Source organism: Salvia splendens, chromosome 4, assembly GCF_004379255.2.
Source record: "Salvia splendens isolate huo1 chromosome 4, SspV2, whole genome shotgun sequence".
NCBI lineage: Eukaryota > Viridiplantae > Streptophyta > Magnoliopsida > Lamiales > Lamiaceae > Salvia > Salvia splendens.
In genome coordinates, this window is record NC_056035.1 from 385930 (window position 1) to 458018 (window position 72089).

Below are 72089 nucleotides of genomic sequence, written 5' to 3' on the forward strand. Positions count from 1 at the left end.
TATCAAGAAGAAAGGGGGTCTGGTGGTGGCTTATTTGCTCTTGTACGTGGATGATATGCTAGTTGCTGGTTCAAGCAAGAAGGTGATTCAAGAGATCAAAGAGGATCTGAAGTCAGCATTTGATATGAAAGATCTTGGGAATGCTAGAAGGATCTTGGGCATGAACATTGTTAGAAATAGATCCAAGAAGGAAATTTGGTTGAACCAGTCTGATTACATTTCGAGATTGGTCAGAAAGTTCAAGATGCAAGACACAAAACCTACAGCAACTCCTCTGGCCCAACACTTCAGATTGTCTGTTGAACAGAAGCCACAAACTGAGGAAGAGAGAGCTGAGATGCAGAAAGTCCCTTATGCCAATATTGTGGGGAGTATCATGTATGCAATGATCAGCTCGAGGCCAGATGTGGCTCAAGCCATCAGTGTAACCAGCAGGTTCATGAGTGACCATGGCAAGGAGCATTGGTCAGCCTTGAAGTGGATATTAAAGTACTTGAATGGAGCAGGAAACCTTGGGATCCTGTTCAAGGGAAATGAGGAGGTAAAAGGGGATGCGTTGGTGGGTTATTGTGATAGTGATTATGCTGGGAATATTGACAGTAGAAAGTCCCAGTCAGGTTACATTTTCACCCTATATGGAAGTGCAGTGAGCTGGAAATCCAGCTTGCAAAGTGTGGTTGCATTGTCCACCACAGAGGCCGAATATATGGCCTTGGTAGCAGCTGTGAAAGAGTCATTTTGGTTGAAGGGGATAGCTGCAGATTTTGGTGTTAGTCAGAAGGCAGTAGCCATTGGTTGTGACAACCAAAGTGCCATCAGCTTAGCTAAGAACAATGTGTTTCATGAGAGGAGCAAGCACATAGATGTGCGTCTGCATTTCATTCGTGAAGAGATAGAGAAGGGAAGGGTGAAGGTGTTTAAGGTAGACACCTTGGAAAATCCAGCCGACATGCTCACCAAAACCTTACCGAGGGAGAAGTTTGAGTTGTGTTTGAAGTTGGTTGGAATGTGTAAAAGAAGTTGATCACTCAGCAAATAATATTCAAGGTGGAGATTGTGAATAATGATTATTAGTTGCTGAGTGTGAGGAAAATAGTAAAGTTACGAGCTGCCGAAAAGAGTCCCGAGCTCGTAACTGCCGAAGAAGAGTCCCGAGCTCGTAACTACCGAGAAGAGTCCCGAGCTCGTAACTACCGAGAAGAGTCCCGAGCTCGTAGCTGCCGAAAAGAAGGTCACAGCTCCCGAGCTTCAGGAGCCGTCCGATCAAGCGCGCCATCTGCAAGATTGAATGTCAACCGTAGATTCAACTAGCCGTTGGATTCGTAACAGTTTTTGTGTTTGTTTTCGGCTTTCTAGTTTGTTAGTTGTTAAGCTCTCTTATTCGGTTCTCATACATAAGAACGAGAGAGAGATGTTTTCAGTTTGTAACAGATAACATCCATTTTAGATTTTTCTCAAGAAAGCTTTCCAAATTTTTCCCAAAGTGTGTTCATCATTCTTGTTCATTGATTCTTGATTGTGTTTCTCGATACTATTCTAACAAATACCGTTACAAAAATTTTTTTTATTTAAATTTGAATTTTTTTTTAAAAAAAATATTTATTGCGTCAGCACGTGACGACGCCCACGCACGACGCCGTGGCTCGCCGAGGCGAGACGCGCGACGAGACGGGACGAGATGGAGGCTGCAACGCGTCTCGCCGGGGTCTCGTCTCGCTGAGACGAGACGCGAGACGCCGGCGAGACCCGTTGTGGATGGTCACAGCTAGTATCTGGCTGCTAATAGCTACCTAGCCTATTTTTCTTCAATAATGTACATATTAATATCATACTATAAATCAATTGAGTTCGATATAGTATGACTATATGTGGAATTTATCATTTTTAAAAGAATATGACTCCATTATATTAGTCCTAACAAAATGCTAATATTCGTAGAGATACCTAAGTCCAATCGAAAAATCTGGACTCTCACGACCTAAGGGTATCAGTAACCCCGTCCCCATTTCCGGCCCCAAGTCCCCTCCACGTCATCATTCCTCTACAGTTGCGGCCCAGGCCCCAACTGCTGTAACCCTGCAGGTTGCGGCCCGGGCCGCAACTAATAAATGACACTATTCACAACTCCAACCTATTTTGAAAGTAAAATAAAAAACGCTGTAAATTTATAACACGGAAAATTTAATTTCATCGAATACTGCAAAATTACAACATATAAATTTTCAAACTGAAAATAAAATACATGAAAACATAACGTCAATGCTGGAAAACGTTGTTGCGAGTCCAAATTTCTTCGATTAGATCGGCTTGGAGGCGAGTGTGTTGTTCCTCTTGGCGCATCGCAGCTGAACGAGCCATGACATTGCGGATGTCGTGAGGAAGGCCCTGCACGGGTGGCTCGGTGACAACGTAGTTGACAAAAATTTCGAATTTAAAATATAAAAATTTCGAATTTAAAATATAAAAAAAAAAATTTGGTTGCGGCCCGGCCCATCACGGTGCAATGCTGGGCCGGGACGCGGGACTTGCGGCCCGTCTCCGTGCAACCCCGTCCCGGGCCGGCACTCGGGACGCTCCCCAGGCCGGTCACGCGTCACCGGGACGGGCCTGAGCCGTGCCGCCCTTCCGTGTAATGCATGGGACGGGCCGGGACTCGCAATTTGCGGCCCGGCCCCAAGGGTTACAGATGCTCTAATAATCACAAATTTGTTAATTCCACCAACTAAGCCACTATGCATTTTATTACTCCATTATGATACTATGTTTTTTGATAAATCAGATTAATCAATCACAACCTTGAGGATTCTTGGGACCCATTTGTTCTAAAATGTTACATTAACATGGCTAATCATGTTTTAGTCTTCAACTTTGAGCAATTTAAAAAAAAAATTACGTTCTCTTAAAAAATCCTAAAATTTTGTCAAAAAAATATTCCATGTTCATGTCCCGGCTCATATTATTCTGGATAAGAATGAATAACAGTTACTATTTTTTAAGAGGAACATGAAAATTTGGCCAAAAAACGTAATTAATCCAGTAATTAGACTCTAATCCATCTAAAAGGAAAATATTGATTGAGTTTTAGAGTAAAATTAGATAAAAACATAATTAACCCACTCGTATCCTAAAAATGAAGATAAATTCATAAAAATAAATTATGACAAATTTTCATAAACATTCAAATTAACACAAAAACGATTTTACCCAATATAATAAGTAAAGAAATGAGTGAATTACACTAATAGCCCCTGATTTTATCAAAAAATGCACCAACGGTCCCTAAAAAATTTTTATATCCTTTTTGGTCCTTAGAAATTATATTTTTGGTACCTGTCGGTCTTTTATACCCCTCTACATTTGAAAAATCTCCTAAATGCCATGGAGGGCATTTTTGGTATTCAAAATTTACAATTTTGGTATCTCTTCAATCATGCAATTTTTTTTTGACATACATGAAAACACATTTTCGGGAAAATATTTACATTTCTGATATTAGTCCATTTTATATCTTTACAAGATAAAACATTTTCTATCGCTGTCACGCACTATTCGGGACTTCCGTCTCACACTGACACTGTCTCCGCACCCTCTCCTATTGGGCCGTGGGGCACACGCTCTTCTTTCTTCTCTCGCGAGTGATCTTTTACCATTATTCCCATCCTTTTGTTTTGATTTTCGTTATAATTAGTTTAATTAATTGGAAGGGAATAGACATGCAGAAAGTAATCATTTACGTTTATGATTTAATTTTCTTTGTTTAATAGATGTATACTAGTAGTATACAAGCACTAGCGAAGCCAGAACTTTAACACGGTGGCACTGGCGTATACACGTGGTAACGGGGGTACAACCGTACCCCCAAAACTGTGGTGTTTAATACTATAAGTAGTCTTACATAAACAAAAGCTGTCGATGACCTAGTGGTAAGGATGCTTGTCTTGAAGGCATTGGCTTGAGTTCGAGCCTTCTCAAGCGCTTTTTTCCTGCTCTTTCTATTTCACTTAACTTTTTTTCTTCAGATTAACTTTGTTTAAATGCATACCACCTCTTTTTCAATATAATTTTGTTATCAATCCGTTAAATAGTTTATTTTTAGTAAATACATATATGACTAATATAAAGCAAACTTTAATAATTGTTTACAATAAATTCAAGTTTAATTACTAACATGAAAGTATCATAAATTAGTAATTATAAAACTCATCTCATAATATTCATATCTATATAATACTATAATCCTAAATAACAAAACATAAATATTTGTATTTCAAATGCATAATTCATTGTCTAAGTGACACCATAAAATAATTTATTTATTTTTTAATAACTTTTATAATAAAAAAAATATAAAAAACTATATTTTAAATAACAGAACAATTGATAAAACAAAACAAAGAGAAAAAAATCAGTCATGTTTTGAAATCTTAAATCTGAATATAATTATTTTTTACTTTTGCACCCCCAGATTGAAAATCCTGGATCCGCCACTGCACGGTGGGGCCCACATTATCATTAATAGCCGTGTATATTTACGATATTATCGTTGCTAAAAAAAGTGACATACATCGTAAGTTCTATAAAAAAGAGATGAATGATGAGAGATAAGTACAACATGTTCTATATACTAAATATGTAATATGAAATATAATTACTATGTCAACAAAATTGTGTCGTTTATTTTTTTAGTATAAATTAAATTTTTATATGAATTTACGGAAACGACGAAATTTAAAAGTGAGAATAACAAATAACAGTACTTCTATATAAAAAGTTTCACCACTGTGGTGGTTCTATATAATGGGAGTTTCACCACTGTGGTGGCTCCTTGTGTGCTGGTTACCAGTGTAAGTTCCTCCCACCTAATGGGCCGCTGAGGTACCGTGTTTGAACCCCTCCATAGCGATGTCGGGCCGGGTTATGGGGGCGCCTGAGGTGAGCGAATCACCTTTTGTCCCTAAGAATACAACAGCAATCAAACTAATAGAATGAATTTTATAAAAAAAGAAAAGGAAGGAAAAAGGAACTTTGGAAAAGAAAAAAGAGAGATGTACGTCAAGATGGCTAAAATGGGAAAGTGTTTAAATAGGAAAAATGGTTGTCAAATTGCATTTTTAGACTGCCCATAATGTCAAATTTCAGGTATCAATCAAATGAAAAATATATTTACATTCACACTCTAGTAAACCATATTAGGAATAATTGTTGATATCTTGCCCATATGCTTCGTCAAAAATATTGAATGAATTTGAAATTGAAGCATTGGATCACAATAGTTATTTTGGTAGTTGATTAGTTAGAGCACCCGCAACGCGTGCCGCCGGCGTTCCGCGTGCCGTTCCGCCGGAACGGTTTCGCCGCGGAACGCGTTGCGGCGCTGCATTCCGCTCCCGTCCCGTTCCCATTCCGTGCCGGGTGCCGACGGCACGTAACGCGGCACGGAACAAGCCGCCACGCGCCTGGGCGATGTCACGCCCGCATTTCCTAAGGATAGGAAGTACGGTGGACCGCGACTAGGGGAGGAATAAAGAAGCGGGGAAGAAAGGGGAGAACAAGAATATTTGACCCAAAAACATTTATTAAAAAGAAGTTCACTTCAAACATTGTACTAAGAAGGCATTACTAAAGTTAATGTAAACAGAGTTAAATAAAAACAATGTATCAGATTACAAAGCAGCGGAAAAGACCAAAAGACAGATGATGCCGGGTATGACGACACGACACCATCCAAAAGACCAAGTAAAACACTCATTTGGCTTTCACTGCTCAACATCCGTCATCCCCATCGCCGCTCAACCTGCACATTAAGAAAACAACATGCAGGGCTGAGTACTTATTGCACTCAGTGGACACACGCCAAAATCATAGTTTGTCATGCCACATCAGTGTAACCTTGGGGTTTTAAGTGTAAGAAAATAACCCAAGTACACAAAATATATTTCATAAATTCGACTGCGCAGTCATTTTCAGATATTGCCACCCTTATTCCCACAATCATACACTATCTGTTCCAACGGTGACAAGGGGCGTGGCCACACCCCAGGTCACTAGACCGGCCAACTTGCTCTCAGATGGCTCCCGATCTCGTGTACACTAGCCTGAGGGTTCGCAGCCCAACAGACCCGAATTCGATTAAACATATGTGGTAAACCACTTCAGATAGGTTTCAAAGCAAAACAGTTGGCAAGACAAACAATTCACCTCCATAAACATTTCCGGAACATAGTCCGTATTAAAGATAACCCACAAAATAGTAGGGTAGAAAAGCCCACCTCGATTGCTTAGCCTTTAAAATAGTTCCCTTCAACCACACTTTCCTCGTAAAAGATCACCCTTTTGAAAGATAAATAAATATCATAATTAGAGTCAGGGTAGACGATGTTTAACGACAATGCATGATTCCTACGTGGATGACTTCGACATCTAGCACGTTACACGTACACACACTTAACAACATCTTAAGCCAAACACACAAAAACACACGTCCGAAACACACCACGCACGCACCCGACACGCATACCACGTACCCAAGACGCGCACACGACACAAACACAACACTCAAACTCCCGGAACACCCACACTGCACAAACGGCTCACCTGGCTCGGAACAGGTTCGGGAAAAAGGCTCGGCGTCTCGGCCTGGCTCGGTACCTCGGCCGTCTGTCTCGGCCGCCTGTGTCTCGGCACCTCGGCCGAACGTCTCGGCCGTCCGGCTCGGCACCTCGGCCGACCGTCTCGGCCGCCCGGCTCGGCACCTCGGCCGACCGTCTCGGCCGCCTGTTCGGCACCTCGGCCGACCATCTCGGCCGCCTGCTCGGCACCTCGGCCGACCATCTCGGCCGTCTGCTCGGCACCTCGGCCGACCATCTCGGCCGTCCTGCTCGGCACCTCGGCCGACCATCTCGGCCGCCTGCTCGGCACCTCGGCCGACCATCTCGGCCGTCTGCTCGGCACCTAGTTTACACCCCTTTTCCTCTGACCCCCGATTCTCAAACCCTATACGACAAACACACCACGCATTCTACATCCCAAAACACACCCAAACACCTGGGATCATCCCTTCCAGACTCTCCACAAAACTGCCCTAGGCTGAACCCTAAAACTCTCGGCCAACACACACGAAAACTCTCGAACCAAACACTGATTTTCCCGAGCCATCTCTTGGCCAAACACACCCACATACTTCACAAAACACAACACTCAGAAACACACCCAAAGCACATGAAAACATCTCCCAAAAACATACAACTCGCGAATCTGCGCAGTCTACTTGCAAAAATCATAATAAAATCATACGACATCCAATGAAGCTGAAAATTTACACACCACACCGAAGACACATCCAAGTTTATACGGTTAAAATTTCGTACCAAAAGGAGATCGTTTGCTCAGTCAAAACGGGGTCGGAACCCACTGTCAGTTACTATCAAAACATGCTCGACAACAACACATAATCACAAAATCTATTCAGCATCTAAACCTTCCCAAAAACGTCCTACATGCATGTTTTTCGAATTTAACAAGGGTTAGGGTTTGGGTTACCTTTCCCGGATAGTTCGAACGTAGATCAAACGCTTCCCTACTCCGATTCACAACGAGAGTGCGTAACACCTTGAAGAATCCAAGTGGATGATGAGAGGGAGTGAATGAGGAAGGGTAAAAACCGAGAGGGAGAAGGAGAGAGGGAGCTTACCGGTGAGAGAACACTTCGAGAGAGAGATGAGAGATTGAGAGAGACCGAAGAGAGAAAAAGATTGGAAAAAGGGGAATGAATCGGTTAAGAGGGAGTGGGGGAGGTTGAGAAATTAGTGGGGAGAGAGGGAGGGTTTTCGAAAAAGAGAGAGGGGGAGGGAGAGAAAAACCGAGAGAGAGGGGGGGTTTAATTTATTAATTAAGATATTAATTTGCTTTTCAAATAACCATAAAACTAAATATTCACACCCATAAATAATATAAAATAAATAAAACATACCACACCATATCTTAAACAAGATATTCACAAAAAGCAAACACCCCTTAAATAAAAAAAAACGGACATTACATTCCTCCCACCTTAAAAAAAAATTTCGTCCCGAAATTTGCCTAGATTACCCAAACAGCTCCGGAAACTTCTCTCTCATCTTATCTTCGGATTCCCATGTTGCTTCTTCGACTCCATGATTCCTCCACCGTACTTTCACCGAAACAATTGACTTATTCCTCAATTCTTGCACCCTTCGATCCAAAATGGCCTCGGGCTTCTCCTCATAGCTTAGATCGGGATTTAGGACCATCATCTCTTCTTGGTGAACTATGTGTGTGGGGTCAAACACGTACTTCCTCAATTGTGACACATGGAAGACGTTGTGCACATTTCCAAAGCTTGGTGGTAAGGCCAATCTGTATGCTACCACGCCGACTCTATCCAAAATCTCATACGGTCCGATAAATCGAGGTCTCAGCTTTCCTTTCCCACCAAAACGAGTTATTCCCTTAGAAGGGGAAACTTTCAGAAAGACCTTTTCTCCGACCTCGAATTGTAAATCGGTCCTTCGAACATCCGCGTATGACTTTTGTCGATCCTGTGCCTCCTTGATCCTCCCACGGATTTGTCGGACAATCTCTATCATCTCTTCTACAGAGTCTGGTCCGAGAATTCTTCTCTCACCCACTTCATCCCAATAAAGTGGCGATCTACACTTCCTTCCATACAATGCCTCGTATGGAGCCATCTTGATCGTCGCCTGGTAACTATTATTGTACGCAAACTCAACCAATGGCAACACTTCTTCCCAACCCCAGCCTCGATCAAGCACCACGGCTCGTAGCATATCCTCTAAGGCTTGTATTGTTCTCTCCGACTGCCCGTCGGTTTGTGGGTGGAAAGCTGTACTGAAACTCAACTTAGTCCCCAACTCGCGCTGCAGGCTTGTCCAAAATCTAGAAGTGAATTTAGCATCACGATCAGATGTGATTGTCGCTGGAACTCCATGCAAGCGTATAATTTCCCGTACATATACCTTAGCCAACTGATCGGATCCATAAGTGGCACGAACCGGCACAAAATGGGCAGATTTGGTGAGGCGATCTATAATCACCCAAATCACCGTGTTCCCTCGCTGGGATTTTGGCAGTCCTACCACAAAGTCCATTGCAATATGTTCCCACTTCCATTCCGGAATCTCGAGGGGTTGCAATTTCCCATAGGGCCGTTGGTGTAGCGCCTTTACTTGTTGACATGCCAGGCATCTCTCCACAAATGCCGCAACATGCTTTTTCATACCGTTCCACCAAAACTGTCTTTTCAAGTCTTGATACATTTTGGTGCTCCCTGGATGAGCAGCGTATGGGGTTTCATGTGCTTCTCTCATGATTTCCATCCTCAGGCCTTCATCCTTAGGCACACACAACCTTCCCTTGTAGGTGAGACCGTTATCCGCTGCCTCACGGAAACTTCCGGGTTCACCCGTCCTCACTTCTGAGCGAATCTTTTCTAGTAACGTATCTCGCCGTTGAGCTTCTACAATTCTGGCTCTTAAGTCGGGTTCCATCACCAACGTGGCTACTATTCCTTCCACAGTCTCGGGCATTCTCACTACTTCCAACCGCATCTTACTGAACTCTTGGATTAAACTCTCCTCGATAGTAAGAAAGGTGGCCAGCTGAGATTGAGACTTCCTACTAAGAGCATCGGCCACTACGTTTGCTTTTCCCGGATGGTAATTTATACCACAATCGTAGTCCTTCACCAACTCGAGCCACCTACGTTGGCGCATGTTCAACTCCTTTTGCTCGAAGAAGTACTTTAGACTCTTATGGTCCGTGTATATTTCACAACGGACTCCATAAAGATGATGTCTCCAGATCTTCAAAGCATGTACCACGGCTGCCAGTTCCAAGTCATGCGTCGGATAATTCAGCTCATGGGGCTTCAATTGTCTCGATGCATATGCAATCACTTTCCCCTTCTGCATAAGCACACATCCAAGTCCCACCTTCGACGCATCCGTATACACCGCATAGTCAGTCTCTGGCTCTGGCACGGCTAGGATTGGTGCGGTGGTCAATTTCTCCTTCAACAACTGAAAGCTCGCCTCACATTCTGGTGTCCAAATCATCTTGACTCACTTTTTCAGTTGTTGCGTCATTGGCCTTGCTATCTTCGAGAATCCTTCGATGAATCTTCGATAATAGCCCGCCAGTCCTAAAAAGCTTCGGATTTCGTTTTGTGTAGAAGGTGACTTCCACTCCTGCACCGCTTCCACCTTGGCCGGGTCCACACGAATTCCATCTGAGGTTACTACATGTCCAAGAAAATTTACTTCCTTGAGCCAAAACTCGCATTTACTGAACTTGGCATATAGTTTCTCGTCCCTTAGAGTTGCTAGGACGGTTCTCAAGTGCTCTTTGTGCTCCTCCTCGTTCTTTGAGTAAACAAGCACATCATCGATGAAAACTAGGACAAACCGATCCAGAAATGGATGGAACACGCGGTTCATAAGGTCCATGAACACTGCCGGGGCGTTCGTCAGTCCAAAAGGCATCACGACGAACTCATAATGACCATATCTTGTTCGAAAAGCCGTCTTGGGTACATCTTCTCGCCGAACCCTCAGCTGATGGTACCCAGACCTCAAGTCCATCTTAGAGAAGACTCCTGCCCCTCGAAGTTGGTCAAACAAGTCGTCTATCCTTGGTAGTGGATACTTGTTCTTCAGCGTCAGTTTGTTTAGCTCTCGATAGTCGATGCACATCCTCATCGTTCCATCATTCTTCTTTACAAACAAAACTGGTGCTCCCCATGGCGACACGCTAGGTCTAATGAATCCCAATTCCAGTAGCTCTTGTAGTTGCACCTTAAGCTCCTCCAACTCTTTTGGCGCCATCCTATAAGGTGCTTTGGATATTGGTGCCGATCCGGGCTCCAGATCGATCGTGAATTCTACCTGCCTGTCGGGTGGGGGTGCCGGCAATGCATCGGGGAAAACATCGGGGTATTCACTCACTATCTCCACATCTTCTATCTTCCTGTCTTTCTTCTCCTCCCCATTCAAATAAACAAGGTACGCTGGACATCCCTTCCTCATCATTGTAGTGGCTTGCAGCGCAGAGACAATGGACTTGCGTCGGCTCAATGGGATTCCGTGAAACTTCGTCGGCTCCTTTCCGGGGGTTTCAAACGAGATTTCCCTTTCTCTACAATGAAGGGTAACGTGGTTCTCCGCTAACCAATCCATACCCAAGATTATGTCTACGCTACCCATCGTCATTATTTGCAAATTATGAGCCACTAAACTGAGTTCACCTATTCCAAAGTTCACACATGCACAAGATCGGGATATATCTATAGTCCCGCCTACCGGTGAGGTCACACTCATAGTGGGTTCGGTCTTAACAGTAGGTAATTCCAAAGTATCCACACAAGACGTTGATATAAAGGAATGCGACGCACCCGTATCAAACAAGACAACTATAGGCATATTGAGAAGTGTGCCCATACCTGCCAAGTTTCCTTGCCCAAAGGTTTCTTTCCCGTTTGCCGGCTGCTTCCCCTTCAAGGCGTAGGCCCTTGCTTGCGATGGTAATCCTTGGCGGCGTTGTTGCGGTGGAGGTGCAGGTAGTGCCTGGGATTGTGGACGGAAACCTAGCTGGTTCTGTCTCGTTCCCGTTCCCATGTTCTTATTTGGGCAGCTTCGGAAGTAATGGCCACTTCCACCACAGTTGAAGCACCTAGGGTCTCGACACTCCCCGGCGTGGTACTTGAAGCACCTTCCACATTGAGGGTTCCTCGGCGGAAAGTTTGCCCTCGGTTGGAAAGTATTCTGTCTCCCGCCATTGTAGGGTGGGTTCCTCATGTGTTGTGGCCTCTTACCACCATACTGAGCCTGGTCACCATCCCACCTCCTCTTCTCTTGGTGGCCTGACTGAGCTTGTAGGGGTGTCGCGTTTGTTGTCGCCACAACTCTTGGTTTAGGGAGTGCATCTTCCACGTCCAGTGCACAAGTCAAGATCTCCGAGTAGGAGAGTTCTCCCCGGCAAGCCAATGCGGCCTTTATCTCATCTCTGAGCCCGGCCCGGAACTTCACCGCCCATTTCTCGTCGGTGTCCATCAACTCGGGCGCATATCGTGCCATCTGCGCGAGGGCTCGGTCATACTCGGTTACAGTCATTCGACCTTGGCTTAGCGTGTGGAATTCTACCACCTTGGCCCGTCTGTACGTCTTTGGGACATACTTGTTGTCGATTTCCACTTTAAACTCCTACCATGTTAGCGCTTCTAGGCGTGCAGGATTCATAGTTCTCTGCCGAGTCTCCCACCAGTAATCGGCAGCACCTGATAGTTGAAAGGTAGCGCCAGCAATGCGCTCCCTATCTGTGCACTCCATGACCCTGAAGATACGCTCGAGGCCGCGTATCCACTCTTCCGCTTTTGATGGATCTCCTTGTCCATCGAATTTAGGAGGATTCTGCCTGGAGAACGTAACTATGAATCTTTCTTGTTGAGGCGGGGGTGGAGGTGGTGGTGGCGGTGGTGGTGGAGGTGGTGCCTCCACGTTGGGTCCTTGTCGTGGTTGGCGTGCACGTCTTGGCGGCATTCTGATTCAATATCCAAAAAGTGTTACTACAATTCTCATCCAAAATTACCACTTTCTCAAAATTTTCTTATAAAATCTTCATGTAGTATAAGATGCAACACATAGGATATATATATCAAAAACCAAATTCTCATTAAAAGAAAGGAGGTCCACGTTGATTCCCAAAAGCAGATCGTACCAAAACAAAACCAAAAAGACAACGAACTATTCTAATTCTAAACTACGACTCGATCATCCTCATCCATAGGCCCTTCCTCTGGGTCTTCGTCATCGTCCTCCTCGGGGTTCTCTTGCAGAGCCACCTCGGGATTCCCTTGCGGAGCCTCCTCGGGTTCTTCCCCGTAGTCGCCTTCAAACCCTTGCTCATCCTCGTACATGCTCACATACTTGTCCTGATACACAATCCTCTCTGGCACATCCTGTGGGGGTTGTTCCTCTCGGGAGTCTACCAGTGCACAATACACGGCCTTCTGAAAGCCAGCCATGTCACCCACCATGTCATCGGTAGCGGGCTCATGCCACGTATACCTCATCGCCGTTCTTTCGGCCCACTCTTTCCAGCTGTCGGGGAGCAATTCTATTAGTTTTTCAATGCCGTCATGCTCTGTCACTCTGAACTCCTGAGCTGCCCTCCAGAGGGTATCGAAGTGTGCCACGAACTCGATCAACGGTACGTGATCCTTCTTCCGGTACACTCTATAATCTCTGAGCACCCTCTGTGCCCTAAGTCTATCGCGATCACTCCGTCGCGGGGTTCGGAACATACGCGCCATCTATAGAAAAACAGAATCAACCGCCTCGCGTAAAAAAAAAACAGAGTGCATAACCGAAGAAGAGAGAGAGATATGTGTATGCAGACGTATCGATGTTCTAACTCCCAACCCGCTGGTGTTCAAAGGCCAAACGTTCTTATCTACTATAGGTCCAAGAAGCACTAGTGAAATCCTATCACGTCTAAGTTCAAACATTCAAAAGGCCAACACATTCTCCCATAAAAGCTCACATCAACCTTCACGTCCTCATATCATCATACATCAGCTACATGCTTTCAAGTACATTCGACACACAAAAACAGTTCATAACCCACAATAACAATTCACCATTCAAATAATTTCCAACTTTTCACACCAATTTGCACCCTTTTACATGCGTCAATATTTACTTAAACTTTCCAAAAATCATTTTCTCCAAAACAACCCACACACAAAACCATTCCACACTTTTTCAAAAACTCAACTCTTTACATCCACGTTCCAACGAAACCCAAATTCACAATTCCCTCCACTTACATATACTTTCCAAAAATTCAAAATTTTCATTACCTCATTTCAGGTTGAGTGCGATGAGTCGGATGTTGAGCCAATGACACTTTTGAAAACTTACACAATTATTTATTTTGACACAGGGATACAAACTAAATCAAGACAGAAGAGACTCTTAGGTCCAGAGCAGAAAGAAAACCTAGGCTCTGATACCACTCTGTCACGCCCGCATTTCCTAAGGATAGGAAGTACGGTGGACCGCGACTAGGGGAGGAATAAAGAAGCGGGGAAGAAAGGGGAGAACAGGAATATTTGACCCAAAAACATTTATTAAAAAGAAGTTCACTTCAAACATTGTACTAAGAAGGCATTACTAAAGTTAATGTAAACAGAGTTAAATAAAAACAATGTATCGGATTACAAAGCAGCGGAAAAGACCAAAAGACAGATGATGCCGGGTATGACGACACGACACCATCCAAAAGACCAAGTAAAACACTCATTTGGCTTTCACTGCTCAACATCCGTCATCCCCATCGCCGCTCAACCTGCACATTAAGAAAACAACATGCAGGGCTGAGTACTTATTGCACTCAGTGGACACACGCCAAAATCATAGTTTGTCATGCCACATCAGTGTAACCTTGGGGTTTTAAGTGTAAGAAAATAACCCAAGTACACAAAATATATTTCATAAATTCGACTGCGCAGTCATTTTCAGATATTGCCACCCTTATTCCCACAATCATACACTATCTGTTCCAACGGTGACAAGGGGCGTGGCCACACCCCAGGTCACTAGACCGGCCAACTTGCTCTCAGATGGCTCCCGATCTCGTGTACACTAGCCTGAGGGTTCGCAGCCCAACAGACCCGAATTCGATTAAACATATGTGGTAAACCACTTCAGATAGGTTTCAAAGCAAAACAGTTGGCAAGACAAACAATTCACCTCCATAAACATTTCCGGAACATAGTCCGTATTAAAGATAACCCACAAAATAGTAGGGTAGAAAAGCCCACCTCGATTGCTTAGCCTTTAAAATAGTTCCCTTCAACCACACTTTCCTCGTAAAAGATCACCCTTTTGAAAGATAAATAAATATCATAATTAGAGTCAGGGTAGACGATGTTTAACGACAATGCATGATTCCTACGTGGATGACTTCGACATCTAGCACGTTACACGTACACACACTTAACAACATCTTAAGCCAAACACACAAAAACACACGTCCGAAACACACCACGCACGCACCCGACACGCATACCACGTACCCAAGACGCGCACACGACACAAACACAACACTCAAACTCCCGGAACACCCACACTGCACAAACGGCTCACCTGGCTCGGAACAGGTTCGGGAAAAAGGCTCGGCGTCTCGGCCTGGCTCGGTACCTCGGCCGGCTGTCTCGGCCGCCTGTGTCTCGGCACCTCGGCCGAACGTCTCGGCCGTCCGGCTCGGCACCTCGGCCGACCATCTCGGCCGTCCGGCTCGGCACCTCGGCCGACCGTCTCGGCCGCCTGTTCGGCACCTCGGCCGACCATCTCGGCCGCCTGCTCGGCACCTCGGCCGACCATCTCGGCCGTCTGCTCGGCACCTCGGCCGACCATCTCGGCCGCCTGCTCGGCACCTCGGCCGACCATCTCGGCCGTCTGCTCGGCACCTAGTTTACACCCCTTTTCCTCTGACCCCCGATTCTCAAACCCTATACGACAAACACACCACGCATTCTACATCCCAAAACACACCCAAACACCTGGGATCATCCCTTCCAGACTCTCCACAAAACTGCCCTAGGCTGAACCCTAAAACTCTCGGCCAACACACACGAAAACTCTCGAACCAAACACTGATTTTCCCGAGCCATCTCTTGGCCAAACACACCCACATACTTCACAAAACACAACACTCAGAAACACACCCAAAGCACATGAAAACATCTCCCAAAAACATACAACTCGCGAATCTGCGCAGTCTACTTGCAAAAATCATAATAAAATCATACGACATCCAATGAAGCTGAAAATTTACACACCACACCGAAGACACATCCAAGTTTATACGGTTAAAATTTCGTACCAAAAGGAGATCGTTTGCTCAGTCAAAACGGGGTCGGAACCCACTGTCAGTTACTATCAAAACATGCTCGACAACAACACATAATCACAAAATCTATTCAGCATCTAAACCTTCCCAAAAACGTCCTACATGCATGTTTTTCGAATTTAACAAGGGTTAGGGTTTGGGTTACCTTTCCCGGATAGTTCGAACGTAGATCAAACGCTTCCCTACTCCGATTCACAACGAGAGTGCGTAACACCTTGAAGAATCCAAGTGGATGATGAGAGGGAGTGAATGAGGAAGGGTAAAAACCGAGAGGGAGAAGGAGAGAGGGAGCTTACCGGTGAGAGAACACTTCGAGAGAGAGATGAGAGATTGAGAGAGACCGAAGAGAGAAAAAGATTGGAAAAAGGGGAATGAATCGGTTAAGAGGGAGTGGGAGAGGTTGAGAAATTAGTGGGGAGAGAGGGAGGGTTTTCGAAAAAGAGAGAGGGGGAGGGAGAGAAAAACCGAGAGAGAGGGGGGGTTTAATTTATTAATTAAGATATTAATTTGCTTTTCAAATAACCATAAAACTAAATATTCACACCCATAAATAATATAAAACAAATAAAACATACCACACCATATCTTAAACAAGATATTCACAAAAGGCAAACACCCCTTAAATAAAAAAAACGGACATTACAGGCGACGTGGCCGATCCCCGTGCGTGCGTGCTTCCCACTCGCCGGCCCGCGAGTGGGACACGTCAGCAATGACGCAATAATTATTTTTTTTTATAAACATCGAATTTTTAAAAAAATTTTTTTTTAAACGGTAACATTACCGTTTTTTTTAACTTTTTCTTAATTTTTTTAATTTTTATTTTTATTTTCTTATTCTATAAATACACCTAATTCATTCATTTTATACACAACTACACATCTATTCTTCCTACATCAACATCAATTTCTCTCCAATTTTCATATTCTATCTCTTTAAAAAATGTCCGGCGACGGCAATTACGGTGGTGGCGGCGCCGGAGGGTGGGATCTCAACGCGTTCGGCGATTGGGAGACCATGTACAACACACTTGGTGGTTCTGGGTCATCGACGCCGGGCACGCAGGGGTCGGCGACGCCGGGTGGGTACCAACCACCCACTTTCGATGTGGATGCCTACGCTCGAGGCTCCGGCTCGCAGCTTTCCCAGGGTTTGTCCCAGATTCGGGAGGATATCCCCGTTGAACCCACTCAGGGAGGAGGCCGAGGCGGTGGAAGCTACAGGGCTGCGTCTGAGGCACCCGAGGAGGATGAGGAGGAGGAGCCGGAGGATCTGCGCCGGCATCCCTACACCAACGAAGAAACAAAGGCGGTGTACACCGCCTGGCTCACCGTCTCATATGATCCCATCGTCGGCAACCAACAAGCCGCCAAGTGCTTCTGGGAAAAGGTCCGTGATGTCTACCACGAGACTAAGCCGAAAGGGGCCCGGAAGCGCAAATATACAATGCTTCGTGCTCACTTTGGCCGAGTCGATTTACAGGTCAAAAAATTCTGCGGGATCTACTCCACCGAAGCGGCGCACTACCAAAGCGGAGCTTCGGGCGCCGACATACTGAGGGCGGCTTTGCGCGCCTTCCACCAGGACACCGGTGTACAGTTCAAATATGTTGATATTTGGCAGCTCGTCAAGGACGAGGAAAGGTGGGCCGGTGGTGTCCGCTCCAGCTCGGGATCAACCTCAAAGCGGACGAAGCACACGACGAGCGGCCAGTACTCGTCTGGTGACACCGATGCGCCCAGTGATCGTGACCCGCAGGAGGTTGGGGTTACGGCCGCCGTGTACGAGGGATCTAGCCGTGGGCGCCGTCGTCCGCAAGGGACGAAGGCGGCGAAAGCGGCTAGAGCGAGGAAGGGCCGAGGAGAATCAAGCCAGTCGGCCTCGGGATCGGGCTCACAAGGAGGCTCGAACACACTTATGGTGGCGTACATAACCGCCACAATGGCGGACACTTCCCGCTTCTCGTACGCCCAATACACGGCCTGGTGGAACGGAATTGTGCATATGGCAGGACTACTTGGTCTTCCCCCTCCCCCTAAACCTCGACCGCCTCCGGAGGATGATTCGCCGGCGGAGTAGTTTTTTTATTTTCCCACGTTTAATTGTGTGTTTTTTATTGTGTGTTTTTTATTTTTTTAGGATTTGAATTGTGTGTTTTTTTTAATTTTTTTAAGTTTAAGTTGTAATTTTTTTTAATATTGTGTGTTTTTTAATAAAGTATGTTTGTTTTTTAATAAAGTATGTTTGTTTTTTAATAAAGTGTGTTTATTTAATTTAATTTAGTTGGAAATAAAAATAAAAATTGAAATAGAATGAATAGTAATTTAAGGAACGGTTAAGGAACGGTTAAGGAACGGAGGGTTGCAGGTTCCATTCCTTAGTTAAGGAATGGAGTAAAAAAGTACAGTGGAGCCCTCAAATAGTGGTTTAAGGAACGGTATAGGAACGGTATAGGAACAGCGTTGTGGATGGCCTTATAGCATTGAAATAATTCCAACAACAAGCACTAAACGTTTAAATGAAACAAGAAAGAATATTATTAGTTCCATATATGTTATTAACTTATGAACTCTAAACATAACTAGTAAAAATTAGTAACAGTGAAAAAGATCATTGTTGCCTTTAAACAAAGAATGAATGATAAATGTTGAAAAGATGTGAATTTAACCATGAAGGATTGAGTCGCACCACTAATTTTGCAGTTTAAATGTCCGATTTAATGTAGTTTTTCATGTGATTAAATATAATGAAAAATATAATTGTCAGCACTAGAAGACAGAGAATGAATGACAAAGAAAGAAAAGAAGTGAATCAAACCCAGAAGGATTGAGTCGCACCATTAATCTTGCGGTTCTAAAGATCGAATTTAATGCAGTTTTTCGACGAGTACGATACAATGAAAAAGATATTGTCGACATGAGAATGGCAAAAGTGGAAAAAGTGAACCCAACCATGGAGGATTGAGCCACATCATTAGTTTTGAAGTTCTAAAGGCTGAATTCACTGCAGATTTTTGCCGGCTATGATACAATGAAAAAGATCATTGTCAGCTTCAAAAAGAGAATGACAAATGTGAAAAAAGTTAATCTAACCCTGGAGGATTGAGTCACACCATTAATTTTACAGTTTTAAAGGTCGAATTCAATGCAATTTTTCGTCGAATAGGATTCAATGAAAAAAATCATTGTTGACATCATAAGGAGAATGACAAATGTAGAAAAAGTGAACCAACCCTAGAGGATTAAGTAGCAACATTAATTTTACAATTACAAAGACCGAATTTAATGCAGTTTTTCGTCGGATACGATATAATGAAAGAGATCATTGTTGGCATCAGAAGGAAAATGACAAATGTGGAAAAAGTGAACCCAACCCTGAAGAATCGAGTTGAACCTTAAGCTCAATTATAACAAGATTGAATTTAATACAATCTTTCTATCGCTGCATCCGATAACCCTAAAGAATTGAGTTGAACCCTAAGCTCAATTATAACAAGATTGAATCTAATTTTTCTATCCTTGTGTCCGATAATAAGTTTGATCGAGTACGACCTGTATATAAATCCCATTATATCAGTAAAACCATGTATCTATTCAATCTACGTATCACTTTTCCACACATCTCATCAAAGCCTCATCCTATAAAAAAACATTCATCTCAAAAACATCCTCACAAGTCACATATAGGAGTAATTCTCATTTTCAAAACTTGCATAAAAAACAGGAAACCCTCAAAACATTTCTCTCACACTTGTCTATCACAAATCACTAGGACTAGGTAAATATACCAAAAAAACGGTATGTCGATCGTATCACACCGAAAAATATCGAATTTTTGGTATACTGAATTTTTTGGTACGATACAATACCGTATCGTAAATTTTCGATACGATAACGATATGAATTTTCTTATACCGCGGTATACCGTTTTATAATGAATATTTGATATATATCGATATTATCGGTATATCGAAATATGTCGAAAATCAATATGTATTAAATTATCGATACATACCGTTTATACTGATTATAATAATAATATAATTTACTTTTTAATTTATTTATATATTCGAAAAATATTTATTGGAAATCATAAAATCATAAATTGATATCCATTTAATTTCGATATACCGTTTTGAACGGTATATCGAAGTTCAGTACGATATACCGAAATTTCGATAGGGTAACAGTATAAATATTATCCATATCGAAATTTGGTATACCGAAACTTTTGATACGATAACGATATGAAATTCTTTCATATCGATATTTTTAATACGATAACGATACAAAATTTTGAATACAATATATCGTATTGATCACTCTACAAATCACATCTCCCCTCCAAACCATATTTTATTTTAACCCCACCCCACCCCACCCCAACCCAAACCCTCCCCTCTCTCACTATTTCTTCTTTCATCATTCATCTCATTCTCAACAATACCTCAACATTCCTCTCTGTCTCATCTCTAATTCCTCAAAACCCATGATTCCCCCTTCCTTCCCTCATTGATTCCCAAAATAAAAAAGAAGAAAAGCAAAAACACTTTATTATTCATTTCCATATTCCCACCAAATACAATAATGAGGCCTCTCCAAACCCCTTCTTCCCCTGCCGACGCCGGGAAATCCAGCCGCCGCCGCCGCTCCGACCTCACTCTCCCCCTCCCCCACCGCGACCCCTCCCTCGCCGTTCCCCTCCCCCTCCCGCCTCCATCCGCCCCCGCCCCCTCCTCCTCCTCCTGCCAGCTCAACTACTCCGACCTCGACCGCCTCAGCCGCATCGGCAGCGGCGCCGGCGGCACCGTCTACAAAGTCCTCCACCGCCCCACCGGCGGCGTCTACGCCCTCAAAGTCATCTACGGCAACCACGAGGACGCCGTCCGCAACCAGATGCGGCGCGAAATCCAGATCCTTTGCGACGTGGACCACCCCAACGTCGTCAAATGCCACAACCTCTTCGACCACAGCGGCGAGATTCAAGTCCTCCTCGAATTCATGGACAAGGGCTCCCTCGAATCCACCCACATCCCCTATGAGCAGCCCCTCTCCGACCTCGCCCGCCAGGTCCTCGCCGGATTGGCCTACCTCCACCGCCGCACAATCGTCCATCGCGACATCAAGCCCTCCAATCTCCTAATCAATTCACGCCGCCTCGTCAAAATCGCCGATTTTGGGGTTTCTCGCATCCTCGCGCAGACCATGGATCCCTGCAATTCCTCCGTCGGCACCATCGCCTACATGAGCCCCGAGCGGATCAACACCGATTTGAACCACGGCCAGTACGACGGCTATGCCGGCGACATCTGGAGCTTGGGCGTCAGCGTTCTCGAATTCTATTTGGGGAAATTCCCCTTCGCCGTTGGGAGGCAGGGGGATTGGGCGAGCCTCATGTGCGCGATCTGTATGTCGCAGCCGCCTGAGGCGCCGCCCTCCGCCAGCCGCGAATTTAGGGATTTCATCTCCTGCTGCCTCCAGAGGGATCCGGCCAAGAGGCTATCGGCTGCGCAGCTGCTCAAGCATCCCTTCATCGTGCAGCACTCCTCTCCCGGGGGCGCCGGCGCCGGCGCGGTTCATCACCAAGCAGCGGCGCACCAGCTTCTGCCGCCGCCGCCACGACAGCATTACTCCTCGGCTTGATTCAAGGTTTTTTTTTTCTTGAAAAAAGATTAAAAATTTTATGGTGTTGAGCTTCCTTTAGTCTATAAATGGGAGTTAAAATCATGTGTTTAGAAGGGAGACTGATGATTCATGTACAACAAGGTAGTAGATTAATGAATTCAATCATCAAAAACCACTTCCACCATTTTTTTTGTGTAGCTGAAATGAAGCTAATTTAGTTTTTTTGGGGATGATTTGGATGCTATTATGATAATCATTTGAAAAGAAGTTAATTTTCAATATGTTTTTGGTCTGGATTACTTAAGTGGAGTATTATCATTTGGGAAAGGAAAATGAGCTATTTTTTGCTCTGTGTTATTGACACCTCTTGTATAGGATAGATACTATGGAAAAGGGGTTGTCTTGTCTTGGTATCCTTATCTTTTTTAGTACTAAATCGAACATTATCCACAGATGGAAATTCATATATCCCATATGCTTTGATGCCACATCTTATATAGTTGCTAATTTGCTGGCTTTAAGGTAAAGTTTATGATGAAATTTGGGGGCATTTTTTTAGTTTTGAGCCAAGATATGTTACTTTCTTGCAAGGACAGTAGTATATCAATAATGAAGCTATAACCCAACTCCAAAAATACACATGTTTTGTTGCAGACACATGTGATCATCTGGTTTTCTTTTTTCCTCCGTTTTTTCATCAGTGGCTGTCTATTGCTTTTCCCATGTTACCTTATCTAGGACAAAAGTATCATCCATTATAAATCAAAGATTTGATATTACTATTGATTTTGATGTTTTAGGAGCTTTGTTTCTCCCTTTTTTGGCATAGTTACCAATATGTTAATCTGTTTTTATTTTCGGGGCTTGACTTTTCTTGGTGCCTCTCTCATGTTAGCAGTTGAAAGTTTGAGTGGTTGGCTGATTCAAAGAGAAGTGAGTCAACACACCAAAACATAAGTCTTGAAGTGTGTGTTTGAGCAAGAATTACTAGGAAACTAGGTTGTCCAAACAAGACTGCAGAAGATGAATGAAATAATTTAGAAATCTGCTTTGTCTTTTTCAATTTGACTTTGTGAATTTTATTTGCATTTGAGTCAAATATTGAACCGAGTTCAAAGGTGGAAATGGTCTTATAAAATTATGCTTCTTTTTTCATTATCACAAGCATCAAAGAAACACGATTACTCGCGAGATGGGTTGGAATTTTTTGATCTAAATTAATATACTGATATTTGTAATTCAATGGGAGGTAAGTCAAAATCTAGATCAAAACTCATATCCATTCGATAACATGAGCCTTATAGTTTAAACTCACACTATCTCATGTAAAATGATGAATACTTATGGCAAGAATCTCAATCTCTAGTCTCTACATAGTTTAATCCAACATATATATAATTCAGTATGAGTCTGGATTCGAATCCTGATTCGTTTCAAACAAGATTCCTAACTACAAATACACAGATCTTAATCTGTCTCAAACGATATTATGGATGAGTTCTATTGCACGGTTTGGATAAATCACAATTTTGTGCAGCATAGTCCAAAAGCCAAATATAATGTGTTTATATTTCTTATTTCTATGTGCTTCCTTGTTAACTTCTTTATATATTAGGATTTGCCAAAATAAAATATTGTTTTTTAGAGAAAATAAAATTTAATGGCCCACTTAATTTCTTTTTGGGCCTTAATAATTGTTTTCTAAAAGATATATATAAATAACTTTAGGCCTTTCGGTTAAGATGATAAACTATAAATATTATAGGCCCAAATTTTTTTCCCAAAATTGCAACCTTTCCAAAATTAGTGAGAAGTGTTTAAATTTCCTAGTGTTGTAAAGAACTAAAGATGGAGTATAAATTTATTATGGTTTGTATGAAAAATCATTATTGATTACTATATTTTACAAGAAAAAACAATTTTAATAGGATTAGATAGAGATGTATTCTAAATTCTTGATGCCAAAAAAATTAATTAGAAATACCACAAAATTATCCAAGTTTAATAGTATATCAATCATCACACGTCTTTCCATCATTTAATGCTTAAATTTAAACCAACGTGTGACATCTGATTTCGCTCTAAACTAATAGTTATAAGAATTTACTATCCAAATAATCCAATTATTGCTATTTATTTGGTTTTAATCTAGCGGTTGCATCTTGTCGTTGGCAGGTCAGATTTATAGTCCTCCCCACCACCATCCAATATATAAAATATCTATTTTATATAAGTATTAAATTGAATTATTGCACGTAAATTGCAAGAAAAAATTACTTTTACAAATAAACCAATAGACTGCATTTCCTTTTTCTGTTTTTTTCTATTTTAAATTTAGTTCTTGAACTTTAATTTGCATAAAAAAAACCAAGACCGCAATTTTTTTATGAACTAAAAAAAAAAGATAATGAAAGGGATATGTTTGGAAGCAAGGTAAAAAATCAAACCAAAGATTAAACCTTGAAACATTGAATTATTACTAGTATTAATTACGAACCTTACACATGTTACACGAATAAATTACTGCATAAAGATATAAAGGTTAGATCGAAAACCACATCACATTGGGAGAGAATTGCTGTTTCTTGTAACCTTCATACAAGTCTGGAAATATCTCATAAATTTGCCAACTTTTCTACTGGAAAATTTCCCTATTCTGTTGCTCTTCTTATAACTTATAGTACTACATATATAAGTTTCCATGTGAAATTATATCCCTTTTCTTCGAGGAAAAACTAGGGATATTTTGCTTCAACTAAGACAGTTTCCAAGCTCAAATCATTTGCATCAGTTGAAAAGCAGAAACTACTTAATTAAAGGTGAAAGATTCGACCTTTATCACCTGTTTCTCATTTTTTCCTTTGTTTTTCAAGTGGGCTGCTTCAAGGAATCCTGATCTGTGTGTATTTGTGCCTACGTTTTCTTTGGTGGTATTTATCTAATTCGTAGCTCTTTAATTAAATTTTTCTTGATCTGTTGACTAGGTCTGACTTGATGCAGAATCTGTAGTTTTTGGAATTTTTGAATAGGATATTATGTTAATTTACTGTCGTTGAGCATTCTTTGGTTCTTCAAATTACATTCCTTGTTTCCCCCCTAATTTCTGATACATTTTCTCTGACAATGGTTTTAAATCTAGTAAGTATTAATAAGTGAGTTTGATGTTTTATTCAAATGTTTGTTTTCCCCTAATTTCTGATTCATTTTTATATGCAAATGGTTTAAATTAATTCATCATCTGACCTTAAATCATTAGTTTGTTTTTATTAGGTTCTGCAGTTAAGTGTTTCTGGAGATGGGATCCATTGAGGAAAAGATAGACCTTGATTCCTACGAGGAGATCCCTTTTAGTGTGTCGCAGCCGACTAATAAGATGCATTCGTTGAGTTTCGAACCTTCTCGTCATATCTTGGCACACCCTCAGTTTTCTGCTTCTTGGGTTAGACGAAAGGTGAATCGAGTCAGCATCCTCAGAAGTATATACATTGTCTTGATCAAAGCGAGGATCAACGTGTTGCTGCCATTTGGGCCTCTAGCTATATGTTTACATTATTTTACAAAAATGCATGTAAGTTAACAGTCATCATATCTATATGGAAAAGGGATAGTGCTGAAAATCCCTTGATGAGTGTATTTTGTGGTTTTTGATGTATATCTGTTATGTATTGTAGGGATTGGTCTTCTTCTTCAGCTTAATTGGCATTATCCCTTTGGCAGAGCGCCTTGGTTATGCTACCGAGTGAGTATCTGCTCCCCAAAATTCGTCGCTAGTCATAGTTTTCGGTTTCTGAATGAAAAGCTGATGTGCTCCGCTTTTTGTGCTAGGCAACTTGCGTGTTATACAGGTCCAACTGGTACGATCCCTTTTCTGTTCGCCTTTAATTGTACCTTACAACTGAAGCTTGGTGCAAATTTCATCTCGTAAAATTTTCAAAGGGTGCCTCATTTGCTTATGAAAGGATCATATGGATGTAGTTTTCATGTCTAAATAACTAGCTCTTTTTAGGAATGGTTCCCAATTCGTGAACGGTTTTCGTGGATACTCAGAGTGATATCTGATTAAAGGTGGTATAGTAGTGTTTGTGAATGCGTAAGGTAGTGCTCGATATCATAGTTTCCTTGAAAATGAACGAAGCCCAACATCTTTTCTCACATATAGAGACGAGAAATTACGCAAAGTTGTAATATCCCATTGGCTTGGTGATTGAACTCAGTTAGCTATATGACATGCTGTGGATGATTTAATTTTCTTCTTTTCGTCAATTTTTGGACTTCTATATGCATCTCAATCACCTTTATCAGTGTACTGACTTTGTAGACTATCCAAATTTTTAAATGCTTTGCATTGTTTTATCTACAGTTGGTGGCCTTCTAAATGCTACATTTGGCAATGCTACTGAGATGATAATATCAATTTATGCATTACAAAATGGAATGATAAGGGTTGTTCAGCAATCTTTACTGGGTTCAATCTTGTCGAATATGCTCTTGGTGCTCGGTTGCGCCTTCTTCTGCGGTGGGCTCGTTCATCACTACAAAGTCCAGCTTTTCAATAAGGTGGTGATCAAATTGGATGGAGTTTTTTATTGGTTTTCAGTTAAAACTAACACGTGTTGGATTTTCAGGCCACTGCACTTGTGAATTCAGGGTTACTGTTAATGGCGGTTATGTGCATTTTGTTCCCGGCTGTTCTACAATTCACTCATACAGAAGCGCACAAGGGAAAGTCGGAGATGGCTCTTTCACGAGTCACCAGCTGTGTTATGTTGATTGCTTATGCGAGCTACCTTTTCTTTCAGCTCAAGAGTCAGAATAATTTGTATAGTTCTCTTGATGAGGTTCGTATTTAGTAAGCTTCTAACTTGAGTAACGTGTGGGCGTTCATTCACACACATATCCTGCACGGAGCACATTCAACGAATTTACGTATTTCTGCATTTTATGCACATTGCTATTTTGCTTGGTGTTTATGCAGGTTAGGGATAATGACGAAGCTGATGATGATGAAGTCCCTGAGATTAATCCGTGGGAAGCAATCGGGTGGCTTGCTATGTTGACTCTTTGGATATCCCTTCTATCTGGATATCTTGTTGACGCAATACAGGTATCAAGATACACAACACTTTCTAATTTGAGAAAATAAAAAATATGACGGCAGCTTTGACATTTCTTCAGGAGCATCCGATTCAATGAACATGCCTGTCGCCTTTATTAGTGTTATTTTGCTGCCAATCGTTGGGAACGCTGCAGAACACGCTAGTGCTATCATGTTTGCGATGAAGGACAAGCTTGTGAGTGTTGGAATATCGTGGCACTCTGTTTTTTTTGTAACATTTTGTACCTTTCGTTCTTTTGAATGTTCTGTTTCCAGGACATAACTATCGGAGTAGCAATTGGGTCGTCTACTCAGATTTCAATGTTTGTAGTAAGCCTTTATAAACTTACGGTTCTACATTAGGGTGGTTAAATCTGTTAAACAAACTTATGATTCTTTAATTTATGGTATTTCCAGATTCCGTTTTGTGTAATAGTTGGTTGGATTATGGGACAGCCTATGGATTTGAACTTTCAACTCTTCGAGACAGCTACACTATTCATCACAGTATTAGTGGTGGCGTTTATGCTTCAGGTTTGTGTCTCTACAATGCCCCAGCATGTAACATTCAATTGAATTCATTCAGAGAAAGATATACGTGAAAATCTTTGTTGTTGCTGCTTCTGTCGATGCAGGAAGGTCAATCAAACTATTTCAAAGGTTTGATGCTTATTTTGTGCTATATCATCGTTGCTGCCAGTTTCTTTGTGCACATTGATCCAACAAAGGGTTAGTAGTCCTGATTAACTTTTTATGAGTTTCGCCTATGTTTTTTATTGTTCGTGTATTCTTAGATTTATAGTCACTTTCATGGATAAATGTAGTCTGTGCAGTGGTTAGCATATCTCGTGATACTTGATTATGATGTAGTATTAGAGGGCGAGTGACAGGATCGATAAGGATTGCGTATTTGAAGGATGATCTGGTCAAAGAGCTCAAAAATTTAATCAGTCCATCAAAATCTATCTAAGTAAAGTAAAGTAAAGTAAAGTAAACAATGGATTAGGTTGGATTATTTTTAGCAGTCCATTTTATGAAGACAGATAATAGCTGTTGGAGTAGATTTTAGAAGGTTTAGGTTCCCTGGATTTCAAACTTTGAAGAATTAGTTTTTGGAGTTGAGTACACTTTTGTTGTTAATAACTAACTGAGTTTCATGTATGGTAAAATTAGGGCATTGAGTAGTTGTAATTTCTTGGATTGAAAATGACAAGAATCGACGCCAGCGAAAGGTAAATTGACATTTAAAAGAGTCTTCAAACTATTTGTATTAGAGAGCATGAACGACATTGTAGAAACCACAATTCTTTTGAGCATAAAAGTGGCGAGCCCAAAACTCATTGTTTTTATTGTATGCAGTGCAGAGGATGATTGAGTTGATGGAGTGGTGAAGCTCCTGATTCTTGACAACATTCCGACTTCTTGTAAGAACACACTAACTCTAACTCCAAACTTAAATGGAAAATCGAATACATCCAATTTTATTTTTTATGACCTCCATACCAAATTCATAAAGTATTTTAGTATTATAGTGAGTGCCATATCGATCCCCTCTTTATATACCATTTGTTTATTTATTACGCATTTAAAAACCATTTTTATGACAACATTTGTAGTACAAGTTATAAATTCTACTCATATAAAAATAATGATATACCCTCAAATAAAAAATGTTCAATTTTATAAGGTAGGTCAATATGTTAATTATACCAACTATTCCTTGGACTTATATGGTTCTGAATTTTGACTGTGGGCTGTATTGTTAATTTTTAATGCCAAATTGGATCTAAAATTATTTTATTAGGTGGTCTCTGCAACCCACATGACCTGACCAATAATTTTCCAACCTACTAGAAAAATAGTATTATGTGAAATATAATCAAAATTGTTGGTATGGTAAATACCAGTTGACATACAAGAGAGTGACAAAAGGTATTTTTGATCAAGACTTTCCCCATGAAATAGATATACATATAATTAGTATCACTAATAATTCTTGGTCAACAATTCGATACAATCATATTTAATGAGTGATGATTTTGCCTTCAAATAAATCACTGTTGTATTCACGTGGTTTTCACTTGATTAATTAGATTTATGCTAACAAATTGTATTAATTGTAAATCTACCGTTAAATAGTAGAATACGATTTACAAATATAATTATGATGTATTGATGTATAGTATAATTCACCCAAAACTACTTAATCCCCACTAAAAAATCTTCTATTTTTTCAAACAAAAAACTTGAAAGATAAAAAATGTCATTTTCCTGGACTTAGTAGAAATAATTTCTAAGGTTAGTCAATGAAGCAAATAAATGTCCAATTTGATATACTCATATATTAGTATAACTATATATCAAGACATGACATGTGCATCTACCCATTACCCAATATATTAGTATAATAGTAACACAAGAATCTAATTCCCAAATAATTATATACTGAAAAAAATAATTAAAAAATCGATATTGCGTTCCAAGACCCCTCCACTTTTCTTTAAAAAATAATGGTAAGTTTGACAGCAAACTGGAGTATATATATGAGTTACTTATATAGTAGTAGTACTACATGATAATTCTTTTTACTACAAGATGCTAAAGTCATACCCACTAAAATATATCCTTGTATTGCAAAATTGCAAGTGGGAGATGACAGATGTAGTAATAGTTTTATCCACCATAGTAAGTAAAAACATATCCAAGAATGGTGACTCTTGATTGATTTATATGTACTACACTATACCAAAAATAGCATACAAACTACCCAACATAATAGAAAAAACTAGTATATATTCCTAATTTAAAAGTAATATAGGTTAGTAAAAATAATACTACTGTAGTAGGAGATATATAATGGCAGACGAACAAATACCAAGTAATATATGGTGAGTCGTAATAAAGAAAGTCCACCAGCCAGCCGTCCCAAAAGTAAACGCTTTATGATACTCCCTCCGTCCCGGACTACTTGCACTTATTTCCTTTCTGGGCGTCCCAAGTTATTTGCACTCTTTTCATTTTTAGTAAAAATTATCACATGCAGCCGCAATTGTTGACTTTGCTATACACTCATTCCTTAATCTCCGTGCCGAAAAGGAAATGTGCGAGTAGTCCGGGACGGTACAATTTAGAGCCAAAGTTTATAATATTGGGGCATGTCAACATCACCCCACTTTCTCTCTCTGTCTCTATCCATGGACAATGGTATGTATCCCTTTGGATCAAGAAAAGTGGTGGACTGGACTAATCCCACATATCATCACCCTCTTCTTATGTTCATCCCCTTCTCATTCATTCCCATATTCATCAAACTCCAATATTAGTCTCATCATCCAATCCAATCCAATCCACACCAGCCATGCTCTTTGCATTCCCCAAGCTCCGCCGCATATTGCCGCTCCTCCTCCTCCTCCTCCTCGTCTCCACCTCCCACGCAGCCGACTGCGACGCCCTCGCCTACTTCAATCTCACCATCACAGCCTCTCCCCCCCTCACTTGGTCCATCTCCGATAACTGCTGCACCTGGGAGGGCATCGGCTGCGACGCCTCCGCCCGCGTGATCACTCTACGCCTCCCGTCTCGCCGCCTCTCCGGCACAATCTCCCCTTATATAACCAATCTCACCTCCCTAACTCACATCACCCTCTCCCACAACTCCCTATCCGGCCCTCTCCCCGACAGATTCTTCGCCTCCTTGCCTCGCCTACGTGTCGTTGATCTCAGCTGGAACCGCCTCGCCGGGGAGCTCGACAAACTTCCACCTCAGATCAACACATTCAATCTCTCAAGCAATCATTTTCATGGAACATTGCAGCTTTCCTTCTTCCAGCCTGCTCCGGACATGGACTACTTCGACATCAGCAATAACAGCTTCACCGGAACAATCCCGGCCTTCATCTGTGGCTTCGCTCCCTCGATCACGCGCCTCGACTTCACCAACAACGACATGACCGGCCCAATCGGTCCGGGTTTCAGGCAGTGCAAGAATCTTCTTAGCCTGAGGGGAGGATTTAACCTCCTCTCAGGTCAGATTCCCGAAGATATTTATGATCTCCAGGAACTGCAAGAATTGTCCTTTCCTGGCAACCAGCTCTCAGGACCAATCGATCAGAGGATTCTCAATCTTAACCACCTTAAAGTCCTCGCCTTGTACGGAAACGACTTCACCGGAGCCATCCCACGTGACATCGGAAAACTATCCGAATTGGAAGAGCTGCACCTCCACATAAACAACCTCACTGGCACAATACCACCCTCTCTAACAAACTGCACATCCATCAAAATCTTGAATTTGCGGGTGAATCACCTCGAAGGCGAGCTTTCCTCGTTCGACTTCTCGAGCTTCACCCGCCTCCGATCAGTTGATCTCGGCAACAACAACTTCAGTGGCACCTTACCAACAACCCTTTTCTCTTGCAAGATGCTCACCGCAATCCGCCTCGCCACGAACAAGCTCACCGGAGAGATACCGCCCGAGATAGCTTCTCTGCAGTCGCTCTCATTCCTATCTCTCTCCAACAACACCTTAACAAACATGACAACTGCAATGAAGATTCTCACGGGGTGCAAGAATCTCACCACATTGACCCTCTCAAAGAATTTCTACGACGAAGCAATGCCGGGGGACGAGGCCCTGATCGCCCCCGGGATGTTTCAAGAACTCCAAATCCTGGCTCTAGGGGGCTGCAGGTTCACCGGCCCTGTCCCCCTGTGGCTCAAAGGGCTGGTTAAACTCGAGGTTCTCGACTTGTCTTTCAATAACTTCACGGGCCCTGTTCCCGGCTGGTTCGGGCCATTCCCGAACCTTTTCTACTTAGATTTGTCGCATAATCTGTTGACAGGATACTTCCCGATGGAGCTTACTCGAATGCAGCGGCTTGCATCGAAGCAGAACCCCGACCAAGTCGACACCACGAGCTTAGAGCTGCCTGTGTTCGTGAGGCCGGACAACGCCTCCAACCTGCAATATAGTCAGCTCTCGAACCTTCCAACAGCATTGTATCTTGATTATAATAACATCAGTGGCACCATCCCGGTTGAGATTGGTCAGTTGAAGTTCATCATAGCCCTTGATCTTAGCTACAACAACTTCTCCGGAAACATTCCTGATACAATATCTAGTCTCACTAACTTGGAGAGGCTGGACTTGTCCGGAAATCACCTCTCCGGAAAAATCCCGCCATCGCTGCAGAATCTACATTTCCTGTCGTTTTTCAGCGTTGCACACAATGACCTTGAAGGAGCAATACCTACCGGAGGCCAGTTTGACACGTTCCCGAACACGAGCTTTGAGGGGAATCTGCGGCTGTGTGGGCGCGTCCTGCAGCGGCCATGCACTAACAACGTGTCGAGCAGCACGGCACCCTCGGGGGAAAGGAGAGGGAATAGGAAGAAAACTATCATACTCACACTTGTGATCTCTTCAAGTATCTTCACCATGATTCTACTTCTTTATTGCATCTTTTCAAAGAGGCGAGTCCTACAAGTAGGCAATGGTGATGAGAAGGATCTCGACACGATGTCCTTCAACTCCTCGGGGGTGTTCCCCGAGGTAGCAAGGGACACCAGCCTTGTTATACTGTTCAGGAACGACAACAGCAGAGTGGAGGATCTCACGATACTCGATATACTGAAGGCCACAGACAACTTCAACCAGTCGAATATCATTGGCTGTGGGGGTTTCGGGTTGGTGTACAAAGCAACTCTTGCCAACGGCACAAAGCTTGCGATCAAGAAACTCTCGGGAGACATGGGGTTGATGGATAAGGAATTCAAAGCAGAAGTGGAAGCCTTATCCACAGCCCAACACAAAAACTTAGTCACTCTGCAGGGTTACTGCGTGCACGATGGCTTCAGGCTGCTGATATACTCTTACATGGAGAACGGGAGCCTCGACTACTGGCTGCACGAGAAGCCCGATGGAGCATCTCAGCTTAGCTGGCCAATTCGTCTCAAGATTGCTCAAGGCACGAGCTGTGGGGTGGCTTACATGCACCAAATATGTGAACCGCATATCGTGCACCGTGACCTCAAGTCCAGTAACATCCTCCTCGATCAAAACTTTGTACCACATGTAGCTGATTTCGGGCTAGCGAGGTTGATTCTTCCTTATCGTACTCATGTCACCACGGAGCTGGTTGGCACCCTCGGTTACATTCCACCCGAATACAGCCAGTCGTGGATAGCGACCTTTAGAGGGGATGTCTATAGCTTTGGAGTCGTAATGCTCGAGCTGCTAACTGGGAAGAGACCTGTTGAGCTGTTCAAGCCAAAGATGTCTGGAGAATTAGTTGTTTGGGTGCATCAAATGAGGAGCGAGGGAAGGCAAGAGGAAATCTTCGACCCTCTCCTGAGAGGGAAAGGCTTTGAGGAAGAGATGCTGCAAGTGCTTGATGTTGCTTGTATGTGTGTCAACCACAATCCGTTCAAGAGGCCAACTATAAAAGAAATTGTTGATTGGCTGAAAGATGTAGGATCCAACAGCCAGACTTCATAAGGTGAAGAATTCGTAAATACAGAAGTATGAGTTTGCTGTCAATGCCGACATAAATCGAAAAAGTCATGTTCATAGGAATTTTTTCTCCATTCATAAGCAGATTTTGATGTAATGTAAGTATTTTCATGTTGTAAATAGACAAATTTTGCATCCATGGAAAGTCATGTATTGAACAGTTTGATAGGTAGAGCTAAATGTAGTTTCTTTTACATGAACAAATGAAAGTAATAATTCTCTTCCGAAACAAGATCTTCAGTTAAGCTTTCACCAGAAAATGAAATATAGGCTTAGTTATGAAGAATGGAAATGTCTTTGTGGCCATTAAGGCAAAAACTCACCGCACTTTGTCAGATAAATCATTCTTTTAGATCAACAATTATCGACATTTCTTTTTTAAGTCGACTAGAATCAAATCAATTCAACAGAATCAAATCCCACTAAGGATAATGGCCACAGAGTTTAAAGTGGTGTACTGTGTTGTGATTGATAAAGACTTCATAGTTAACACTAGTCTCCTTTTCTATGTTAACCCAATATGAAGGAACAAAATGCGGAAAACTTTACACATAATTCATCACCTTCAAAGTTGAAACTCCCACAACCTTTTTACCAGCATATTCCTAAACTCAAAGGACATCTAACTAACACATCTTGAGATAATAATGGTGTGATCCATATGATCAAATTAGAGCTAATCTACATTCATCTTTATTGTTGCAAGCTTCTCACCAGTTTTAGTGAAGGAAACAATTAATAAAGCAGAAATAATGCACCTAAGTTGCATTACACCTTATTTAGAGATAATCCCAGTAACTTATTCACTACTGAAATTTTTCCTAGTACACTATAATAACTAAGTTCATTTATCAACAAGAATCCATGATTTTAAAGGATACAAAGTAGCAGTATGATTTTTTTCTATAAACATGTAAACACCCTCCATAAAAACACAAATTTTCTTAAGATTGTGTGATTTTTTCTTACATCAATGCTTGCTAGGCTGAAAATGTAAAGAAAAGGAAACTATTTTATACTGATTTCCTTGAAACTTAGGGGAGGTGAGTTATATAGAAAAACTTTAGCTCCAGTTTCTCGTTCAGGCATTTTCACAAGCAGGTTGAGTTGATGGAAAAAGTGAAGAATAGCAGCAAAAGTCACGGAGTAAAAAGGGAAGGGAAAGGGAAGCAATACCCTCAAATCGTCGCTGTAAGATTAAATCCATTGCTTCCAAAAGATGGAGGGAAAATACGCCATTTCTGCTTTTTGTGAAGAACAAGATTGATAATTGCAGAAGTCTGAAGAGATTGAAAGCGTTGTAACTATCTCAGCGTTTTAATTTGGAAAAACAAGAAGTGTTGAGTTTTGATTCTCTTTTTCTAGAAACATTTTATTCATTTATTGAGATATAAGTATGAGACATTAATCATTTTCCTTATAAAATCCAGTTTCTTCTGAACGTGTTTTTATTCTTGTCATAAAACTCAAATACATTATGTCAAATATAAATATGTTACATAACTAGTTACACCTTCCACTTTATTTCATACATATGATCTCATACAATATCAGCACCATTTGCATTCTCCATTTTGCCTGCCAAATCATCCATTCCCCTTCAATTTCTGCATCTTTAGTTCTTCAAGAAGCCCAAATTGCTATAAAAACTTGCTAATTTCCTCTCCAATTTTCCCAAAAAAAACCTCAAATGGGATTCCACCATTTAGGTAAAAAAATTATGGGATTTTCCTAAGGAGAGTAAATTTGCAAAATAAAACAAAAAAAGAAGAATAAGAGGAAGATGATGGTGAAACAATTTGGGCTTCTTCTAGTCTTGCTGATAAGCTAAGTATTTTCTTGAGCTCAAGCCAAGTTCAAGGGGATGTTGTTGGGATTTGAAGAAGTGACACAAAATATTGATATAGGTGATCATGTTTTGGAGAGAAGTATATATATATATATATATAGAGAGAGAGAGGGTTTTTCTTTCTTTTTTTTTTTGTTATTCATCGCCTTGAATGTACCAACATAGAAGCATGGTGGCGCAGCGGCGGAGAATGTAAATTCTTGCTCTTTGTTTCTTCACTAAAGAAGCACACTTTCTTGTGAAGCCATTGTTGCTCTTTGAAGAGGAAATTCTCTTGAACTGCACTTCAGCCATTTCTTCAAGTTTTTTTTAACTAGTTTTTCGGGGGCCGGGGGGGAAGAGATTTAGACTTGGAAATTAATCTGAAAAGTTTTTGAAATGTTTTTGGGGAAAAAAGCTCACAAGATGTGTGAAGCTGGACCCTTGAGGGAAAATGGCAAAAGGGTTGTGATATTTATATGATCAAGAAGTTGACTTGGTGTTGGATGGTAGGGATGTACGTGGACAGGTTCGAAATTTGATGGATCTGCATGGGAATTTGGGATGATTTCAATAAATACATTTAATATATTTTGAAAGAGTGATGCTAAATGGCCATAATGTGGCCGGCCATAAAGAGTTAATTTAGTCCATTTACATGTATAAAAAAATTAGAATTACCGATATAAACTTATATGTGTGTGAATGGACTTGTGAGTTGATACTTATCTTTGAATTCCATTACGTAAAACACATTAATATCACGAATTACTGTATACGTTGAGCAACAATCAAGAAATGACAGTAGTAATAAATTGAGCAAAAACTACGAAAGAGCAACACTAACATGTTGAGCAACATATAATGAAGATGATATAAAAGTAAAATCAAGTAGTATTAAACCAAAAATTTGAAAAAAATCAATTTTTTTGTTATTTAATTAATTTATGGCTGGCATAATATGGCCGCATAGCTTTATTCATTTTGAAAATATACTGAAATTTTCATAATTTAATTTATCAATGAGACGAATTAAAACTTGCATAGAATATGGAGTAAAGAAATAGCGGTGAATTGGAATTGAAGAAATGGTTGGAATAATGAGGTGTTTTGGGTTAGAAAAGTGGTAAAGTTTGTATTGAAAATGGAGAGTTGTTTAAATGAAGACAAAGCAAGAAGGCGAGATTATGGGTATAGTGTATCGGGCAGCCGACAAGTTCAATGGTTTACGCTGGCTGGCACTCATTTTGATGGCTTAATTTCTCAAAACAGATTACATGGCTTAATGTATTTTTAACTTCATTTTCAATAAATTATCCGAAAAACTTATTAAATTTAGTTAATTTCTGATTAATTCTATAAGTTAAAATATTATGAGTATTTAATTCATAACTTACGATTGTTATGTTTGTTCTCCTTGAGACTATATTACGATATTATAAAATTCCAATTATTGTAAAACGGATCGACAGACTAAAAGTATGTTCAAAGGTAGGAAATGAACAAGAAATACTATAAATAAAAATGGATTTTATTGGAGTGTTCACTTTGAATCTTCCTTTATCGAAATCTAATAAAATTGCTGCATGGAACATCTCAAAATAACACATAATCCGAGGAGGAAAGTAGGTGAGGTGAATTTAGCCAATGCTTAAATGATAGTCTTAACAAAATTTGGTGGCAATTAAAGTACTATTAATTACACAATCAATGTACATTTGTTAAACAAATTCTTGTTCCTTATCCCAATTGAAGTATTAAGTGCACAATCAATCTACATTTGTTGAACAAATTCTCATTCCATATCTCATTAGAAGTTAGAACTAAGAAGTTTTTTAACTTAAATAAGAGGTAAATTGTAGTAATTTCAAAACGTAAAAGAAAATCATAAAAAGCCTTTTTCTTAAAAAAAATACGAGGGCCTGAAATCATTAATTTGGAGGAACATTCCTTTTACTAAAAAAAAGTATCAGGATCTCCATTTGTGATGGCAATGAACCTTAATCTTGAGAATTGAGTTGTTTGTGTTGGCACAAAGCAACCACATCAATCTTTTCAATAAAATAAATATTTAAGGTACATCTTCTTTTCCCCAATCATTTGACTTTATAAAATGAACGAAACCGGTGGAGCATGATTGGGTTGGGTTGGGTTGGGTTGGTTCAACCCAAGTCAATAGAATCGATGATAAAATTTGAGGCGAGCACAAAAATGGTCAGATCATTTTGTCGGAGTTGTGGGCTTTGGTAGAGCGCATCAGCTATAAAATTTTGAGTCCCATTGGGGCAACACATGAAATAATGTGAGGCTGAATTTTTTCAAGCTAAGAAACATAGCCGAGTCAAGCTAGTCGGTCCGCTCGCCGCCATTATGGATGCTCTAAGCACCTCAAAGGGTGATCAACTCATTCGGGGATTCAAGACAGCTTCGTACCGTAGTCGAGAATCAAACATTTGACCTTTTGGTTAGTTAGGGATGGATGAACCCTTCTTTAGTTTCCTAAAAACTAATCATTTAAATGGAAATTTCCAATTTATCTAGATTTATGCTTAAATACAGAGATATAAGTTGCTGATTTTAAACTCAATCAATCATCAAAAACCAGTTTCAGGAGCTGGAACAACGTATTATCCTCTATTTCTACACTTTTTAAAAATGTTTCTTACACATTTAATTTCTTCTTTTTCTTTTTTTGAAGAATCTAGCTTAGACTAAGCTTGCCTCTGCCACAATTTTCTGCGCTCTCTCAGACAGCAATTCACAATCCTGTGAGAAGAGCCAACAAAAGAAAAATTGATGCAAGAAACCGAACTCTTGAAATTCTTACCTCAAATGTGTAACAACTGTACTATCAAAAACCATGAACTGCAGTTGAAGAAATCACCTTTACAATTGACTCAGCACAAAGCTTTCCTGATAGGACAGCACCTTCCATCGAAGCCAAGTATTTCTGCTTCGTGTAGTCACCGGCTAGATAGAACCCTTCAATCGGAGATTTTTGCAGGGGACGACAAGGCTCCGTGCCAGGTACAGTTTTATATACGGACCTAAGAAAAAAAGTCGGTGGGAATTTTTTTGTAAGTGATCAAACAACAACTACTACTACAAGTCGAGATTCATTTACCGTGGAGTTTTGACAACGTGGTACTTCAAGATTTTTGCTTTGCTCTGATCAGCAGAGATCTCGTCGGGGAATAGCTTTGCGAGTTCCTTCATTGTGGCCTCGATGATTTCCTCATCGCTGCGGGAGATCCATTCTTCTGCGGGGGCAAAAACCAGCTCCAACATGGATTTGTTCGGGTCGTAATATTCCTGAAGAAATATTTTTGTGAAACAATTCAGAAAATTTTAGTGGTGATTTTTACGGCATCAAGAACAATGAAGCTGCTTTAGTTTGGCAAGCAATTCGAATGAGGGGCGTGATTATGGTATAATTTACCTTACAAGCTACGGACATATCAGCATAGACACTGAGGAGCGGGCTCCTGCAGGGGGAAATGCGAACGAAGAAGCTCAACAGAGATTTCGTGAGGAAATACAAACAGAGTTTTACTATGGAATCATAAAATACAATGATGAAACAGGATAACGCAATAAAACCTGCTGAAGAGTAGATGATCATATGTGTTCTTCAGTTTTCGGTCGAACCTGAATCAAATAAAATTTGTGTCAATTTTTCATAATCAGTCGCATTTGAAGAAAATAATAGCCAAATAATGTCGAAGAAGATATAAAAACTCACCATATGTGAACATTTATAACTGGAACTCCGACTAATTTATCCAACTTTTTGAAGTATGGGATTTCTCTCCACTCATCAGGCAGAAGAAGCTTAAGGATATCAACTGAGAAGACAATGATAAATCAAAAGATATTCGAAAGAGGTCTGACTTAAGCTACACGAGAATAGTGAAGACTCTACCAGGTGTTGCAAAGACATATGCATCTCCTTTAATCACATCTCCATTAGTCAGTATGAAGCTTTTGACACTCCCGTCTTCATTTAAATCAATCTTTTGTATTCTTGAGTTCAGGCGGACTTCGCCTCCCAGCAATTGAATATGTTCAGCAATAGGCATGCAAAGTCTTTCTGGCGGATTACCATCCAGAAAAGCCATCTTTGAGCCGTTCTTCTCCTGTTGTTTTCACAAAAATGAATAAAAACTGAATTCCAAAATTCTAGTAGTATAAATTATTGTGAACATAAATACAGAATCATCAAAGCATTCGAGTTCATCCCAATTCAAGCTAAATCCAAAATCTACCTGTAGAAATCTGTTCAATGCAATCAAAATACACTGCATCGAAAGCTCATCGGGGTTAATGAAGTTCAGTGCCTTCGACATGGCAATGAACACTTCATCGGTTATCCTCTCCGGTACGCCCTGAGACAGATTAGGATAATGAGGCGCTATCAGTAAAAAATGATTATGTTTAACTAATCACTCTACTAATGGAAAACTTGCGTCCCTTGACGAAGAAAAGAAGCACGTACTTGCTTTTTCATCCAGTCTGTAACGGTTATTCCATCTTGCGCCTCAACATAAGATTGTCCCCCGGCTATAGCTGGTAAAAGCCCAATGGCAAACTTGATTTTCTCCTCCCATGTCAGCATTTCATTGTTCTTCAAGATTGCCAAAATACCTACAGATGATGCAAGGTAACGACTTTCAATGGAGAATTATATAAGCCTTGTTGTCTAGTAAAGCACATTTCTAGCTCACCGTTGAATGGTGCAGGTAAGATTTCAGGAAAATCAAATCTGCTGAACTCGCCTGGCTTGTTTGGCATCGCGAATATCATAGAGTGCTCTTTCCATTGCAACCGATCATTAATACCGAGCTCACCAAACAAGTTCTGTATATTTGGGTATGCCCCAACTAATACAAAAACAAACATCAATATATGAGTCATACAGTGCATATGATTTCGAAAAATGATTTTAGGCAGTTTAAATAGAAAGAAGTAAAATACAATTACAGTTGCCATCACTGAATTTCAGAATAGGAGAAGAGATATTGAACTTACAGAATATGTGAAGACCAGTCTCGTACCAATCTCCGTCCTCATCTTTCCACGCAGCCACCTGGGTGAAAAGAACTACGACAAATCACAAGGCAAAATTCAAAAAAGAAGAAACAATGAGCAAGAACTGAATGCCAACCTTTCCACCGAGAACATCCCTCGCTTCCAACAATATTGGTTTATGGCCGGCATCTGCCAAATACTTTGCAGTTGACAAACCAGCCAGACCTATATGAATCCAACAGTACACATTTAAGCCAACAACAATAGCTTTGCGAGATAATATCAAGAAACAAATGATGCTAAAAACGAGAACTAGTTATGCTATCCAGTAGAGAATCGAGATTCAAGCTAAAATATGATCAGTCAATATTCTTACCTGAACCGGCAATCACAATTTCCAACGGCTTGCTTGGACGAGGAGATGCGCGAAATGTTGAAGATAAACGAGCAGCATCTAAAAAGTTAACTGTATTTTCGAGCTCAGGTCTCGGATAATCAATGCAAACAACCTACTTAACAAATAAAAGCATCAGATCAAACACTCATCTACTCAAAACTAATTGAAGATTTAAACATTTAAGCCATTTATTCAGCATACTTTCAAAGGATGCACGTTCCTTTTGGATCTGTTTGAAAAAGCATGTGTAGTTGGCATCCTCAGCTTGTGGCCCATGGCATCACAAACTGCAAAGGATATGCCATTCCCAATGGAGCTGCCGTGCTGCGGGCTCAAGACAGTGCACATGTTACACTGCCTGCTCAAGTTGACCGCAGAAACATGTCCGAATTGTGACATCTTTCGAATTGAAGATTCTTTGATTCCCTTTTGACTAATTTCAATCACAATTCAACAGCAACTGCAATTTGTCAAAGAATTTAGGGAGTTTCAATGTTGAGTAAGCATACATTATCCATCTCAAGAAAGCCAAATTTCTTATACATATGAAATCTTAAGAAATGCAAAGACACTTTCCTATACTAGAATGGAATTGAATATTCCCTTCCGACTAATTTCAACTGCATCTTTCCACAAAAAAAATATGGCATTTCTCATGTTGAGTAAGCATCCAATAACCATATCAAAAAATCCATATTTCAATACATAGGTAAACATAAATAAATAAATGAATAAAATCTTTGCTAAACTAGAATGGTCACCTTAAAATTTTCAAACACCATTCTTAAGCAGCAAAGAAATCCAAACAAATTCTAACAATTGAAAAGATGTAACCAAAACACATCTTTCCTTAAACAATTTGGCCACAACATAGGATTGTTGGTAGATGCATCACAAACAGCACCAAGCTAAAACGAACTCAACAAAAAAAAGGCATCAGTTTAGCAAATAAAACAAAGGGCAGCCTCAATACTTGCTAATTTCACCTCTAATTTGATTGAAATTGAGAAGGGGCAGTTTCGAAAAACCAAACTCAAGCAAAAAGATAGAGTTTTGAATAACAATAAAACCCAATTCTTCAACAAATCAACATCGAAAGAGAGAAAGGGAAAAAGAAAGATGTTACCTTTGGCCAACTAAGAATTGGGAGGTGGAGAATCTGGGTGAATTGAGTTATGGTGTTTTTGTTTGAAAATGAAAACACGGGTTTATTTGAAGAAACAGAGCTAAGTACAAATTGCAGACGGTTTGATAGTGCTGAGTTGTGGCATCTTTGGAGCCAAGATGAGTAGGAGGATTATATGCAGAAATGAATAGGAAATTAATGGTGATGACTAGCATAGGTTTGGCAGTTATATATGAGAATTGGTTTGTTATTTTGGCTTCTTTAGCGTATGGGAAATTGTTGCGAATATACCATCATCCAATTCCTCTCCCTGTTTTCTCGTGTCATTAATTTGGCACGAAATTCAACTGAATTGCGTCAAATATGTCATCGTTCATTCCTCGGTATCTCTCTCGATCGATATCTCCTCACTCACAGCACTAGTGGGCTGAGCTCCCAAATAATTACTTCAAAGGGGCTTTTATGAATACTTTGATTGGCATAGCCCAAAAATAAGCCCATATTGAAATATGATTTCACATTTAAATGGGCTTCGAGTAAAAAATATAGTACTTACTACTAGTAATACAACAAGTAGCAACAACAACAATAATATGGCCTGATAATAATGCACCACGCGATTCTTGAACCATCATTTCGAATCAAAATCGGACCGGTGGTCAATGGCTCAGAAACAGTGACCACGAGTCGAACCAAAATTGAAATCATAATCGAATTAGCTGCGGTTTAGTTATAATTTAAAATTTTGGATGTCGTTTTGAATAGTGACCGCAATTCTGAGTCGAACCGAAATTGAAATTGAAATTGAAATCGTAATCGAAATAAGGTGGATTAATTACAATTTGAAAAAATAACTCGGAACCAACTATTTTTATACCAGCAACATGATTTAAATATGTTGGGTTTCTTTCACATTCATCACAACACTTAGCTTGTATAATGTGGATAGTAATCATCACAAACTTTCACTAGAACACTATCCCAAAGCAAAAATAATTGTTTCTTTGAAATTTTCCAATCAAAACATTGGCTTCAACTTCTTATTTTCCTTTTCAATTAAATAGACAGAGGGAGAAAGAGAGCTCCACCGACAGGAACAACCGACTTGATCGTTATTCAGACATTCGCCCACCTCTATACAAAACTACCACTCTATTTTGTCTTAATTGCAAATATACCCCATCTAATTTTAAAAATTAGTAGTATAATACTACTATATCATTAACTTCTCTAATCTTTTTTAATAACAAAATGCGCACATAGAGACATAAGAGCATCCACAACCGTGCTCTTGCCAGCGGCACGGTTGTGGGCCCGGGCGGTACTATTCATGCCTGCTCTCTGGCAAGAGCACAATACCCACAACTGTGCTCTTCCGCAAGGACGAGCACAATTAATATAAAATTCAATTAAACAAAAACATTTCCATAATATTAAAATTCATTTAAAAACCACAATAAATATTACAAATTACAAATAAAATTAAAAATTACATAATTAAAATCCTAAAAATTAAAAATTACATAATTAAAATCCTAAAAATTAAAAATTACATAATTAAACTCCTAAAAATTAAAAATTACATAATTAAACTCATAAAAATTGAGATTTAGAGAGTTGTTTAGTATAGTGTCATTTTTTGTGTTTGAAATGAGAGTATTTATAGATGAAAGTATGAATTTTGGGGTAAAAATAATGAAAAAAAATAAATTAAAAGTGTGGAAAAAATGGATATATTTTATTAGGAAGTGAGAAAATATTTTTTTTATTAATTTTGAATTTTTTCAGATTTTTTCGATTTTATTAAAAAAATAATAATAAAAAATGATAAATCAACGGGCCAATCAGAAGCTGCCACGTCGCCACCTCGTGCTCTTGCCGCTGGCACGGACGTGCTCTTAGCTAAGAGCACCACCCTGCCAGCGGCAGGGCGCATCAACGGACGAGCTCCGTCCTTGCCAGCGGCAAGGACGGCGGTGAGCATGCTGCTCACCGCTGCGGATGGTCTAAATACCACATGTGATGTAATAAAATAATTGTAATATTCACTGAAGGCGGAGTTTAGCTTTAAGAGAGTTTATAAACATAATTGAATTATAGGTACAATTTGGATATTAATTATTTTTTTAAATAAGGCAAATGGTGCTAATCTACATTTTTATTGAAGTTGTCAAGATTCAAACTACCCAGTCGATCAAAAAAAACTACCCAGTCAATCAAGCTTGAAATGTAATTTTAAGTTTACTACTATTATTAAAGTAAATCCGAAATTATGATCTTGTGTAGTAGGAGTATATTTTAAACCATTTTATATTACTAAATTTTTTTTAGAAATTGACAGCACAGCTGCTCCTCCACAATAACTTGATGCCCCATGTGTGTGTGGGAATGCATATAGAGTTGGACTTTGTGCAGACGGATTGGATTCAATTCTACTTGAATCGCATTTGATTCGATACATATTTCTCTCGATGTAGTATTTACCTTTTAGCGTTTATATGATTATAAAATAAAAATAAATAAATGTTACTTTTGTATCTATTCACAGTGCATTTGTTTACAATTTACAAATGAGTGTTAATGTTATAAGGTTAGCGGAGAGAATGCGAAGTGGACATGGCCATAATTATAAAGCATAAGAAGTCGAGAATGATAGGAGTATTATTTATTTGTGTGTATATATCGATACATACATAACATGTCTATTCTTACTTATGTAAACATTATATTGCTTAGCTGGCTTCAACAAGTTTGGCAATGTCAACTAATTAGGATATGAAATGAAATATAGTCAACAATTTAAAGTTATCATAAACCTAACTTACACCTCATATATAGCCATTGTAATCCTTTCAAAAATCAAAATAGTGTATATATCAATGGAATTAACAAATTTGCAAATAATATCACAAAAACTAAGAAGATACTACTCCCTCCGTTCCGCACTACTCGCACTTTTCCTTTTGGGCACAGAGATTAAGGAATGAATGATAGACAAAGTCAACAATTACGGCTGTAGGTATAAATTGTTACTAAAAATGGAAAGAGTGCAAATAACTTGGGACACCCAGAAAGGAAATAAATGCAAGTAGTGCGGGACGGAGGGAGTATTATATAGTTCAAACATGGGTAGTGGACATGACACTAACACATATGGAGTACCAAAAAAGCACAAAACTTTCTTTATGGCTAGTTTTGGCTAGCAAAGATTAAAAAAAATTATTATTTGTCGCATAAATAAAACATAAAATAACAATCACAAGCAATAGTGGCCTTCCAATCAACAAGATCCACCTCCCACTTGATCTCTTCCCTTCAAGGTAAATTGACAATAATTTTTAATATGTTATACATCTACCATTAAAAACAATAAGCTGTCTTTGTAGTTGGTTGTAATTGACATCTCAATTATAGTATATTAATACTACTAATCATCTATTATTAATTTATTTGATATGGTTTTGTTGTCTCTCTCAAACTCACCAATAACCATCACACTCAGTTCATTCATTTTGCCCTTGTCTCTATGGCAGTTAATGTAATTTCATTTTCGTTAACTATTTGTAAATGATATGTGATGATTCCGCGAATTTTTGATGTTTGTAAATGCTGGTAGAGAATGAAGATTATGACACGAAGAATTTACGTGGTTCGATTTACTGAAGTAAATCTACGTCCACGGGAAAAAGGGAGGGCAAGATTGTATTGCTTGATCTGTTTTCTACAGCTTACAAATACAAACTTGCTATTTGCTATATGGTCTTTTATCTCTGGAGAGCTTCTAACCTCTTCTATCAGATCTAAGTTCTATTTATATAATGAACTCAGATCATGGCTTGCGTCACCACCCTAAGTCGTGGATGTCGTGTAGGTTATGGCCTAAGATCGTGGGTGAAGCGTAGGTCATGGCCTACGATCGTGGCCTGAACTGACATCACGTGGTAGTGGGTGTGTTGGACATCCGGTATGGGTCCACTAACTCCTTGTTCGGTCGAATACCGAGACCGAACTGCTTTGGTTGCCGATCTGAGAGTAGAGCTTGATGCCGACCTGAGAGCAGAGCTTGATTGGTTGGCTTTTACCGAGCTGTAGGCTGAGGCCGAACTCTTTGGTAATGCCGAACTGAACTCTTGGGCTTTGGGCTGGCCGAGCTGTCACTGCTATTGGGCTTGTTTAGTACGTACCCCATCACTACCCCCCCCGAAAAGCGAAGTGATTCACTTCGGCGAAGCGAGTCACTTCGGCATTCTGGAAAAGGGTACGGGGGAGGCTGAAGTCAGGGGACGTGCCCTGCGCGTGACTGCATTAAATGCGGCATTAAATGCGACAGTAAAATCCGGCCGTTGAATCCTGAAAAGGTGGGATATGAAACGGTGCGATGATTTGAAATCTTTTCCAAATCTGATAAATACCGTCTTTCTTCATCATTTGAACACCTTTGCTATTGGCTTCTTCTGCACTCTCTATCTTCTGCGTGAAAAATTTCCTTCCGCTTTCAAAAATTTCTTCAGACTACCTTCACCTTCAAAAAGTAAGAAAAATGTCTTCTTCTTCTTCTTCGGAGTCGGGTAGCGTTAGGAAAGGGGGTAAGGGGTCTTCTAGCCGGAAAGAATCCGGGGAGAAGACCGTAGAGTATTTTCACAGTATCTTGAGTAAGGATACTGTGATATCCCTTTACGAAAAATACTCTTTTCCTGGGGGGAAGGCGGTGGTACCTGACGGTGATCACAGGGCTGACTCCCCGCCGGAGGGTTACGTCACCGTGTATGAGGCCTGCTTAGAATGCGGGCTTCGTTTCCCCCTCCCTTCTGCCTTTATAGATTTACTAGATTTTTTTCAGCTTCCTTTAGGCCAGGTGACTCCGAACTCTTGGAGGCACTTGTCGGCCTTCGCTGCCGAACTCCGTAGGTTAGGAAGGGATTTGTCTTTGAAGGCGATCCTTAAATTCTTTCAATTTAAGAGGAAGGGGTCTTGGTTTTACTTGATCCCTTTACAGCCCTTTAGGGCCTTTTGTAAAACGAAGTGGCCGAAGTGGCAAAATCGCTTCTTCTACTATGATAGGACCGCGGCTCCTAGTTTTCCCTGGAGAGGGCCGGAGTCCGTTATCCGTCACCCTCGGCCTGAACCGTTGGACGAGCTCGATGGCGAGCTCAACAAGATTCCCATAGTTAGGAAACAATACACGGAGTCTGAGCTCGTCAAGGGCGACGTCGTGTTCGACATCTCGTCTTCGGACGAAGAGGCCGAGGGTGAGGATTTCTCTTTATCTTTATGCTCTACTGCTTTAACGAAGAAAATCTGACTTTGCTTTCTTGCTTTTTGGCAGTGTTCATGTTGAATAAGGCTATCAGAAAGTCCTCCGAGCCTGTGGAGCCGGAGAGAGAGAAGGCTACCAGCTCGGCGCCTGATGCCGAGAAGAATCCGAAGAGGCAAAAGACCTCTTCGGGTCCAAAGAAGCCGGAGTCGACTTCGGCAAGCAAGAAGGGGCAGACCCAGAAGCCCCCAAGGGCGCCAGAGAAAGACGTGGTCTTGGCGCCTCCTTCGGAGCATATCTGTGAGCCATTTTTATGGCCCACGGACTTCGCCGAGGTGAATTGTCTTCTTGATTCCTTGGCTTGGCTTCTGTCTTGTATTTTTGGTGCCCTCTGTTAACTTTTTTCTTTATTCATTTTCAGAGGAACGATATGCTCTCCAAGCTCGTCGCCGTCGAACTCTCCAAAGCGTCCCATGACTATGCCGAGATGCAGAGGAAGTTGGCGGCTGCTTGTCATCGGGCCGAACAGGCTGAGGCTAACTTTGAGAAGGCCAGAGCTGCTAGGATTTCGGCCCAGGATGAAGCTCAGTTTGCCAAAAACCAGCTCGTCATCCAGCGAGAGCAGGCGAAGCGGAGCGATGCTGCTGCCGTGGTTGCCCAAGGGGAGGCTCTCCGTGTTTACACGGAGAAACTCTTTTTGAGCAGCCAGTTCTCGGCCTTTGTCGGTAGCCTGGTAAGGCTAATTGCCGATAAGGGCGAGCAGGGGGCCGACGTCGTGCTGCCTCTGTACAGCCGAGAGATAGCAGCTCGGCTTCAGAATCTGCCGCTCCTTGAGGAGCTCGCTTCATCTTCGGTCCTGCTTTCTGCAGACCGAGTCCGGAGTTGTCGAGCTGATCGGGACGAGAACCTGGAGGCTATCTTTGCCTCCGTGGGACCCGTTTCACCCGCTTCGACTTACAACGGAGAGGGTGAGGCCGAGCCGCTGGAGCGGGAGGCCGAAGTCGATCAGGCCGGGCATCCGGAGAAGGAGGCCGATCAGGAGGCGGAGGCGAGGCCGGCAGGAGGCGAGGCCGAGGCTGAGGTAGCCCAGGAGAAGGAAGCTGTACCAGACCGAGGAGCCGGAGACGAAGCAGGCGGAGTATGATTTCGTCTCCCTTCTCTTAGTCTAGTTTCTTCCTTGTAAAATGGCCTTGAAGCCCTAGTGTAAAAAATTTTCCTTGTGAATGAAAAATTCTCTACATTTGTCTTCGTATAGCTTTTCGTACTCGCCTTTATTCCTGTTGTATTTTACTATCTGCTCGGTATAGCTGCCGAACTAATATAGCTGCTTTGTACCCAAGGAGATGGAGATACTTCACTGGAAACGGCTGTACTCTTCGGCTTTGGACGAAGCTGAGAGAAGAGCTATAGCCGATCAGACGAAGAATGACGAGCTTCTGGCTCGTTTAGTGAAGCTGGAGGCCGATATCAAGGACTTAGAGTCCGATAAGAAAGATCTGGAGGCCGAGCTGAATACGGCCATTGCTGAGAGGACTGCGTATGAGGATTACATCCGTGTGCGCGGGGGAATGACCATATCAGAAGTTCAGGAACGAGTTGACGAACTGTGGGAGGAATATAATGTACTCCGGAGGAACAATGCGCTGGAGAGCTCGGCTTGCCAACAAGTCGTGACATCATTGCGGCGCTGGGCTTCTCGGTACAACATTGTTCTTTCTCGGCGCCCCTCCATAGAAAGATTCCTTCGGCATATCGCGCCAACAGATGCTCGCACTCCAGATCAAACCTCTGGTTCCCTTGTTCAAAATCCTACTCCCAGCCAACAACGAACTCCGGAACAGCCGGAAACGTCAAGACGAGAACGGGCTCAGGAGCAACCGGAATCGTCAAGACAGGGACGGACTGAAAATCGCCGAGGAGTTGTGACTATGAGCGAGCAAGATCAGCAGATGCTTATTGCAGAGACTCTTCATCGCCGAGGTGTTAGGACTTCTCGAGCTCGGGGAAGAGGCGTTGGGTCGAGGATAGCATCTCGTCGACCTGCTTATTCTTCATCTGCTCGGAACAACCGAAATCGGCTTCCAGAGGATTTTGCAGATAGGTGGCTTAACTTCAGCAACCCTGGACAGTAGAATAGTCCTTTGTAATAGCGTAACGCCATTTTGTAGGGTAGCGGAGTTGTGTGCCGAACAAGATTTGAAAATGAAATTTTGTTTTTGTTTTCGCTTCTAACACTGTGTATTTACAGCTTAGCGAAAAAATTTCATCGTACTTGTCCTCGGTCTTATGAAGTAAACTTCTTTGACCGGACTTGTCTTTGGTCTGATGAAATAAACATCTTTGACCGGACTCGTCTTTGGTCTGATGAAATAAACATCTTTGACCGGACTCGTCTTTGGTCTGATGAAATAAACATCTTTGACCGGACTCGTCTTTGGTCTGATGAAATAAACATCTTTGACCGGACTCGTCTTTGGTATGATGAAATAAACATCTTTGACCGGACTCGTCTTTGGTCTGATGAAATAAACATCTTTTGACCGGACTCGTCTTTGTGTTCTAATTTGGCGATTTTCGTCGCCGGGATCGAACTTTCCCTTGTCCTAATTCGGCGAGTTTTATCGCGTGGATCGGACTTTCCCAGTTAACCGAAGTGGTCTTATGCAGTAAACCTCTTTGACTAGACATGGTCGTCCTCGGTCTTATGAGGTAAACTGCTTTGACCGAACTTGGTCGTCCTAATTCGGCGAGGTTTATCGCGTGGATTGGACTTTCCCTTGTCCTAATTCAGGCAAGTTTTATCGCGAGAATCGGACTTTTGTTGCAGTTCGTTTCAGACGAAGTGCTTGATTCTTAAGCAGAATTGTGGTCTTGTATCCTCTTTAGAAGCTTTGACACACAATCGTGGGCTTGTTGCAGCTCGTTTCAGACGAACTGCTTGTTTAAGCTGAATTGTGGTCTTGTATCCTCTTTAGAAGCTTTGACGCACAATCGTTTGCTTGTATGTTCTAAAAAGGGGATCAGCCTTTGAAGAGCGAGATACCTCAGTTTTATTTGTAAGAGACGACACTCACATAGACAGACACAACGCACGTAGAGACAAGAACAAGTAAAAAACAAAGAAAACACATAAGACTGACTGACCGGACTGTCTCTTACAAATGGAACTTTTTGAGGTTGGAAACGTACCATGTTCGGGGTACTTGTGCTCCTGACGCGTGAGTCAATTTGTAAGACCCTTTGCCGAGGACTTCTGACACCCGATATGGACCTTCCTATGTGGGTTCGAGTTCGCCCAGCTTTTCTGCTCGGCTTACTTCGTTGTTTCTCAAGACGAGATCTCCCACTTGAAATTGCAGCTTCTTCACCCTTTGGTTGTAATACCGGGCTACTTGCTCCTTGTACTTGGCTGCTTTTAGGTAGGCCAATTCTCTTCTTTCTTCGGCAAGATCTAGTTCGGCTCTCAGTCCGTCACCATTCATTTCTGAGGAGAAATTGAGTTCGGGGACTGGATATGCCGATCTCAACCGAATCACGGCTTCAGTGCCGTACACCATCGAGTTCGGCTCCGGTGTGACTTCGGTCATTTCGCCGGCCTCTGATTCCGGCTGCTGTGATTGCTATGCTTGATGGTGCCGAACTGATTGCTCGGCACTTTTAAGCGCAATCTGCGAACACACTTGCTCTTTTTCGATCACCTCGGATGACCGCTATCTCTCCTTTAGTGGAGAAGGTGTTCGGCGAGGATGCCTCTGATCGCTATGACCGGGCTTCTTTTTGTCTTCTCTAGATGAGCTGTCTAAAGACCGTTTTCGACGGTCTGCCTCATCGGCACGAGAAAACTTGTCCGCAATGTCCCACATCTCTTGAGCTGTTTGCGGACCGCACTCCACGAGCTTTCTGTAGAGAGCTCCGGGCAGGATTCCATTTTGGAATGCCGAAATGATAAGTAGATCATTGAGATTATCTACTTGTAGGCATTCCTTATGGAATCTCGTCAGGAAGTCGCTGATCTTTTCGTCGCGACCTTGACGTATAGAAAGCAGCTGAGCCGAAGTGATCCGGGCTTCCGCTTTCTGAAAGAACCTCCTGTGGAAAGCATCCATTAGATCTCGGTAGGATCTAATGCTGCCTTGGGGGAGGCTATCGAACCACCTTCTTGCGTTCCCGATAAGCAGCTCGGGAAACAGCTTGCACATGTGGACCTCGTTGAGACCCTGGTTCGCCATGTTATATTGATAGCGTCCCAAGAAATCATGAGGATCCACGAGTCCGTCATAGGTTATCGACGGAGTTCGGTAGTTCTGTGGTAGGGAAGTTCGGGTAATATCGTCCGAGAACGGAGTCATCAATGCTCCGTACATGGCGAACCCGACATCTCTTCGGTATGGAGGAGTTGGAGTTCTCCTGTGATTCCGGTACCGAGGATTCTCTCTCCTGGAAGACATGACACTACTGCGGTAGTGACTGTCTCGTATGGAGGGAGAGGGAGAATCCGCCGTTTTCGCCTCCGGCTGCTTTTGGCTTTTTTGCAGGAAGGTTAAGAATTCCTCCTGCTTTTCAGCCAAAAACAGCTTGACAGCCTCGTTCAAATCGGGCTGCTGGGAAGACTCGGTGTGACGGCTTTTGGAGCGGCTTGTTCCTTCGCCATGAGAACTGGTGGTGGATTTATCCCTAGGCTGTTTTCCCGACCTATGGGATGGATTGGCTTCCTCCTGGTTCTCCCGGGCAGGAATACGGGTATTCTGCGATCTGGTATGCATTTTTTGGGTGGAGAAAATGGATCAAAAATTCGCTTTATCACAAATTTTGTTCTCTGGTTCCCACAGACGGCGCCAGTGATGATTCCGCGAATTTTTGATGTTTGTAAATGCTGGTAGAGAATGAAGATTATGACACGAAGAATTTACGTGGTTCGATTTACTGAAGTAAATCTACGTCCACGGGAAAAAGGGAGGGCAAGATTGTATTGCTTGATCTGTTTTCTACAGCTTACAAATACAAACTTGCTATTTGCTATATGGTCTTTTATCTCTGGAGAGCTTCTAACCTCTTCTATCAGATCTAAGTTCTATTTATATAATGAACTCAGATCATGGCTTGCGTCACCACCCTAAGTCGTGGATGTCGTGTAGGTTATGGCCTAAGATCGTGGGTGAAGCGTAGGTCATGGCCTACGATCGTGGCCTGAACTGACATCACGTGGTAGTGGGTGTGTTGGACATCCGGTATGGGTCCACTAACTCCTTGTTCGGTCGAATACCGAGACCGAACTGCTTTGGTTGCCGATCTGAGAGTAGAGCTTGATGCCGACCTGAGAGCAGAGCTTGATTGGTTGGCTTTTACCGAGCTGTAGGCTGAGGCCGAACTCTTTGGTAATGCCGAACTGAACTCTTGGGCTTTGGGCTGGCCGAGCTGTCACTGCTATTGGGCTTGTTTAGTACGTACCCCATCAATATGTCTTGGCCTATTGAATATTTACTTAATTTTAATACATTTATATTATTGCTGGATTACTAAAACACCAAAACATATATACGCGTATATACACAAAAAATGTTCCATATTTTCATTTATTCCCTTCTGGACTTTGATTTTCATGCAAATTATAATTTGATAATTTTGATAATAACTCTTTAGTTAGACTGTCAAACCAATGATAAGATCATATACGATTAACTAAACATCAGTTAAGCTTATAACATCTGTATTTATTTGTATACATTATAAATAACGGTAATTGTCATATTGTCAAACTATAAAATCATATAGATGATGAAAAAAATATAAACACCTTATAATACTTACCCTTATTGCGAAGTAGGTTGATTTTTTAAGCATTTTCCACACAATTTGTGTTAGCAAACTTGTATTTAAAATATTCCAACAAATAAAATTTGTTAATAGTAATTAGTAAGTACTCAATTTTACATATTCGAATTATATTGAGTATTTTTTTTACTGTAATATCTATTGCTCACATTACGCAATTAACATCACTAATTCAATATAATGCATGTCTTGGTAATAGAAGTATATAAAATTATAAATTATCATAACCCTTAAAGGCTACTACAAGACATACTGTTTTCTTTTTTTTTCCTAACGAAGGCATACTCTTTTCAAGGAAAACGAATATTGTGATAACCAAGATTCACAGAACCGATTTTTTTGTAAAGTATAATTATATGTTATAATATATTTATTTATTTTTTTGTCTTGTTTTCTAAGAAAAAAAGAAACTATTTCTTGAAGAAATCACATATACCTACTATCCATGCCCCATCTCTTAACTAATTTAATTATGATATGCTGACACATAGGTGGGCTCATTTTAATTGTGAGAATTATCATTTCCTTTACACTATAATCTTATTGGATCATAATTTTTGTAGTGGTGATCAACCAAATATGCTAAATATTGAATAATATTTTGTAATATATTAATGGATTATTGGAATGAAATTGCAAACATTTCCCCCTCTAAAACTGGTTTATCTAAGTTCAACAAATTTTGATTTTATTGTCATAATTAAATGTGTGGGCATGGGGTCTAGACAGCTTAATGTTGTTATAAAACTCATGTACATTCAATTGTGTTTGACCACATATTAAAACCCTAACCATATATTAACAACCCATCTTCTTGACTTCCCAACTCATTTTTGTACTCATTATTTGAGCGGTGGTTTTAATTTCTTTTATTTCATTAAAAATTAATACATTCAACCTAATCATTCTTTAAAATCCATGGTTCGAAAATAATGCTTTGATATGTATATGTAGATTATATGTTAATCAAAATGAATTATACACACATTTAAAGACAAGACATAGCTAGGTGTATGTGATTAGGGTAAGATAGTAATTTTCGTTTAATTTGATGATGATAGGAGCCTATAGCAAAGTCGTCAAAAGATTGAAATAATTACTAGTAGAACATTATGATTTCACTATACATTTAATTAATCTCACTAATTTGGACTTTTTATCTTTTTTGTACAAGGGACAACACCTAAAGGAGATTACTCATTACCAGCTTTTAATGCAAATCAATACTCCCTTAAATAATTATAAGGTTGAATTAAATTACCTAATTAATTACAGTCGTTCTGATACATTGTACGTATCATTTAATTTTCGTATTGAATACTTTTGTAAATAATACATTCAAAATGAAGTTGAAATATCCATTATTAAATCGTTAAAATTGGATTATGAATAAATATAATATCTACTAGTATTACAACCTTGCACTTACTATATATAGGGAAAATAAATATTGAAAATGGAAGATTTAGTACCACATTCTTTATGCTTATAAAAAACATTATTACCATTTTTCAATATATAATTTCACAACGTGGAAACCCATTTTTTATTTTATTTTATACTCTGAAAAATATGATTGAGTAGATACAAAGAGATTAGCAAGAAAAAACAGCTTCATTAAAGTGTGGAAAATGAAATACAACTGGATTTTGATGTGAATCCACTTTATACATTTATATATTTTTGGAAAAAATAATAAAATTGATTTCATTCTCAAATTTAGACGCATTTCCTTAGCAATACTTCCAAATGAAATGAATTAAGTATCTTGCACTGTTCTATTATTCTACTATATACATTCCATGATTTTTTCTTCTCATTTATAATTATTATTCCGCGGCATGTCTCATTCGTTCTGAGTATTATTTATTCTATAAATTCGATAATACCATGACATACATATGGCATCATCATTACTCGAAATATAATGAAAGAACTATTACTAAAAATTATGTAATAAGAGTAAATAAATATATAGAATGCATAAAATTAAAAAATGAAACTTTTTCCAAGTCAAAAAGGATGCCCTTTATATGAATCCCGTGACTCGCTCCTCTATAACGGGAAAATTTATTTCAGAAAAGAAACAAAATTCAATTTTATCTTCGAATTTAGCAATTTTATCATGTGGCAACTGTAGGTTGTTGAAAGCTACATCACAATTAATAAAATCTAAGAGAAAAATACTATCTTGAATAAAATCGACATAAAAACGCGTTCTTGATAACTAAATTTTATATTCAGGGTTTTTCTCTTTCGAGAAATATTTACTTATTATTATACTTGTACTACTAAATAAATCGGGAGTGCTAAGTCTCTGGGCAATTAGGAATTGGTAGAGAGAGAGACAGAGAGAGGAGAATTTGTGGCTTTGGATTCTTCTACCAGATCGTGCCTGCCAGCTTTATGTTAGAATGGCTAAGTGTGCAAAATAAATTAATTCTTGAAATTCTTGTTCCCATTATTTGACTGAATATTTCTGTTAAAAAAGAGAAACAGAAATAATTGAAAAGAGTTTGAGAAAAGTGTTCTGTTCCTGAGCTGCCTTCATCAAAGATAAGAGTTTTTTGGAGTTATTTTTCTTCTCCTTCTCTGTATTGTTCTTCTTTTTGTCAAGAGCAAAAAGAAGCTGATTCAGATAGATAGAGAGAGAGAGAGATGAGGAAGGCGGAGAAGTTGCTGGTGGCGTTGGCCGCGGCGCTGCTTATTGGCATTCTGAGCTCCACCAATGCGGCCACAGATCCAAATGATGGTAAGTTCTTCACTAGTCTTGCTCTTAAATCTTCCTTCCTGAGATTGTTTATGCATGTGTGTATTTATCTATGGATCAGAGAGAGAGAGAGAGATAGACTATTAATGGTTGAGGGTTCAGGTTGAGAGTGACTGATTGATGTAATGATGGGTGGATTTTCCCCCAAAATTAAATTTGTGTTGGAAAGCAAGAACATGAGCATATACTACTCCTAGTATATATGTGTAATAGTGATGATGAGTTGAAATCCAGAAATTGGAAACAGGATTTGAATACAAAGTTTAGTTTTGTAAGGCTATTTTTCTGCTTGCTGCCTTTGTGTTTGATTGATGCCATTGATTTTCAAATTAAAGATATTTTCTCTGCTTTTTTGGGGCTTTTCATATTAGCTTCCTGAATATTTGGGTCTTGAAATTTAGAGTTTTCTACACATGGCGGAAAGAGAATTTGATTCTTAAACTGGTGTTCACCATTGTGGTTTCTGATGCTCTGTTGTTCTAGTGCAAGTTTATCTTTAAATTTACATTTCAAGATTCCGTTTTTAAAACATGAATTTTGATTGGTTGAGTAAACAATTTTAGGATTTAGCTTAATAATTCGTGTTTGTTATGAACAGCTTACTGATTTTGTGATTAATTATTCATTAGATACCAGTCTCAGAGAACGTTGTACAAATCCTCGGATAGAAAAGAAAACTGCAATTTTGAGAATTTCCATTTGATTGTCCGCAAAATCATGCCCTATTTGAGTCCATGTTTATTTCGGAGCATGATAGTTACTTCAGCTTATACAAAATTATTGTATCAACGAGTCGTTAATCGTAATTGGCTACCAAAATGCCACGTTTTAGATGATGCATTCAAAATCAATGAGAGTTTTTGTGTTATTTTTGACACGTATGACTGACCTATTGCAGTGACATTCTTGATTAATGTATATGCTTCTTATTTTGACTAACATAATCTATATTGTGACTGTTCGTTCTTGGATTTGCAGCGGCCAATCTCAATCTCTTGTTCACCAGCTTGAATTCAGCACAACAACTTACCAACTGGAAGTCAAGTGGTGGCGATCCTTGTGGAGAGAACTGGAAGGGAATTACTTGCTCGAACTCAAAAGTTACAGAAATGTGAATCAACAATATCCCTTTTTGATATGCTCATTTTTATTCTCTCGTATATGCTAGATTTTGATACTCCTGTTTTCTGTGTGTTTTGTCAGAAAGATACCGGGATTAGGACTCTCCGGAAATATGGGGTACCAGCTAGATAAATTCACGTCGTTAACTGTATTGTAAGTCACGTGTTATTAGTTCCACATCTCGTAGTTTTCTGAAAAAATGCAATCTTGATGATAACTGCCGATGAATATTTGCAGTGATATAAGTAACAACAATCTCGGAAACCAGCTTCCGTATCAACTACCTCCGAACCTGCAGAGACTGTAAGGCTTCCTTTATCTTTGCCATTTTCTCATATTTGAGTTTCCTCATTCCTGACTCTCCTCATTTGTTTTCTAATCAATGCAGAAACCTCGCCAACTGCGGCTTCAGTGGTCCACTTCCGTATTCCATCTCGTTGATGAGTCCTCTGAAATACCTGTTAGTTTTCCAAAAATCTCCTCTGCCCCAAAGAAACAATTTACGTATATTTTTGTTGTGAAGAAATATATGATATTTTGCACTTGGCAGCAACGTGAGTCGTAATCAATTCAGCGGCCAAGTGACTCTCCAGTTCAACTCACTTACGTCTCTCACCACATTGTAGGCCAATCTCCTCGTCTCGTAGTTCCTATTTGTTTTGACTCTAGCAATGTTATGAGGACGCAAAATGATACAAGTTCTTTCTCATGTGTGATCATGCTTCAGGGACTTTTCATATAATGCCATGTCCGATAATCTTCCACAGAGTTTCCAGTTTTTGACTAGTATAAACGACATGTAAGCAGTCCATATGTTCTCACCACATTTATGTTCTCGTTGTATTCTTGGTATCAACCTTCTTGCTTATGCAGGTACTTGCAAAACAATCAGTTTACGGGAACCCTCGATGTCCTTGCAACTCTTCCTCTTCAGAATCTGTGAGTCCTCGTTAAAATTGCTGTTTTCACACATTCTATTTGAGTGCTTTCTACAGTAAGCGAGTATTGGCTAATATATGATTTATTTCGCAGGAATGTTGAAAATAACCGTTTTACTGGATGGGTGCCTGAACAGTTGAAAAGCATAAACCCGAAGTAAGTCTTTCGATCTGTATATATCTATACTTTCTTGCCGTTTAGGCGCCCCGCATAGTAGTATGAGTTTCGAACTAGTTTGAGCCTGTTTGACCACATAACGATGTAATTTCCCCCTTCCTACAGAACGAGCGGTAATCAGCTTAGCACGGGGCCTGCACCTCCACCTCCACCCGGCACTCCCCCAGCCACCAGACCCAACCGGAATCACGGATCAGGCGGTGGCGGTTCATCTAATAACAGAGGAGATGGAAGTGGAGGTAGTTCTGGTATCGGTGCTGGTGCGATCGCCGGAATTGTTATTTCAGTTTTGGTGGTTGGAGCTATCGCAGCATTCTTTATACTAAAAAGACGATCTCGCCGAAAGCCATCTGCTGACCTTGAGAAGCTCAACAACCAGCCTTTTGCTCCTCAACCTCCGCATGAAGTGGAAGGTGATTTTTCCTTGACTTCACCTTCTTATGCGTGTTTGCGAGAGTAAAGGAGATAATACGACGCTTTGTTATCTGACTGCAGAGAGTAAGCCTCCTCAAATTTCAGCGGCAGCGAACACAAAAGCTTTCGAAGAACCTTCTGTGATAAGTCTGCGACCACCTCCAATCGACCGTCTCAAGTCGTTCGATGAAGATGATGTCACCGCAATGCCCATTGTTACGCCCAAGAAAGTGAACATAGCTCCAATAGATGCTAAATCGTTCTCGGTTGCAGACTTGCAGATAGCGACTGATAGTTTCAACGTAGAAAATCTCATTGGTGAAGGATCCATTGGACGGGTTTTCCGTGCTCAATTGGATGATGGAAAGGTATGCTCTACTGGTGTTTGCATCTGAGAACTGTTAAGCCGATTTTAACTGTTAAAACGAATTGCTTTATGTTTCGGTGACAGGTTGTTGCTGTAAAGAAAATAAACGCATCCGTTCTGTCCAATTCAGACGATTTTCTCGCTATCGTGTCGGCAATCTCACAGTTGCATCACCCGAACATAGTTGAGCTGATAGGGTATTGTTGCGAGCATGGACAACACCTGCTTGTTTACGAGTTCCATAAAAACGGATCTCTGCTCGAATTCCTGTATCTCTCCGATGAATACACCAAGCCTCTGACGTGGAACAGCCGTGTCAAGATTGCACTGGGAACTGCCAGAGCACTAGAGTATGTCTAGTGACTGATCGTTTTCTTAAATATTCTCGAATGTCTCTCATGACTCATCTGGTTATGCGCTGCAGGTACCTTCATGAAGTATGTTCACCCTCTGTGATTCACAAAAACTTCAAATCAGCCAACATTTTACTCGACAATGAACTCAATCCTCATCTTTCAGACTGTGCGTTAGCAAGCCTTGTCAGCGAACCAGATCAGGTATGATCATCGTTTCCTCTCTCCTTTCTCTCTAAATTGGCACGAGTTAACCAGGAACCACGATTTCCCACAATTGATGAAGAACACATCTATGGTTAACAATTTCATTTATTTATTTAAGCAAACACGTCTTTAATCTTCTTTTTTTGTAACATGGCAATCGTAATTCGACTCGGATATATAGTGCATTCAATCGTAAGAGCTATGGTGGCTCTCTTGTCGATTTCTTATTGTTTACACGGAGCATTTGCAGGCATCCGGATACAGCGCGCCTGAGGTCGCTATGTCAGGTGTGTATACCATCAAGAGCGACGTCTACAGCTTTGGTGTCGTCATGTTGGAACTTCTCACTGGACGCACACCATTCGATAGGTAAACTACGGATCCTCCCACAAAACCAATAACGGAATGCCACACACACACCTCTTCTCTACTAACTCATTTCCTAATGTAGCTCAAGGCCAAGATCCGAGCAATCTCTAGTCCGATGGGCGACGCCACAGCTCCATGACATCGACGCCTTATCAAAGATGGTCGATCCCGCTCTTAAAAGCCTCTATCCCGTCAAATCCCTCTCTCGATTCGCAGATGTCATCGCTCTCTGCGTCCAGGTATGCTTAAAACTTGTTTCTTCCCCTCCTCCCTCTCACATCTACTTCAGTTTACATGATTCTTGTTTTATGATCAGGCGGAGCCGGAGTTCAGGCCACCGATGTCGGAAGTGGTTCAAGCGTTGGTGCGGTTGGTGCAGCGAGCGAACATGAGCAAGCGAACTTTTGGAAATGATGGCGCGGCGAGGGCTGGATCTGGAGATGCTGATGACTATACTCCATAAGTTTCCCAATCGCTAGAAATTGAATATTAATGATTCAATCTGTGATGATTGTTTATGCTTCCCAGAAAAATGCTTTTGTGCTGCCAATGTTATGTGATATTGCTTTAAGCAAAATCTGTATCATAGTGAAGAAGAATAGGTGACCAAAATTTGTTCATTCTTGGTGTTTATGGATCGACTTTTACTTGTTTTTAAAATATTATTTTGGGTTCTGTCTAAGCTGGCACTGCTCGCTAATTTCATCAAACTTCTTTGTTACTAGGCGAGGCGTCTTTGTCGGCAATTACACAAATACGATCTGTGCATTTTTAATCGGAGTAACTGTTTTTAATTTTGGACAAATACGAATTTGTAACAGTTTTCAATTCTAATTTTGTGTAACTAAAGATAATTTGTGGATTTCGAAAGCCAAAAAATGACCCATTTCTGAATTTATTGCCCTTCAAAAACAAGAATTGGGTTTATAAAATTCTTTTAACAAAGTATTCCCTTCCTCCCAATTAAGATGCTCATATTCTTGAGTAGCACAAGATTTGAGGAATTGTTAAGTAGTCGAATATTTAAATAAGGAGAGAAGAAAAAAAGATTTATTTTCAAATTTAGAAAGTGAACATCTTGAATAAGATCAATCAAAAAAAGGAAAGATGATGTATTGAATGAGACACAGGTGTTAAGATTGAAGAAATCAATGATGGAGCTAAAGATGATGATAGAGCTGAAGGACGTGGCAAAGGTGATGTGCATGTGGGACATGGTCCTGACCTGGACTCATGCACATCTGGAAAGAAAGGTGCACGCATTGAAGCTCATGGTGTGAGCATTGGATCACCACCATCATGTCCAGCTGTTGCTTATAAAGCTTGGGACCACTCCCGTACGTTTATGGATGTGTTGCTACAAGGAATGAGGAGCACGGCAGTTTGTTAGGATTAGATTCTTAAGTGGGATTAGTTGGTGTGTTTAGTTATGTAATCAGAATTGTTTGAGAGATCTAGATGGTTCGGTTCTCTAGTATATATGGCTGCTTGTATTCAATATCATTTCAATCAATGAAACAGTAGCTTTGAACTCTCATTCTATTTTTAGTTATGTCAACATTTGCTTTCACAATCTCAGTATCATGTCACTCTTTTCATGGTATCAGAGCAAGGTCTTCTTGATCTTGTCTCTATACTGATTTTCTTTCTCTTCTTTTGTTTGTTTTCTGCAAATGGCAAGCTCCAACTCAACGATTGGAGGGGCTGTCCAGAGTCAAGGGACTCAGCCCATTTTTGCCCAGCTTCCACCAATTTCTGTAAAATTGACTGATACCAACTTCTTGATGTGGCAACAGCAGGTGGATGTCACAGCTTATGGCTATGGCCTAGAAGGTTATCTAAATGGTGAAAAGCAACCTCCACCTCAGACAATATTTATTGCAGAAGGAGAAGGAGGATCCATCACTGCAAATGAAGAATTCGTTGCTTGGCAAAGGCAAGATAGAAGAGTGGCTGCTTGGCTTCTTTCTTCCCTATCAGAGGGAGCACTCGGTCTAGTTGTAGGACTGAGATCGGTAGGGACATCTGGAGTGCCCTCGAAACCAACTTTGCCAGTAGATCCACTGCAAAAATAATGCAGTATAGGCAGATGATGCAAAACCAGAAGAAAGACTCTCTCACCATGAGTGACTATATTGGGAAAATGAGAAATTATTTCGATCTTTTGGGATCTGTAGGATGCAAAGTATCAGAGGATGAGCAAGTCATGCATATTCTTGGAGGTCTTGGGCAAGAGTATGATCCTGCTGTGTGTGCTATAAGCTCAAGGTCTGATTCATGGAGCTTAGGAGATGCCACTGCCTTCTTGCTCACCTTCGAGTCCAGGATGGAGACAACAAGATCTCACACATCCAGCTCAGAAGGGTTCACAACCTGTCCTAAACCTGATGCAGCAGACAAACCAGAAAAGAGATTACAACTCCAATTTCAATTCGGGAAATGGCAGAGGTGGCTCAAGAAATCAGAGGGGAGGTAGAGGAGGAAGAGGTTTTGGAAGAGGCAACAACAACAAGGTGGTCTGCCAATTGTGTGATAAGCCGGGTCACACTGCTACAAAATGCTGGCACCGATTTGAGCAAAATTACTCTCCTCCACTGTCACAGCCTCAGTTTAGAGCAAATGCTCAGAATCAGCAACAACAAGGGTACTTTAACCCCTCTGCTCATCTGGTTCAAACAGCCACAGCAAGGCCTTCTTCATCAGTAAATTCAGCTGCAACATCAGAGTTTGGTTTTGAATCTGGAACTTCAACAAGTTGGTACCCGGACTCAGGGGCTACTCACCATGTGTCTGGTGATCTGAGCAATCTTAACACCAGCTCAGAATATACTGGAGGTAAGAAGCTCCTACTTGGAAATGGCTCAGCAGTGCATATATCTAATATTGGTGAATCAGAGTTAAAGCCTCATTGTAGTTTTTCCAGAAAATTGATGCTTAAAAATCTCTTGCATGTTCCTAGCATTAACAAGAATCTTCTTAGTGTATCTAAGTTTGCTAGAGATAATTCTGTATTCTTTGAGTTTCATCCTAACCTCTGTTTTGTTAAGGACCTGGGAACCCGGGAAACCGTGCTCAAGGGGGTTTTTGATCAAGGTTTGTACCACTTCCTAGTTGACCATTCACCAATCAAGAGAGGCTCTAGCTCCACCATTTCATTTCCAACTTCATTCAATCAAGGCAAACCAGCTGTTTACTCAGTCAGCTCAGCCATTTCAGCTCATAGTGCTAGTGCAAATCATGATATTAATCCTGAACTAGCCTTGTGGCACAATAGACTAGGACACCCTTCTTTAGATGTTGTTAAAAGTGTCCTCAAGAGCTGTAATTTTCCTATTAATTCTATCAATGAAAAACAATTGTGTCATTCCTGTTGTGTTTCCAAGGCTCATAGACTTCCATACACTGCCTCTGAATTTGTTGTTCACCTTCCTCTAGAACTTGTGCACTCTGATCTCTGGGGTCCATCCCCAGTTACTTCAAGGAATGGATACAAGTATTATGTCTCTTTTGTTGACCACTGTACACGTTTTACTTGGATATATCTATTAAAGGCTAAAAGTGCTGTTATAGATGTTTTCAAACTTTTCAAATCATCATCAGAAAACCTGCTGGGAACTAGAATTAAATGCTTACAATCTGATTGGGGTGGAGAGTATCAAGGCTTGACTTCTTTTCTTAAGCAGAATGGTATAGCTCACAGGGTCTCTTGTCCTTACACCCCTCAGCAAAACGGTTTAGCAGAAAGAAAACACAGACACATTGTTGAAACAGGACTCACCCTACTAACACAAGCTTCACTTCCAATTTATTTTTGGGATGATGCCTTTGTTTCAGCCGTTTTCCTGATCAATAGAATGCCATCTAAGGTGATAGGTGAGATCTCACCCTTTGAGAAGCTTCACTCCAAGAAGCCTGATTATTCTGCATTGAGAGTTTTTAGATGCTTGTGCTATCCCTTGATTAAGCCATACAATAACCATAAACTGGAAAACAGGTCTATGAGGTCCATTTTTCTGGGTTATAGTGGAATTCACAAAGGATACAAAGCTCTTCTTCCTGATGGGAGAGTGATTATCTCTAGAGATGTTGTGTTTGATGAGAAAGTTTTTCCTTATTCATCAATCTTTCCCACTGATGCCACAGATAGTGGCACTACTATTCCATATTTTCTGGTTCCTACTACTGTGGAGGATCAGCAGGCTACTCCCCCTGCATCTTCAGCTCCAGTGGCTTTTTCAGATAATGCTGAGTCTCCATCTCATTCAGCACCTGAAATTCTCCATGATGAGAATGTTCAAGGCTCTTACTCTGCCTCTGAATCACATTCTGCAGCTCAGCCAGTTGCTGCAGATCCTATTGTTCAAGTTGATGATGGAGATGTTCCTAACAGACATCATATGACTACAAGATCCAAGGCAGGTATTTTTAAGCCTAAACTTTACAATCTTCTTGTTCCTTCACATTACACTCCCACATCAGCTTCAGAAGCACTTCTCATCTCAGTTTGGAAGGCTGCTATGCAAGCAGAATTTATGGCTTTGCTTAAGAACAAGACATGGTTTTTGACCACCTTGCCTCCTGGAAAAAATCTTGTTGGGTGCACTTGGATTTTTAAGTTAAAGCTCCACCTATCTGGAGAGATTGCAAGGCACAAGGCAAGGCTTGTTGCACAAGGCTTCTCACAACAGCCTGGTTTTGATTTCAATGAGACCTTTAGCCCTGTTGTGAAGCCTGCTACTATCAGACTGATTCTCACTATTGCTGTGAGTTATGGTTGGGATATTACTCACCTGGATGTGAACAATGCTTTTCTTAATGGAGAATTGAAAGAGGACATCTACATGAAGCAGCCTCTAGGTTTTGAACAAGGTGGTCCACAAATGGTTTGCAAACTGAACAAGGCTATCTATGGTCTGAAACAAGCTTCCAGAGCTTGGTTCTACACTATCCACTCAGTGCTTTTGTCTCTTGGTTTTGCTCAATCTAGAGCAGATGCTTCTATGTTCAACAAGAAGTCAGGATCAGAGGTCATCTATCTATTGATTTATGTTGATGATATGCTTGTTACAGGAAATTGTCCTATTGCTATTAAAGACATCATTTCTCAGCTTAATACTCATTTTTCTCTTAAGGATCTTGGAGAGGTAAATCTTTTTCTAGGTGTAGAGGTTGTTAAAACTACACATGGTCTGCATCTTTGCCAATCGGCCTATATCAGAGATCTTCTGAAAAAGGCCAACATGACTGGAGCTAAAGGTTGTCCTACACCCATGGTTTCCACTTGTGAGCTCAGCAAGACTATTGGTACACCAATTCCCAATGCCAAGCTTTATAGAAGTATCGTGGGAGCTCTCCAATATGCTGCAATCATACGGCCAGACATTAACTACGCTGTTAACAAAGTCAGTCAATATATGTCTTCACCTCTTGATCCTCACTGGAGAGCTGTAAAACGAATATTGAGATATCTTTCAGGCACTTTGGATTATGGAATTCAGATTCAAGCCTCAAATGGTATTCTATCTGCCTTCTCTGATTCTGACTGGGCCTCAGATCTTGATGATAGGAGATCAACCACTGGATTTTGCACCTATTTTGGAAGAAGCCTCATTTCGTGGTGTGTTAAGAAACAAACGGTGGTTGCTCGCTCTAGCACAGAGGCTGAGTACAGGAGTTTAGCTCACGCTGCTGCTGAAGTTGCTTGGCTCAATTCAGCACTCACTGAATTGAAATTATCTCTCAAGGCTGCTCCTGTGATATGGGTGGACAACCTCAGTGCTATTGCTTTAGCGTCTAATCCTGTGTTACATGCGAGAACCAAGCACATTGAACTTGATGTTCATTTTGTCCGGGACAAGGTTTTGAATAAGGACATTGATCTCAGACATGTCCCTACACAAGATCAAGTGGCTGACATCTTTACCAAGCCACTAAGTCAGCAACCTTTCGCGAAGCTCAGAAACAGACTAGGTGTAGTTTCTTTAGCCTCACTCAGGTTGAGGGGGGATGTTAAGATTGAAGAAATCAATGATGGAGCTAAAGATGATGATAGAGCTGAAGGACGTGGCAAAGGTGATGTGCATGTGGGACATGGTCCTGACCTGGACTCATGCACATCTGGAAAGAAAGGTGCACGCATTGAAGCTCATGGTGTGAGCATTGGATCACCACCATCATGTCCAGCTGTTGCTTATAAAGCTTGGGACCACTCCCGTACGTTTAAGGATGTGTTGCTACAAGGAATGAGGAGCACGGCAGTTTGTTAGGATTAGATTCTTAAGTGGGATTAGTTGGTGTGTTTAGTTATGTAATCAGAATTGTTTGAGAGATCTAGATGGTTCGGTTCTCTAGTATATATGGCTGCTTGTATTCAATATCATTTCAATCAATGAAACAGTAGCTTTGAACTCTCATTCTATTTTTAGTTATGTCAACATTTGCTTTCACAATCTCAGTATCATGTCACTCTTTTCAACAGGAAGTAATTCTTTGCAGGTTATTCTTGTAGTTGAGGGTTTAGGGTTAGAATTCCATCTTCTCCCATCTAATGCAATTTTGTCTCATTTCTGTTTTGTTTCAGTGCATTTTCAAAGAAGTGTAAAAACATGGCAGCTTATGCAGCGGTAGTTTCTCTCATGTTGGGTTGCAAACATACTACTACTCCCCCATCCATAAAAAATTGATAAAGATGTATGTGATACGGGTTTTAATGCGGAATTGGTAAAGTAAAATAGAGATATGAAAAAAGTAGTGTTGGTGGATTGTATGATCCACATTATTAGTGTTGTGTGTTTGTTCAAAACTTTCTTATTTAGACATTGTCAAATTTTGGGGGACGATCCAAAATAGAAAAACTAATCTATTTTTTGGGGACGGATGTAGTATACTCTTAGAGTATTAATAGAAGTTGGAAGCAGTATAAACGTGGCGACCAATCCAAATTAGTCAATGAATAAACTAGAGTTCAATCCAAATTGTTGACCACTTTTTCGCGTGCTCGGAAAATCTAGTGTTGTGCTTGCAAAAGTGCTCGGAAACAATTCCGAAGAAGCATAGGCCTAGCACCATTTGTTCTCAGAATAGTGCTCGGAAATGCTATATTTCCTAGCAATTCGGTGCTCGGTGAAATAGTTTTTTTAGTGGAAGTTGTATTCATGCAGTAGTAGTAATTATAGGAATAAAAAATTTAACTTATTGTGCTTATTTCACAATTGAAGATAGTGTTGTAAGTTACACATCATCACTCCAATCACACGAGATTACAAAATCCATATGGAGTAACAATTAATGAGTCAAGCACTTGCTGGTTTAACAATGGGAACCAAATGCAAAGGGTAACAGTGCAGCCAAATGCCTCCTTCATATCCAAATCTTCATGCTTTTCATCCCGTTGGGCATTTTCCAATCAAAATGATAGAGAAGCATAGCGAGCGGAAGCTCTACGTTTGCCACTCCAAATGACATACATTCTCCTTCCTCAACCAAAAGGTATATATATATTCTAGAATGATTGTTCCCTTTGAAATCAACGGAGCTCTCATCAAAATCAAATCTTTCTGGTATAAACTTCTCCGCATCGTTCCATTAATACTTGGGGTGGGTCTCTTCCTAATGCCCATGCATTAACTATCACTCTGGTTTCAGCTGGGATTTAATATCCATCAATTTCAAATCTTTGGATGTTCATTCTAGGGATTAAATGTAAGCCATATCTCAATGCTTTAATGATTTCGATAATGAAATCTAATTCTAGATTTGAATTAATTCAACCAAATTAACACACTATAAAGTGGGGATAAAATCACCAACCTCCATCCATGCTTATTAATTTGATGTAGGGTTTGATCCACTATTTGATGTTTCCCCTTAAGCTGCTATTGATGTTTATCCTCTCCTTGACCTCAAACATTCAATGACTCTTTTAATGGACAAAGAATCAAAACTTTGTATATAATGTGTATATATATATTGTGACTTTTCTGTGCGTGTAACACGAATTTTGATTGATTCTTAATGCTGAAACCATCGCACATATTTATACATGTTCAAACGACGTGGATGAAGAATCATATCGTTTCATTTAACCAAAGATACGTTGATTGCTATAAAGAGAATTGCATTTCCTCTTATATAAGAAATCAACTTCCTTATCATTACGGTTATAAATGCATAACACCCAAATTTATATATATGTACATTGAATATCACAACCGTTGCTAATTAGATAAAATAGAAGTGATAACTTCTTTATCATTAACAACTGACACCTTTTCCATTTCTTTTAATTCTCGGTGCCACATGTATACATATATAAACCATCATTTATGCATACAATCTCCAATATACATACATATATATTAGGCTTTATATATATATATATATATATATATATATAGGGATGTATTCATTTCCTTTTCCTATATTTCCTCATATTTCCTTCTTAATATCAGCCATTAGATTAGAGAAATGGACGGTCAAGATCAACATTGGGTAATTAATCCCGTGTTGCATTATTTGTCCTATTTTGTGCATTATGAGGGTACAATAGTAATCTAATAATGGCTGGAACATTAATATTGAATTGTAAACCGCTACGAATAATGCACCACATGGTAACGAGTAATGCATATAATGGACTATATAATGCACCATTTGTGAACTGCAATGCATACGAACAAGATGTGCTGTGTTAGGATGTTTGACACACGGTTCTTGTTTCCCCTAAGGGTTTAATAAGCTTAGGGGCTAGGGGATAGTACGCATTAATAACAAATTATAAAACGATACGAATAATTCACCAACTTGTCACGAGTAATGGATGTTATTAACTATATAATGCACAATATGTGAACTGCAATGCATACGAATAAGATGTACCATGTTATGATGTTTGACACACGTTTCTTGTTTCCCCGAAGGGTTTAATAAGCTTAGGGGCTAGGGTATAGTACGTAGACACGTATGTAATCTTCACATGGTAACGAGTAATGGATATAATTGACTATATAATGCACAATATGTGAACTGCAATGCATACGAACAAGATGTGCTGTGTTATGATGTTTGACACACGTTTCTTGTTTCCCCTAAGGGTTTAATAAGCTTAGGGGCTAGGGTATAGTACGTACGCATTAATAACAAATTATAAAACGATAAGATAATTCACTAAATTGTCACGAGTAATGAATGTTATTAACTATATAATGCACAATATGTGAACTGCAATGCATACGAATAAGATGTACCATGTTATGATGTTTGACACACGTTTCTTGTTTCCCCTAAGGGTTTAATAAGCTTAGGAGCTTGGGTATAGTACGTAGGCACGTATGTAATCTTCACATGGTAACGAGTAATGGATATAATTGACTATATAATGCACAATTTGTGAACTGCAATGCATACGGACAAGATGTGCTGTGTTATGATGTTTGACACATGTTTCTTGTTTCCCCTAAGGGTTTAATAAGCTTAGGGGTTAGGGTATAGTACGTACGCATTAATAACAAATTATAAAACGATACGAATAATTCACCAAATTGTCACGAGTAATGGATGTTATTAACTATATAATGCACAATATGTGAACTGCAATGCATACGAATAAGATGTACCATGTTATGATGTTTGACACACGTTTCTTGTTTCCCCTAAGGGTTTAATAAGCTTAGGGGCTAGGGTATAGTACGTAGACATTACTAAATGCACGTATGTAATCTTCACTGCGTTGATTAACTCATATACACAATACCTCTAATAATGCATAATATACTCAGATAATGACAATTAACAGCTACATAATGCACTACCTAAACCAAATAATGCACATACGTATATTCCAATAACAACAATTTGTTAGTAATGTCTACGTACTATACCCTAGCCCCTAAGCTTATTAAACCCTTAGGGGAAACAAGAAACGTGTGTCAAACATCATAACATGGTACATCTTATTCGTATGCATTGCAGTTCACATATTGTGCATTATATAGTTAATAACATCCATTACTCGTGACAATTTGTTAAATTATTCGTATCGTTTTATAATTTGTTATTAATGCGGACGTACTATACCCTAGCCCCTAAGCTTATTAAACCCTTAGGGTAAACAAGAAACGTGTGTCAAACATCATAACACAGCACATCTTGTTCGTATGCATTGCAGTTCACAAATTGTGCATTATATAGTCTATTATATCCATTACTCGTTACCATGTGGTGCAGTATTCGTAGCGGTTTACAATTCATTATTAATGTGTACGTACTAAACCCTAGCCCCTAAACTTATTAAACCCTTATGAGAAATAAGGACCGTGTGCCAAACAACGAAACATTGTAGTTCACATATTGTGCATTATATAGTCAATTATATGCATTACTCGTGACCATGTGGTGCATTATTCGCAGATACCAAATTGTGGCAGTTCCTTTTCCGTCAAATGTCAATAATAACCCTGTAATGCATACAACCACCTTCTATAATGCAACACGGAACTAGTTTTATAGAATCAATCTGATCCGTTGATGCCTTAGATCTAACGCGTAATATTAAGAAGGAAAAAAGATCTAAGATGTGAAAAGGAGAATAATGCTCCCCTATATATATACACAAATATATATCAATAACAAGGTAAGAAAGGAGGGTTATCAATACACCCGATTCTAATTCTTTAATCGAAACCGATCCATCACGGTGTCGTCTTTAATATTAGAATCCCATTGACACATTTGAACTTGATCTTTAATATTAAACCAATCTTTACATAGGTCACATATAAGAATAAATATTCCTACATTCTCCCACTTGACCTTTGTAGCTCTCAATGGTTTAATAACCTTTATGCGCACTTTACAACCAAGTTCATATATCCTTTAAATACCTATAAAGTTAGATTCAATTGGATCATGGCGGTCACACACTGATTTAGTCGACATGATTCCTTCCATGTATCACAAATCAATTCTAACTTTATATGAATAAACCTTTCATTGAGATGTACTTTAATTCTCAATACAACATATGCTATCTAAACAACCATACTGTATACAACTTTAATGATAACATATAAACAAGCAGAAACACAACTTTTATTGAATTCACAAGAGTGTTTACACAATACATGAGTCCACAACTAAAATAGCAAGGCTTTGTCTATAATACCCATACGCTCTACATGGCCAATAAACATACTGGGTGGTAGTCCTTTAGTTAACGGATCCGCTACCATCATATCCGTTCTTATGTGCTCAAAATACACCCTTTGTTTCTGCACTTCTTCTTTAACCGATAAGTATTTCAACTCCATGTGCTTAGCACCCTTCGAGTACTTATCGTTCTTTGAGAAGAAGACAGCTGCGGAATTATCACAATAAATTTTCAGCGGCTTGGCTATGGTGTCGACAATTCCAAGTCCCGAAACAAAGTTCCGCAGCCACAATCCGTGAACTGTGGCTTCAAAGCATGCCACAAACTCTGCCTCCATAGTAGAAGTAGCAATGACAGACTGCTTTCCACTTTTCCATGATATTGCTCCATCGGCTAAAAGGAACAAGTATCCAAACGTCGATTTTCTTGTATCAACGCATCCGGCATAATCTGAATCTGAATATCCAACCACCTCTAGATGATCGGATCTCCTATAGGTAAGCATGTGCTCTTTGGTGCCTTGCAAGTACCTGAGAACCTTCTTTGCAGCCTTCCAGTGGTCCATACCGGGATTACTTTGATAACGACCCAACATACCAACCGCGAAGGTGATATCTGGTCGTGTACATGTTTGAACATAGTTCAAACTCCCAACCACTGATGCATAGGGAATCTTTTCATTTCCTTACGCTCCAATTCATTTTCGGACACTGCATTAAGCTAAACTTGTCTCCCTTCTGAATTGGAGCAATTCCTACGGAGCATTTATCCATTCTATATCTCTCTAAAACTTTATTGATATAGCCTTTCTGAGACAGACTTAACAATCCTTGTGATCTATCCCGGAATATCTCTATCCTTCATTTCAAAGTTTAAAGAGAGATACTTCTTTACATCATGTAGTAAACCCATGTCATTTGCGGCTAGCAAAATATCATCAACATATAGGACTAATATGATAAACTTGCTCCCACAGATTTTAATGTAGATACATCTATCAACGATGATCTCTACAAAGCCATATGAAACAATGATATCATTAAACTTTATATACCATTGTCTGGAAGCTTGTTTGAGTCCATATATTGACTTTCTCAACTTACATACTAAGCCTTCTTGCCCTTCTATCATGAATCCTTCGGGTTGTTTCATGTATACCTCTTCTTCTAGTACTCCATTAAGAAAAACCGTCTTTACATCCATTTGGTGAAGCTCCAAGTCATAATGAGCCACCAAAGCTAATACAACTCTTAAATAATCCTTCTTTGAAACTGGAGAGGAGGTTTCTTTGTAGTCAATGCCATCCTTTTGAGTGAATCCTTTGGCAACAAGGCGAGCCTTGTACCTTTCAATGTTACCTTTCGAATCACGTTTTGTTTTAAAGATCCATTTACAACCAATGGCTTTAAAACCCGTAGGCAATTCTACTAAGTCCCAAACATTGTTATCTCTCATGGATTTCATCTCATCCTTTGTTGCATTTAACCAATTTTCAGAATTGTCACTTTCCATGGCTTGTTGGAATGAGATAGGATCTTTATCAATGCTCAAGTCACATTCACTTTCAACGGAATATACCACA

General features: G+C 40.3%; 5 protein-coding genes across 8 annotated transcripts; 4 read left to right on the top strand and 1 right to left on the bottom strand.

Annotated features, from left to right (window-relative positions):
- The first annotated feature begins 20341 nt into the window (after positions 1-20341).
- LOC121797636 (mitogen-activated protein kinase kinase 5-like) lies at positions 20342-21805 on the top strand. Its single transcript, XM_042196273.1, has one exon. It carries the CDS (start codon positions 20535-20537, stop codon positions 21588-21590), a length of 1056 nt encoding a protein of 351 aa, XP_042052207.1. The 5' UTR covers positions 20342-20534; the 3' UTR covers positions 21591-21805.
- A 3062-nt stretch (positions 21806-24867) lies between these two features.
- On the top strand, positions 24868-27526 carry LOC121799516 (vacuolar cation/proton exchanger 2-like). The gene is made up of 10 exons (XM_042198912.1): positions 24868-25140; positions 25244-25311; positions 25398-25426; positions 25933-26129; positions 26198-26410; positions 26548-26676; positions 26944-26997; positions 27085-27201; positions 27303-27396; positions 27492-27526. The coding sequence occupies exons 1-10, from the start codon at positions 24868-24870 to the stop codon at positions 27524-27526; spliced, it is 1209 nt and encodes a 402-aa protein (XP_042054846.1).
- Positions 26771-33423, top strand: LOC121797706 (tyrosine-sulfated glycopeptide receptor 1-like). 4 transcript variants are annotated; one of them, XM_042196384.1, is made up of 5 exons: positions 26771-26863; positions 26944-26990; positions 27085-27201; positions 27303-27396; positions 28027-33423. In XM_042196384.1, the coding sequence occupies exon 5, from the start codon at positions 30026-30028 to the stop codon at positions 33161-33163; it is 3138 nt and encodes a 1045-aa protein (XP_042052318.1). In that variant the 5' UTR covers positions 26771-26863; positions 26944-26990; positions 27085-27201; positions 27303-27396; positions 28027-30025; the 3' UTR covers positions 33164-33423. The 4 variants fall into 4 exon arrangements, with proteins under 4 accessions (XP_042052318.1, XP_042052319.1, XP_042052320.1 ...); XM_042196385.1 differs by having other exon boundaries at positions 28032-33423; XM_042196386.1 differs by lacking the exons at positions 26771-26863; positions 26944-26990; positions 27085-27201; positions 27303-27396 and adding an exon at positions 27840-27899.
- A 4147-nt stretch (positions 33424-37570) lies between these two features.
- LOC121801249 (15-cis-phytoene desaturase, chloroplastic/chromoplastic-like) lies at positions 37571-41864 on the bottom strand. Its single transcript, XM_042200698.1, has 15 exons — positions 41558-41864; positions 40633-40891; positions 40411-40543; positions 40171-40259; positions 40035-40092; positions 39731-39886; positions 39502-39650; positions 39272-39391; positions 38929-39142; positions 38749-38851; positions 38607-38654; positions 38446-38491; positions 38131-38318; positions 37891-38053; positions 37571-37772 (listed from the first exon to the last, which is right to left on the bottom strand). Exons 2-15 carry the CDS (start codon positions 40828-40830, stop codon positions 37713-37715), a joined length of 1725 nt encoding a protein of 574 aa, XP_042056632.1. The 5' UTR covers positions 40831-40891; positions 41558-41864; the 3' UTR covers positions 37571-37712.
- A 13066-nt stretch (positions 41865-54930) lies between these two features.
- Positions 54931-60043, top strand: LOC121797707 (protein STRUBBELIG-RECEPTOR FAMILY 6-like). Its single transcript, XM_042196388.1, has 16 exons — positions 54931-55395; positions 56392-56524; positions 56617-56688; positions 56773-56838; positions 56924-56995; positions 57086-57157; positions 57263-57334; positions 57409-57474; positions 57568-57630; positions 57757-58064; positions 58147-58433; positions 58517-58782; positions 58857-58989; positions 59243-59361; positions 59444-59600; positions 59678-60043. Exons 1-16 carry the CDS (start codon positions 55302-55304, stop codon positions 59822-59824), a joined length of 2127 nt encoding a protein of 708 aa, XP_042052322.1. The 5' UTR covers positions 54931-55301; the 3' UTR covers positions 59825-60043.
- The last annotated feature ends 12046 nt before the right edge of the window (positions 60044-72089 follow it).

Bases quoted from the DNA above. Each gene is read 5' to 3' on its own strand.
- LOC121797636 (XM_042196273.1), top strand. From the start codon at position 20,535: ATGAGGCCTCTCCAAACCCCTTCTTCCCCTGCCGACGCCGGGAAATCC.
- LOC121799516 (XM_042198912.1), top strand. From the start codon at position 24,868: ATGGGATCCATTGAGGAAAAGATAGACCTTGATTCCTACGAGGAGATC. The intron at 26,411-26,547 runs GTTCGTATTTAG...GTGTTTATGCAG, and splicing joins TGTATAGTTCTCTTGATGAG to GTTAGGGATAATGACGAAGC. The intron at 26,677-26,943 runs GTATCAAGATAC...TTCTGTTTCCAG, and splicing joins ATCTTGTTGACGCAATACAG to GACATAACTATCGGAGTAGC.
- LOC121797706 (XM_042196384.1), top strand. From the start codon at position 30,026: ATGCTCTTTGCATTCCCCAAGCTCCGCCGCATATTGCCGCTCCTCCTC.
- LOC121801249 (XM_042200698.1), bottom strand. From the start codon at position 40,830: ATGTCACAATTCGGACATGTTTCTGCGGTCAACTTGAGCAGGCAGTGT. The intron at 40,544-40,632 runs GTATGCTGAATA...TTTGTTAAGTAG, and splicing joins GGAACGTGCATCCTTTGAAA to GTTGTTTGCATTGATTATCC. The intron at 39,143-39,271 runs GTAGATTTTGGA...TGAAAACAACAG, and splicing joins CATTGAACAGATTTCTACAG to GAGAAGAACGGCTCAAAGAT.
- LOC121797707 (XM_042196388.1), top strand. From the start codon at position 55,302: ATGAGGAAGGCGGAGAAGTTGCTGGTGGCGTTGGCCGCGGCGCTGCTT. The intron at 56,689-56,772 runs GTAAGTCACGTG...GAATATTTGCAG, and splicing joins TTCACGTCGTTAACTGTATT to TGATATAAGTAACAACAATC. The intron at 57,158-57,262 runs GTAGGCCAATCT...ATCATGCTTCAG, and splicing joins CTTACGTCTCTCACCACATT to GGACTTTTCATATAATGCCA.